The 72089-nt window shown below is 33.1% G+C and overlaps 1 pseudogene; it reads left to right on the plus strand.

Moving 5' to 3' along the window:
- The first annotated feature begins 33277 nt into the window (after positions 1 to 33277).
- Positions 33278 to 35326, plus strand: LOC145592394 (U-box domain-containing protein 30 pseudogene; annotated as a pseudogene).
- The last annotated feature ends 36763 nt before the right edge of the window (positions 35327 to 72089 follow it).

A 72089-nucleotide genomic window follows, 5' to 3' on the forward strand; every position in this document is an offset into this window, starting at 1 on the left:
ATTTTCTTATTAAAAAAAGTTGAACAACTCATATAATAGTAGGATACGATCTGAGATGTATCGTCGTGTGTCCCACGAGTGTCGGTGTCTGACACGATGTTTGACACTAACACGACATTTGAATGAAGTATCCATGTAGCCTAGGCCTTACGGGGAGGGCCACATCCAGGGGTATCAAGAATAGTCACAATATTGTTTTGTTCAATGGGTTCAGAAGCATCATTAAACAAAACAAATTCAATTTCAACTGGTTCCAAAACAATCAACATTCTTCGTGACCATCACTTACAATTACAATTTGTACCGTCGAGATACTTAACTTTAGACAGATCTAAATAACATTCTTTGTGACCATCACTAATTATTGTACCATCGAGAGACTTACAGATCTAAATATAAACTAGCTTGACAAATTCATAAACATGATATCAACAGCAAAAATATTATTTTGCTTAAAATAATTGTTGAAAATAATAATAAATAAACAATTATAACTTTCCTAGATTGACGCAATCATTAGTACAAGTTTCCCAGTAACACAAGCCCTTTATGTTTAATACAACTTCCCTCATAATTTGTGTAACTCAATTTGAAGGATGGAATTGCCTCAAGAATTGTTCAAATCTCAAAGCGATAGATTTGTGTTTATGTATTTTGGGGTTCTTATGAAAACGGCTACATTCGTATTTATATGTGTCGAAAAGGGAAACAAATAAAGCAAGCCGACATAGAAAAACAAGCACGCCCGATAAAGCAGCCCTCGCGCAATTGGGCCTGAGTTATGTTCACTCGACATGAAAAATCAGGCAGGACGTCACTCGATCAGTCTCATCAACCAAACGTTCTTCCACCGACCGGGCCAAGTTTGCCTGACTGCTGAGTGTGAAAGCAGCTAGCTAGAAAATACCTGATCGTTCGCCAGCGAGCAGCGCCCGATCGAGCATGCATGAAGAACGATTACTAGTTAGCAACCATGTGTAGCCTTCGTCCATCCGGTCGGGCGAAGCCCACCCTGTCGGGCCTGAGAGCGTACATGTTCCGGTTGCATTTCAAACTCCAACAACTGTCCCATGTAAACTTTTAATTAAAACGTTTATATTGGTTGTCAATTACTCCTTCCGTTTTTTTTTTTTTTATTTGCATCACTTTGATAATGCACAAAGTTTTAGGAGAGTAATAAAATATTGTGAGTGGGTGAATAAATTATTATAGTAAATGCACAAAGTTTTAGGAGAGTAATAAAATATTGTGAGTGGGTGAATAAATTATTATAGTAAAGTTGAGATGGTGACCATGAAAGAGAAGGTATGTGAGAAAAAAATAGATATTTTTATTATTTAAGTGGGGACCATAAAAAGAGAGAAATGATAAAATAATTTGAGTGGGGTTTAAAGTAAGAGAGAGAAATGATAAAATATAGTATAAAGTTACTAAATATAAAAATGATACATTAAAAAAATTAACACCCACAAAAGAAAATTGATGCAAATAAAAGGGAGGGAATAGTATACTTGGTTGGTGACTCCTAATGCCCTAACTACCATAGTTAAAAACCTTGATCAGCACTTTGCTTTTCACTATCTTATTTTAATCAATTAACAAGTAAAATCACCAAATTTAACAGTATTTCAAGAATGGAGAAATTTATTAGCCTTTACTCTTTAGTTTTACCGGACTCTAAATTGTTTTTTTATAAAATAAAATTACGAGTAAAAATGTTGAATACTACTCCCTCCGTCCCCAAATGATTGTTCCTTATGGCATATTTTTAGTCCCAAATTGATAGTCCCATTTGCTTTTTTCAAGTACCATTAATATCAATTTTTTTTATCAAAATTCTCTCCAATTGCAACAATATTTGTGCAAATTTAACTTTTCAATGTAAATTTTGTTTTTCAATGTACTTTTATTACTTTCTCTCTCTACTATTTTACATACCCAATGTAAATTTATATTTCCAATGTAATTTTTCTACTTTTATTTAAGTTTCTTAATTCCCGTGATTTTTGCCCATAAGGGACTATCATTTGGGGACGGAGGGAGTACTATTAGTGAAACCTCTATGCCCCACTTTAGCTACTTAGTTTAATAATGATCTGGTGTACTAACTCACTAATTAAAAGCTGTGCTTAGTTAATTAAGAAAGTATGGGAGTAATAAGTAAGTCATAACATCGGAGTGGGCCAACAGTGTATAGTAGTCAGAGATAAGAGGACTGCACGGTCTTCCACTAACACCATTACATAATTGAATTGATTAATCAGTTGCAAAATCAAAACGTGATCTTATTGGATATATAGTGGAGTTGTGGTTGCCGCCACTAGTTTACAACTTCATGAGATCAAGCAATTAAAGAGATCTCATCCCATTTACTATGTATTAAGGGTCTCTTCTCATTGACTGAAATAAGCTGAAGTGAACTGAAGTGAAATGAATATTTTATAAGATAAGGAAATTAGAAACTGAACTGAACTGAACTGAATTTATTAGAGCTGAGCTGAATTGAACTGAACTGAAAATAATATGATGAGAATAGGGCCTAAAGCTACTCAAAATACACATTAATAGGAATAAGTTTTGTATGTGGGTAGCTACACGGTGTGGCCACATTGGTTTATAAGACTAATCTTCATTTATATGTATAAGTAACCTTATCTTTTCATAAAAGTAACTTCATGTTGTTTATAAAAGTACATCAAATTCATTATACGAGTAAAATCAAGTAATTTAAAAATAAGTAACCTCATTTGTTCATTTGAGTGACCCCTATTCTTTTGTTTTAAAAAAAATGAAAAAATAATTCTACTTATTTAAGAGAGTAACCCAATTTTCTCATTTAACTAACCTATATACGTTAAGATAACCCCGTTTGCTCATCACCATAACCCCCTATTATTTAATTAATTGCCTCATATGTGACTATGTGAAGTGGCCACACCATGTGGCTAGCCACATATAAGAATTTGTGCATTAATAAAAGTATATACTCCAAATGTTGGAGTAATAGAAGTAATACACGATGTATTAAAATTATTATTATAGCTATTTCTATTAAAATTATTATTATAATTACTAGGGTTACGTATAGCATTTTTCTCTTTTAGCTCCTTTTTTTTTTTTTTGAACGGGTTTTTTTTTATTCTTATACATAACTCTTAGGGCTGTGTATAGCATTTTCCTATTACTATTATCATTGTTTTTGTTTTTTATTAAAAAAATAATCATTGTTATTGTTTTAACTACTTATCTATTTTAAATATTTGTCTCATTTGTTATCCACACGGTTTCCAATGCAATATTATCGAAATTGCTCAAGATACAAATTGTAAAATATTATAAAATTTGTATATTTGGAAATTAAAAATCAAGACGAATCTAACAAGTTGTATGTTTTGAAGTAAATTAAAAAAAAAAGAAAAAAAAAAAAAAAAAAAAAAAAACTAATTCAATTACTAGATTTTATTTACATTGGAATATCTTAAAATTTCAAATGGGCCAGGACAAACAAAAGAAAATGGAGGGAGTACTGTTTTTTCACTCAAGTTTCAATACAACGTAATATAATATCACAAGTTACTAAAAATAAGAAAAATATACTTTTGAAAATTAAATTTCAAGAAGTAGCTAATAAAATCTCACATAGATATGTTTTGAATTATAGAAAAAACAAACGTTATCAAGATTAGCACAGTCTTCTCTCAAGAATTTAATCCATTGCCACATCAGTTATTAGCTTCTTTTTTTTAATTTATAATTATGTTAATACTCCTTAAGGCTCGATAAGATTAAATCTTCATCCCTCAGATTCATTTTTTAATATATATAAATCAAATTATTAACTTTTTTAAAAAATAGAAACAGTTAATTGAGTGTTAAGTTGAATCTTGAATTTTCAAGACTCCACTTCAGATTTTATTAAGACCAAACTTCATAAATGCATAAAAAAAATATAGTCTTATCTTAAGACCTCAAAATTATAATTGATGATGTCACCTAGAATCTTAAAACCTAGGCTTAATCTTGCTAAAATATTAAACTTCATTTGCATTGGAATCTCTTAAAAATTTCAAATAACGTGGGAATATGCATTAAAAATCCAAACTAAAAGTTTTAAATAAGGAGTGTACCATAGATATTGTAAATCACGTATAAAGTTATTCTAAAATGATAAATAATCATAGAGAAGGTATTGTGTGAGGCTTGCCTCACCAATAGTTTAGTGAGTCAAGCCTTAAAACAACAATCTCAATTTGTAGATGATATCATATAACCAATAGAGGATATCATCAAACCTACATATACATGATATTATAGGACCAATAGAGAATATCATCAAACAAACAGATGATGTCATCTATATGCGAGATAATATCATATATATACACAGTAGATGATATTATCTAGGATGATATCATGGAACCAATAGAGGATATCATAGAATTAATAGAGGATTATCATAAATACAATAGATGATATCATATAACCAGTAAAGGATATCATGTATCCAACAAACTAATAGAGGATATCATCCAACCTACAAATAATATCATATAACCATTAGAGGATATGTATCATTCAGCCTATAAATGATATCATCTAGGCAATGGATGATATCATCTAGCTTATAGATGATTTCATGGAACCAATAGAGGATATCATCCAGCCTATGAATAAAATCATAAAATCTACTCCCTCCATTTTTAATACTTGCTCTATTGCTCAAGCTTTGCTGTTCGTTTTCCCCTTCTTATTCTCTTTTGTATTGGCTTTTCATTTATTTGGATGTTACTTCATAATATTTTAAAATTAATTTAAATAATAGAGAATAGGAAATAAAAAGTTTCCAGTAAAAGTCTTTCACACTAATAATAAGGCGCGTGTAAACTACGCTTATTATACTCCGACAAGAAAATAGGGGTAAATGTCATAACTAGTTAATTTATATACCAATATGTCGTTAACTGTTTACTTTTATACTAATATGTCGCCGGCAATAATTTTTATAACAATTTGTCACAAGGATGTTAACTTTTATACCAATATGGTCAATTGGCCCTTCATCATCAATCTCGGGCTAGACGATCAGATTGTCCAGCGCATCAGTGTAATACTCCGTATTTTTATTATATTTTTGTATATATAAATTAATTATTTTATTTATTCTATTTATTAAAATGAAATTATTTATTAAAATAAAATTATTTATTTAAATAAATTATAAGTGTGTGTAAATAAAATGGATCATGAATTGAGGCAACAAAAGTATTTTTAATTGGGTCAATCCTATCTAAAAAGGGTGAACCAACTTATTGGGCCCAGTTGACCCAAAGAGGGAATTTGTAAGGGATTAGGAATTAGTAATGACAAAGTTGTAAATATGAGTTTTAATTTTAAAAGGAGGGTATAAATACTTTAAAACCTCAAGATTTTTCTACACAAGTTCATAATTGTCAGATTTCACAAAAAAATTCAAAGGTTTTCTCTTTGTTTTCTATCTCTCCTTTTTCCTTTATTTTTCTTTTCTTTTTCGTCTTCTTTTTCCCCAAAAAAATCCCACGCACTCTCTCTCCTTCTCCCTCCTCTTGCACGGTCGGCCACCGGCACCACCACAATTGTCAGAAGCTCCATGTTAATGGGCTATATTTTTAAGGAAGGAAACCCGTTCGATGCGTAATCCAAAAGATATTAATTAATAATTAATATTTCTAGTTATGATTCAAAGGTAAGTTGATTGTGATTGTATGGCAAGCATGTTTTATTACTATTCTTATTGATAGGTGTAGGCGTCGTTCGAAGTGCGCCTACGTTAAGCATGTTGTGAATATGCTCGGCACTCATAGGAAGTAGGAATTGACATATACGATTAGGGACAAGGAAAGTAGGGAGCCGCCAACAAGTTTTTAAGGAACTTGTAAACCGTTCACGGATCATAAAAGGCAACCACGATAAGGGACAACGAAAGGCAACAACGATTGACCCGTGAAGGTTACACCCCATTCATAATCCATGAGATTACTTACTCCATATGGTTTGGAACCACGAAAGGAGGATCGGGGATGATGGTACGAAGTGAGTCATGGAGCCACATTCGCCCATATTGGCCTCTACTCGATTCTTATAGTGAAAAGTGATTCCTGCGATCTCAAAGGCATGCAAACAAAGATTCAATTTGCTCCAAACTATTATTAGGCTAAATTGGTTGAATATTAATGCAACACATAATTCTAAAATATTAGTGATCACTTGATTTAATAACAAGATTAAAAAGGAACCTAAACCGGTCGTCCAAATTATCTTATTCGGCGTGATTTTCAATTACATATTCCCTTTAAACATGCAATAGGGTGATCAATAAAAAAAATATAATAGAATAAACATTAATATTAAAAGCAATTCAACAATAAATTGTTAGTCAAATCAAATATAAATTAACCTAATCATGATACTAGCAATATAAAAATAAAATAAGTAATTAAATTAATTACTCACATTTCGTGCATTCCTTTAAAATTGCTACATCATGAATAAATTGTTAGTAACTTCAATAAAAATATAAATCAAATTGAAATTAAATTAAATTAAAAGTAGAGTTGATTTGATCCAAACCCTCAGTTAATTATAACTTTCACGCCTTGATTTAAGGACGGAACCTCGGGTTAAGTATGGAATCCTTGGAGTGCTTAAGGAAGGAATGATGTATTTAGGAATATAGGTTTAAGGCTTAGAATATGAGAGAGAGAAGAGAATTATTTTTTAGTGTAGAAGAGAGGAAGAGAGAATGATTTCGTACCCCGAACTGTAGAAAGGAGGGGGGTATTTATAGAGAAAATGAGCTGAGGGAACACACGGAACCCTAAAAAGATAAAACCCTAAAAATCAATGCCGCGACACGGCAAAATATGTCGTGACACGGTATAATGTAGTGTGACACGGAGTAATTTGGTGTGACGCGGGACAGAAACAGGCCTAAAAGATGAAACGCGTGAAGTCTGACACACGGGGAAAACACGGGAACTTCCTATGACACGACACATGTACCGTGACACGGCAGAAAATGCCTTGACGCGGCAAAGTCCACCGTGGCGTGGCACGTGGCGCCGTGTCACGGTGTACTTTTTTTTGAAATGCGTGAAGAATTGCGGAAAATACACGAAAAATGCACCCGCGTCACGGCATTTTAGCTGCTGCGCGGTAATTCCAGTTTTTTACGCGTTTTTAAAATTACTATAACTTTTGATTCGTAATTCGAAATAAGGCATATAATATATCATTGGAAAGCTTATCAAGTATAATTTCTAAACCAATTAAAATCAAGTCAAAATTATTTTTATATTTTAAGATATGGCCGTTTTAGTGAAAGGGTGCCGGTTTTGGGCTGAGTTTAGTATTTTGCACATATCTTCTTCGTTTTAAATCGGAATTGAGCTTATGATATATTTTTGGAAATCTTATTTCAAGCCATATCCAACCAAATAATAATTGGATCAAAATTATATGGCCAAAAAATCAGTTTCTCTCAATTTTGTGATGTGGACACGAAAAGAGGAAAACAAGTTATGGTGTAGGAAAATGAGCTAGGAAATGGATCGGTTTATGAAATGTATTGAATGGAAACATGGATTTAATCACTCCAAAGATTAAATACTCAACCCGACCAATAATGACTGTGAAAGGTTGTTCATCGTCGGGTTTGGTTTTGGGGAGACATTTTTAGGTGTCTACAATAGGATATTCATGATAGTGTGGTGCATATGTACTCGGCTTTTGCTAATTCGTACTTTTGTGTTTGTGTTTGGCTATCCTTTGGTTGGCCTACTATGATCCATTTATATGGTGAGTAGAGGGTTGAAATAAAGGGGAAGTGACAGGAACTTGAAGCATGAAGAGCATGATGGGAATGAGTACCGAGAGTTACTTGTTATGCTTTCCTAGTTTTATGTTTTGAATTATTTTATTATGAACTAACCTTTATGTGTTATTTAAAGTTGGATTTTTAAAAGGGCCATGTTTGGAATGGTTTCAACTTGTGATTTAATTACTTTTATTTTGTTTTGAGGTTGTGAACTCAATTTTTATTTTAAAGGTTGGTTTATTTTATTTAGACTTCCGCTTCGTGACTTTGAAAAATAGCCTTAGCCGTTATCACGGTGGCGGTAATATTTTGGTTATTTCCTTAAAATAGTTTAAATTAGAATAAAAAGAGTAATTTAAAATAAGGGAATTTTCGGGGTATTACAATCAGTCTCTCGCTGAATCTTTTTAGCAAAAGGCTCAGCTAAATGCCGAGGAGATGATGGAGGAGCCAAACTTGAAGATTCAACCTCCTAAGCTTCAGCCAACCGCTCAGGAGGGGGAGTCCTCTGTAGAACCTCCTCTTTAACAAGGACCACAGAAGGAGGACGAGTCTTTCTTGAATTCTCTCCATCGGCATGGGCTTCAGGAGGGGGAGGAGTTTTCTCTTTCTTTTCTTCGAGCTTTTCCTCATCCAGCCGAGGCTTATTGACAGGAACGCGGGCAGGCTGAAATAGCCTTGGATTAATAAGGGCCCTCTTCCTCTTCGGCCCAGACATCTCTTCCTCGTCCTCTGAGGATGAGGAATCCGAAGGTCACTAAACTAGAGCGTCTTCAGCTGGCTCTCCTCTACTTCTTTCTTATTCATCGGACTGCAACAGAAAGAGCAGGGGGCAAAGAGCAGTATGAGTAAAAAAAAAGAAAAGATGAAAGAGAAAAAGAAGTAAGAAAACATTAAAGACATCTTTAGAGGACTCACCGAAGTCTTCAGCAGACGCTCGTCTTTAGCTTCTCCGTCTTTTTCCTCTTCAGCTTTCTTCTTTTCCGCCTGAGGTTCAGCAGTAGAAACGGAAATTCCAGCACCACTCGTGGAAGCCTCGACAACCCTTGCCACCCTAACAGCAGCTGCAGCAGCAACTGTAGAAGCCTACTCTTCGGCATAATGAGCAAAGAAAGGGTCGACCTACCTAAACCAAGGCTTTTGCGCCTTGTACTGAATAGTGTTGACTATCTGTAGCTTTTTCTTGTGCAAAGAGAGAGCCCGATCTTCTGATTCTATAATATTAAGGGCGTTGCTCATCATAACCCTCTCTTGGCTTATCAGAAGCTTTTTCTAGTCGATGCCAGAATTCTCTTCTTACAGCTCTGAAAATCCAGAAAGCAATGGTTAGTCAAGCCGAGGAAAATAAGTTGTAGACACCAAATTATGTCTCCCCAAAAACCAAACCCAGTGATGAGTACTTTTCACGTCATTAATTATCAAACGAGGTGAAATGTTGAAGAGTCTCGTGATTTCTCTGTTTTTAATAAAAAATAATTCATTTTTGTTTTCGAAATCATTTATTTCGTACCCTATTTATGAAAAAAATCCAATCCAATTAATTATAGTCCATAATAAGGGTCTAATAATTGATTATTTGGATGGGGCTTGAAAAGACCATTCCAACGATATATTACAAGCTCAATTCCGAGTTATAACGAGGAAGTTATGGTCAAAATACTAAACTGGGTCTAAACGAGTTTAATCTGCGACCCAATGATCATGTGGAGGGTCCATTAATCATAATTATATTCCTAAACCAATTAGAATTAATTAGAAGCTTCTATAAGTTTTTAAAATATCTTAGTTATCCTTTTTGAAAAGATAAGATTAAAGAATTTGAAATTGAATAAAACTCCTCTTTTTGAAAATCCTAATTCTATTCGAAATAAAAGACGTTCAAAGACAGTAAGATATTATTTTCGTGCCTCATCATTTTTATCCAAATCTTAGATGGTTGGATATCTCTTGAAATTATCTTTTCAATGATATATTATAATATTAATTCCGAGCTATAACGAAAAGATACGAAAGAAATACGAAACTCTATCCAAAACTGACACCCTTCCACTATTTCAGACATATATTTTATTGTAAAAAATATTTTAATCCAATTTTAACTGGGTTGGAAAGTATACTTCAAGATCTTTCCAACGACATATTATATGACTTATTTCGACTTCTGAATCAAAAGATATGATAAAAACAAAATCTGCAAAAAAACTATTTTCATCGCGCCGCGATACTTTTTATCTTGCCGCATCAAAAGGAATTTTATTCTGATTCGAATTCTAACTCTTTTCTATCGTTTACAGTCAATTTTTCTCTATAAATAGGGTCGTTATTCACCGTTTTCAAACCAACAATCATCTTTCTATTCTCTCTCTCACAAAGCTAGAAGCTTGTTCTTTCTCCCTCTTTCTAAACCTAACCTTTTCAAATACAACATTCGTCCATCACGAGAGTTAGACATACCTAGCCAAGCTTGAAGTTGTCTTCGCCCTATACGTGAAAGGTTAATAATTTCATAGGGTTTTGGTCCCAAATCCCTATTTCAATTATTTAAATTAATTGTTTGATTTAATATTTTATTGAAGTTACTAACGTGTGTATTGTTTTGATAGAAAGAGATACGAGGTAACAAAGTGAGTAATTTTATTGCTCTATATCTTTAGAAATCATGCTTAAATTATATAAATTCCTAGTATCATGTTAAGATGCTTTTATTGCTTTCTAGTATCATGTTTGGGCTGTTTCTTATTTTCTTCTATCATGTTAGTATCATGTTAGGGTTAAAGCTTTGATCTTTATTGTTTAGTGACATGCTAGAATTTATTATTAATCATGTTAGTACCATGCCTAGGATCTTGCTAATATTATTATGCTTTGATGAATAATATTATTATGATGATGATTTGTTGTATCAATATAATTATATGTTGCTTGATATATTATTGTTATTGCTTGATCACGCCCTCTCTTGCAGGTTTAAAGGGAATTTGTACTTGAAATCACGCTTAATAAGATAATTAATAATTTTATTTAGGCTAATATGATTTTAATTCAAGTGATCGTCAATAATATTTTTATTTGTGCATTAATAATCAACCAACATAGATTAAACAAGTTTAAGGTTAATATATTGATTGTATGTTAGTCAGAAAGCGCACATGAATATGAGAAGAACAAATTAGAGGCCTATTTTTAGGGCAGGTTCAATCTCTTTTAGGTTGGATTTGTACCTTCATCCCCAAATATCCAGTCATGGTTCTGGACCACTATGGAGTTAGCGATCTCATGGGTCGTGAAGGGGTGTAACCTTCACCCTGTGAACGGCCTACAAGTTCCTAAAAATTGTTGGCGACTCTTTTGCTCTAGCTTTCTTCCCTTTGGACGCCACCATACTTAAGTTTATGATCACAATGGGGCTCAAGTGTGGGATGCTTGAAATATTCCCTACAGTTTTTGGCGACTCCACTAGGGAGGATTTCTATTTTAAAAACTAAAATTTATTTTGGCAATAATTTAGAATGAATGGATGAGACTCAAAAAGTTCTAAGTATTCATGTGCTTAATTTTGATTGACATTATTGGCATAAGCATAAAAAGGTCCGCATTGGAAAGACCATCCGTAATGCGTCAAAAACATAGGCTTTTTACATGTAGGAAATTTGGGAAATATCTTTCACAACTAGAATCGAAAAAACGCTGCAAAAATCGGAAAATTCTAAGAACACAGAAAACTGCTGAGGCATGTAGGAACCGTCGCTGAGAGAACAGAGCCCATCGCAGTGCGATGGCTCTGTGGTGACGCGGTAGTAATATTGTGGCGCGACAAGGCCATCTCCTCGCGATGGTCCTTGTTTTCTCGTGACATGTTCTTCCAATATCGAGCCATACGTTTGCCTTCTTGCTTTTACCGGTTTTAGTAATATTTGGCCAATTTTATTTCCTGATTAAGTTTTTCCCTCTTTTCTTAAACCCATATGTGTTCTACATATGGCCATAACCCCCTGGAAATTCACGCTCCATCTACCCAATCGAACGCTCATTGCAACGAATGGTACATCTGAGTTTGTGAATTCACCAAACCATGGAAGCAAGTTTAACTTGCGAGGTCCCATCCATATGTGTCAACCCTTCCAAAGGTAAGGCTTTCGCGCGATGCATCCGGACTCATAACCATGGACCCTCTTTTGACTACCCTTATCCTTGAACTTTAGAGAACTAGAGCCATGGTTAGGTTGCAAACTCATTGCATCATATTGTGACTATTTGACTACTTGTGCATCTCTTATTTGTGCATAGCTTGTATGTGTTTACACTAACCGTTTGTTTGACTTATCTTTGTAAATAAGTCTTAATAAACTATCCAATGACTAAAGGACTTTTCTTAATTAATTTGAGCTAATAAATGTGTCTAAAATTGAGTCATAGTTCCTTTGAGTCAACCCGGATTTTTATTCCCGTATACTGCACAAGCGTCAACTTGTTTTGGTCATAACCGGAGTTCTAGAAAGAATTACAAGTCGTGTAACCTATGGATCTATAGCCCCGAGTTTTATCTTTCATTTGTCTTTGGTTTCGTCCAATTAGGAGTCACAGATAAAAAGTTATGACTAAAATACTACAGTCTGTCTAGTTTAGTGCACATACGTGAGGTCTTAACTTAGTCTTTGTTCGAGTCTGATCACATAGTCTAGTCACATGGTCATGAAACGAGTCTTGAACATATCACTTTCACTCACAAGTCTTTGCACACACTGTTGTACATACTTTTTCACACCATGACCAGGTCTCAGGTCCATGCATGAGTCGTCCTTTCCGTCATTTGAGTTGGGGGTCCACTCTATTCCTAAATTCTTCCACATCTTTCCACTATCCACATGCTTTCTCCATACATATCATTCCCCTCATTCTTCCATAATCTCTTCCCATCTATGCATGTTGAATCGAGTTTGAGTCAAACAATTAACAATAAGTATCCATGACTTTCCTTTCCACATCACTTAGTCAAGGAGAGAAGGGCGCTTAATCAAGGACAACACCTTTGTTCAAGTTCTACTCTTCAATAAGCCCATCAGACACAGGAAAAAGTTTTTACTGATGGCTTCCCAACAAGAAGTTAATGAGTTGAGGCAAAACATGAACAATTTGACTGAGATGTTGAAGACTCTCGTTCTTCAAGTCAACGATCCTGTCAAGCAAAAACAACTTGAGCACATGGAGGAAAGCCTTAAGAAAGTTTCCAATGATTATAAATATCAAGGAATTAGCTTGCAAGGGGTCTCAGTGGACGGGAAACTTATTTCACAAAAGTTCAATGCCAATGACATCCCTAAGTTCAAGCCTACCGATAACCCTTATTTTCATTTAAAAGTTTTCGAGACTATAATGAGTATTAAGGCAATTGACAGGAAGGCCTTCCCTTCAGTATTCTCACTATCTCTTAAAATCGTTTGTCAACAAGGAGTCTATTATAAACGCTTTCATTGATAGATACAAGTGCAACATCCAAGTTGAAACTGACTATAAGGAGCTTGAGATGTTAAAACAAAAAGAAAATGAAGAATTTACTTCCTTCTTCAACAAGTGGAGGGAAACTTCTGCTAAGATGGTAGAAGTTCCTACTGAAAAGGAATCCATGAGGATGTTTATCAAGAACCTCCAAGACAAGTACCAAAAGCACCTGAAATGTCAATGCAATTTAAATACTTTCAAAGCTTCTATGACATGGGTATTGATATTGAAGACGATCTTGCAAAACAGAAAGCTACTAACCATAGTAACAACAATGGCTGGAAAGGAAAGAAGAACAACAATCCTTCTTCTTCCAAAAAAACCTACTCTAGTAACAATGTTAGTACCTTTGACCTTAACGATGTCTTAGCCATGGATAATCAAGGACCTAAAAAGAAACCTAAAAGAGAATTCACACCTATCGGAATGACCTATGATGTGGCTTTCGATCGTCTCTATGATCGAGGATTAATCAAAACTATTGGTCCTACTGAAGATCCAACGTCAGAAAAGCAATCTTCAAGATGGAATCCCAACTCTTATTGCAAGTACCAAAGAGGAAATGGTCATACCATGGATTAATGTTACAGATTTCAAAATCTCATTCAAGATCTCATAGATGCAAACAAGATTCTGTTGCCTCTAGCTAGCAAGAAGACCGGGTGATGATAAAGCAAAAGACACAAGACGAGCTTCAACGACAAGATTTCGTGACTTATTTTCTTCTTTTTTATTTCCCCTTCCCCAATAAGTCTAGCATAGGCACCTTTTGTCTTCCTTAGATTTATTCCATTGGTTTTTCATTTTCCTTTAATAAAATGAGCATTTCTTTTCTTGCATATGATCATTGCATTGCATCATAAAAAAAAATAACAATAATTTGCCGGACTAAGCACAAGGTATACTAATGATTCGAGGCATCCCTTATAGCCATATCATATCACTTTCACCTTTCAAAAATACAATCCTTTCTTGATAAAACACTTTGAGCCTCATCTAACGATATACCTTTCTTTTTTCAACCCATATCTACCTAACCTTGGGACAAGATGGTGTGCAACTTATGCAATTTACAAATAAAAGCTTGAGTGATTTAAAAAAAAATAACAAAAAAAAATATTAAAATGTGCAAAAGGGCAAGTGTTCCAATGTCATTGATATGAACATGTCTTTGATATGAATACGTTTCAGATTGCGTCTCTTATCGAGTGCTCGGTATTGTGCCTAAGAAACATGAATGCCAAGTGAGTGATAGACCGCATGATCAGGATTGTCCACACTTATCAAAATAAAAAAAAAATCAAAAGCAAAAAAAAAAAAAAAAAAAAGAGAGAGAGAGAAATATAAACAAAAGTGAGAAACCTCAAGCATACAAATACAAAGATTCAAAAGCAAGGTTGCACACCTTGGGGGCTTATCTAAGGTCTTGAGCCTTTATCCCCTTCTTCTTCAACCTTTAGCCCAACCACGTTACAACCCTTCAAAGACCTCTTTGAGGTATACACATACTTGTGCGAGAGCTACGTTCGGCCTGATTCCTAACGGATACGTAGGCAACCTCACATTGGGGTGCGATCGTAATAATTATACATTTACATTCACATTCACATTCACATTCATACATGATCATATCAAGAGATCTCCAATGCTCATCCCTATCCATTTAGAGCTAGACTTGGGGGCTTGATCAAAGTACATTCCACACACTTAGCCCTTGTGGCCAAACTTTAGTGTCACTTTCACACACATCATAGATACATGACCAAATAAACCTTCCCATAGGAACCCTTTGTCATGAAATCTTAACACAACGTTGAAGCATGCCTTGTCATATCAAAATCACTCATCACTCTCATAATCATCATCACATCACAAAGTATGAAGTACTTAGCCTCCATGCCTAAGCTAACCAAATACTTTCATTAACAAGTCATCAAATCGAGATAGTCTAGGATTCTACAATCCTTGCACCATAAGATACAACATCAACATATACATTTGATTAAGCTCATTCAACATGCATCTTCACTTGATTCAATTCTTCACATCTTCTTTTAAGGAAAATCCAACAATTTACTTCTTTCTTTTCACGTCTTCTTTTTCGGGAGAAAGTCGGTACCCTCCACAAAAAATGACAGATTTTTTTTTGCTTTTTCTGCATTTTCGAGTCGCACGAGCACAATCACAATACAATGCACACACGGGCCATGTACACATTGAGTCATGTCGTGTCATTACATCGAGTTAAGTCTACAAACACGAGTCATGTACACTTTGAGTCATGTCGGGTTATCACATCGAGTCGATTTGAGTACGTTGAGTTACACATCGAGTCAAGAAAAAATGTTAAGTCGTACACAATGAGTCAAGTAACACCAAACCTTGAGTCAACCTTAAGCAAATCAACTGTTAAGGTCATTTGGCAAAATTTGATCTCTTTTTCAGGGCTTAAGAACATCTTCTTTAAACGACAATTTTTCCAAGATTGGATTGTCATCTCAAAATGACAATGTTTCCAAGAGTGAATTGTCGAGCATCTTCTTCAATGATAATTTTTCCAAGATTGAATTGTTACCTTTGGAAATGTTTCCAAGCGTGGATTGTCGTGCTCCTTCTCTATTTGGCAAGTTTTTCCAAGTTCGAATTGTCATACATTCATCAAATCTTCGACAATTTTTCCGGATTGTCATCTCAAACTGGCAATGTTTCCAAGCGTAGATTGTCGTGCTCCTTCTCCATTTGGCAAATTTTTTTCAAAGTTCGAATCGTCATCAACTCCTTGGCAATTTCCGAAATTGGATTGTCATACACCTAGTTCCCTATGGAAAAATTTCCCAAACGATTGTCGTAGGTCTCTATTCTTCTTAACATTTCGGCAAAGGTTCCTCAAACGTGGATTGTCATTCATTTCAGTAGTGGAAAATTTTCCCGAAGTGGATTGTCGATCGACTCTTTTTTGCAAATGTTCTAAGACGCAGATTGTCAATTGTGGCAATATTCTCCTAAAAGGATGACCGCATAACATTGGCAAAATTCCAAGATGGATTGCTTTCAAGAGTTATGTTCCAAGGCGTGGATTGTCGATCGTAGCAAAGTTCTTATGACAGATTGTTATGAAGCATTGGCAACTTTTCCCAAATTGGATTTTGGCAAATTTTCCGAGATACGGATTGTAATTTCATCATGACAACATGAGTTGTTACGCGGCATTGACAACTTTCCCTAAACCGGATTGTCTCTCATCATTCAAGAGTTGTGTTGGCAACTGTTCCTAAAGAAAAAGAGGATTGTCACTACCCCCAAAGTATGCATTCAACAAAACAAATCATCAGCAAACTGAGGATCACAAGGTATCGAGGTCTTCGACGACTTTCATTAGGATGTGAAAGTTGTCAATCAAATGATCGAGTCGCAGCACGGACAAGATTCGAAAGATGGCTACAAGCAGCTATCTTCGACGATGTTCCCTAGCTTGTGGAAGATTGTCACTGCAAAATTGAAGATGGCTACAAGCAGCAGTCTTCGGCGATGTTCCCAAGCTTGTGGGGATCGTCACAACAAAATGCAGCAACAAACAAAATTTGTTACTCCAGAGACGTGTACTCGACGGTGCAAGATACGTGTTTCTAACTCCTTTATTTGTTTCAACTATGCTAGTTTGCAGGTATCGGCATTGCAAAGAATGATTTAGGATCGCAGAACATTCTGAATCATTCTCCGTCCCTATCGCTACTTTGACTTTTGTTTTTGAAACTTACGTTTCTCCAAACTCAGTCAAAGTGGGGGGCAAATTGTGTCTCCCCAAAAACCAAACCCAGTGATGAGTAATTTTCATGTCATTAATTATCAAACGAGGTGAAATGTTGAAGAGTCTCGTGATTTCTCTGTTTTTTTAATAAAAATAATTCATTTCTGTTTTCGAAAATCATTCATTTCATATCCTATTTATGAAAAACGCCTAATCCAGTTAAGTATAGTCCATAATAAGGGTCCAATAATTAAGTAATTGGATGGGTTTTGAAAAGACCTGTCCAAGGATATATTATAAGCTCAATTTCGGGTTATAACGAGGAAGTTATGGTCAAAATACTAAACTGGGTCTAAACGAGATTGATGTGCGACCCAATGATCATGTGGAGGGTCCATTAATCTTAATTATGTTCCTAAAACAATTAGGATTAATTAGAAGTTTCTATAAGTTTCTAAAAGATCTTAATTATCTTTTTGAAAAGATAAGATTAAAGAATTTGAAATTGAATAAAACTCCTCTTTTGGAAAGTCCTAATTCTATTCGAAATGAAAGACGTTCAAAGAAAGTCAGATATTATTTTTGTGCCTCATAATTTTTATCCAAATCTTAAATGGTTGGATAGCTCTTGAAATTATCTTTCCAATGATATATTATAATATTAATTCCGAGCTACAACGAAAAAGATACGAAAGAAATACGAAACTTTATCCAAAACTGACACCCTTCCACTATTTCGGCCATATATTTTATTGTAAAAAATATTTTAATCCAATTTTAACTGAGTTAGAAATTAGAGTTCAAGAGCTTTCCAGCGACATATTATATGACTTATTTCAACTTCTGGATCAAAAGATATGATAAAAACAAAATCTGCAAAAAAACTATTTTCATCGCGCCGCGATGGTCCTATCGCGCCGCGATACTTTTTATCTTGCCGCGTCAAAAGGAATTTTATTCCGATTTGAATTCTAACTCTTTTCTATCGTTTGTGGTCAATTTTTCTCTATAAATAGGATAGCTATTCACCGTTTTCAAACCAACACTCACCAACAATCATCAACAATCATCTTTCTATTCTCTCTCTCTCTCAAAGCTAGAATCTTGTTCTTTCTCCCTCTTTCTAAACCTAACATTTTCAAATACAACATTCGTCCATCACAAGACTTAGACATACCTATCCAAGCTTGAAGTTGCCTTCGCCCTATACGTGAAAGGTTGATAGTTTCTGAGGGTTTGGTCCCAAATCCCTATTTCAATTATTTAAATTAATTGTTTGATTTAATATTTTATTGAAGTTACTAACGTGTGTATTGTTTTGATAGAAAGAGATACGAGGCAACAAAGTGAGTAATTTTATTGCTCTATATCTTTAAAAATCATGCTTAAATTATATTAATTCCTAGTATCATGTTCGGATGCTTTTATTGCTTTCTAGTATCATGTTTGGATTGTTTCCTATTTTCTTCTGACATGTTAGTATCATGTTAGGGTTAAAGCTTTGATCTTTATTGTTTAGTGACATGATAGGATTTATAATTAATCATGTTAGTACCATTCCTAGGATCTTGCTAATATTATTATGTTTTGATGAATAATATTATTATGATGATGATTTGTTGTATCAATATAATTATATGTTGCTTGATATATTATTGTAATTGTTTGATCACGCCCTCTCTTGCAGGTTTAAAGGGAATTTGTACTTGAAATCACGCTTAATAAGATAATTAATAATTTTATTTAGGCTAATATGATTTTAATTCAAGTGATCGTCATTAATAGTTTTGTTTGTGCATTAATAATCAACCAACATAGATTAAACAGGTTTAGGGTTAATATATTGATTGTACGTTAGTCAGAAAGCGCACATGAATATGAGAAGAACAAAGTAGAGGCCTATTTTTAGGGCAGGTTCAATCTCTTTTAGGTTGGATTTGTACCTTCATTCCCGAATATCCAGTCATGGTTCTAGACCACTATGGAGTTAGCGATCTCATGGATCGTGAAGGGGTGTAATGTTCACCCTGTGAACGGTTTACAAGTTCCTAAAACTTGTTGGCGACTCTTTTCCTCTAGCTTCCTTCCCTTTGGACGCAACCATACTTAAGTGTATGATCACAGTGGAGCTTAAATGTGGGATGCTTGAAATATCCCCTACATAAGCACCAAAAAGAAAAAACAAGAAAATAAAAATAAAGTCCTCAGCCCCAGCCGAACTCCTTACCACCTTGGTACTTGCGGCTGAGGCCGACAACAACAAGCATCTTACTTGGAAGATATAATGATAGCACGGCAGCCAAGTCTCAAACACGTGGGTCATTCGGCCCGTGCCCCCGGGATTTCTCTTCTTGCCGAAGGCAGTCAGCTGAACTAGGTCGGCCTCGTCAAACTCGTCAGGCCCGATGCACTTCATTTCAGGATCTGGCTTCCTCAAATATCGGGGACCGCCAAAATAGTTCGGATGCCCCTCATCCAAAGGTGCCCAAACCCAGTTCGACTGGCCTCGCCAATCCTTATTCGAAGAATCATTTGGCCAGGTCATGAGGTGCCCCCTCACGCTCTCTATTCGCCACCAGGCAGCGCCATGCCATTCCCTTTGCTGTTTATTCGGCACTAGCTTATGCAGCTTCCGGAAGCAATGAGGGTTCGGCGTGAAGTTGAGAAAGAGGCATACCCAGAGGTATGTCATCATCTTTTGGATACTGACAAGGGTTAATTGGCACAGTGTAATATTATACCCATTCAGCACCTGCACTATGAACGAGTGCAGCGGGAATCAGAGCCTAAACTACAACTGCCGAGTATAGACCCCAATATATCCCAACGGTGGACGGTGAATTCTATCTTCGGCTGTGGGAATTTGGCACCAATACCCGTCCTCCTCCATAACGCCGTAAAAAAATTCAATTTGTTCGGCAAAACGGTAAGTGGGTCTAGCTCAATCCACCATGGGTATGGTTTGCTCGTCATGATCCCATCGTTTTCCTACGGATCATCCAAATCCCTTTCTTCAGAAGGTAAAGGCTAAGGTACACCAGTTGGACTCTCACCTCGATCAGAGGTACTAGCACCCCCTAAGTCTCAGGGAGGCGCGGCTGACAGCGAAACGACCCTATTGCGGAGCTGCTCGAAGAAGCAGTAGACCTAACCCTGGGACGAGGGTTCTGGTCGCTCAAAGGAGGCATCATCGTCAAAGGACAATTACGCCACAAAATTAGCTGAGGAACTTCTTCCTCTTCCTCATCGACCTCCATAGGTCTCTTCCCTCGATCTTGAACCATCCTTGTTGATGGAAATTCGAGAAATCGAAAAAAGGGATACTCTTGAAAGCAAAGGAAATTGAAGAAAATTTCAAGAAAATTATTTTTGTTAGACGCGGAATTCGCCGATCTATGAGTTCGGGCAAACGAATTTCAGTTTAAAGCTTCGGATTGTTCGGTATGAACGAAAAATGGAATCAATTTGATAGTGGCGATTAGCGAGAAGCGAGGATGAAATTAGCAAAGAAATGAGGAGAGAGAGTGCGACGAGTGGTTTAAAAACCTCGTAGAAATGGGAATACTGGGAGTCCGTGCCACTAAAACCCCCACTAACTCCACCTCAAAGCTTCGTTGTCGTGTGTTTCTCTAATTAATCCCCCATTAAACTCTCCAACTTCCTAATTACTCCCAAAATAACTATTATTACCTCAATAACTACCCAAATTCAAACACTAATTAAATCATTTGCTTCCCTCCATTTACAAGTCAAAACCCGACCCTTCATGCTTTTAAACCAGGTTTGGGGGGGCAAGTTGTTTAGAACCAATTTACTTCAATTGGGCCGGTCCACAAATGATTCAATTACAAAAGCCCAAGGCTAAGGTTTAACCCTCTAAATCATGCTAAGTCAGTCAAGGCCCAGTCAATATGGCAAGCCCATTTGACTTCAAGGCCCACTTCTCTATTGAGCAAGGTATATAAACCTTCAATCTCCTAGATCTCTCTACATTCATTCACATTAAGCCTCAAGCAATTAATACTCTTGCATAGCTTTCTCTCTCTAAAACATTGTACTGACTTCGACATTAGAGGGGCCTTCCTCGGCAACACCTCCGAGGCCAATTTACGTGTGTTTGCTGTGCAGGAAATCCTCGGCCCAGTCATCACTTGGACCGAAATAAGTCTTCAGCCCACAGGAAAGGACCTATCCGAAGGTAGAAATTGTTATATACACCCGGGTGTATGGTGCACCCAAGAGTATTATTTGCTCATTTCAATAATTATTGCTCATTTTATCATCAAATAACAAAACAAATATATTTGGTGTACCGTATACCTGGGTGTATATAACAATCTCTCATCCGAAGGTTTCATTATTTTCACCCGAAACAGAAGATATTGATATTTGAAATCGTACATCAACAAATGCTCCTTGAGTGCACTAAGGAGGTACAGTGTAAACTTAATATGAGTATTATTACGAGTAATATTTTGACGGAGATTTGTTGATGTAATTGAATAAAATAATGGAACACCACGGAGAGGTATGCATAAAAAGGAGCAAGTCCCCATTGATCTCCGGATATACAAAACTTGTTTATCTCAAAGAAGGAACCCCACAAAGTAGTGAATGGTGAATAAAAAATTATAAAACTTGTAAAAAGTAACTAGAACATGACAAGCGTGGGCCCTGCACTTTAGTTAACGTCCGTTACCTCCCTACTTTGACGTTAGTACTTGTGACTTAACCATCATCATCATTATCTTCTTCTTGAACACATTACACCATCCTCATCTGCCGATACCAACACCGGAATCAATGGTGGCTTGGCGACTTCGCCGCTAAATAGAACGAAAACCCTAATAAAAATGGAGAAATTTAGAGATGGGCTAAACCCTAAAGGGTAAGTAAGTTTTTCCGGTGAACTATGAAACGTTGATTCCGCTACTAGCACGCCGCCGACCTCCGCCATCCTCACACAATTTCCTCAATGGTGACTCATTTCCAAGAAGAGTATGTCGACGTTGACGAGCAGCAATTGAATTTCCCAGTTCGTGTTTGATTAATTCCCCGATTACGGTGTATTAGTAACGAAACTATACCTTATCGTTGACCTCGTTTTTTGGCATTCTCCGGCGACTACTGAATGGTTGATTCCACTACTAGCACGTCCTCGACTCACCACACAGCTTCCAACGTCATCGGTTACTCAGTCCAACGAATGGTACATCGACGACGACAACTTCAACAACGGCAATAATTTGGAAACTCGTGTTTGACAAAAGTTAAAGTGACGTCAATTATCCATTTTCACCCCAGCTTGCATTCACATTGAAAATTACAAGCGTACCCTCACCTTAAAGTGAGTAAGTTACGACCCTATCCCTTGATAAACGAAACTTGTTTATCCCATAAAAAGAAGTCGGAGTATAAACTTGTCCGATTAGAGCGGGCGATAATATCCAAGTTGGAGGAAGTTTGACTGGGAAACATGTTAAAAGCAGCTTTGCTTCGAAAAGCACTATAATTTGATTTAACAATGCTTTACGACGTCGTGCCGTAGCTACCTTGTCGCATCACCCCTTCCTTTGACCAGTACGACCACTGACCGATCCATTCATTCATGTGCGAAGTCCTTGGGACCTTTACATTCTTTTATTATTAAATCATGCCTCTAATTTAATTTCTTCATTATATTTTTGTTTTTTTTTTATTATTTTACTATTATTTTATACAAGTATTTTTTTGTTGTTGTACAAGAGTTATAAAATGTTGATAACGTAAGAGTGAGGGATAACTCTAAGATAATTCAAGTGGTTAGAGTTTTCCTCCTAATTTATTAGATTTTGTGATCGATTTTTATTTTTATCCTTATGACTCTCTAAACATCAAATAAAAAATTATTAATAAAATTTTACCAAGTTAACTAACAGGATCGGTGTTATTCATTTCAAGAAATACAGTTAAAAAAAAAATAAAAAAAAAAAAAGGGAGTTGTGAATGTTCAATAATTCGACTTTACAAGTATATTAATTTATACTCCTTAGATGCTATTTTCAATATTGGATAATGCTACTTCGCCAGAAAATAGTGTTAATTACTGCATAATAATGTTAAAAAGATCATAAACAACAAAATTCATCATGCTCATGGCCCCCTATCTATTTTCCTTTTCTCATTCTGTAAATTTCTTTTTAAGGAGAAAAGGTCAGTAAAGATAAAGCGAAAATAGTACTTAATAATTATGAGAAAATAACAATTTTCTAAAAAGAAGTAATTACAAAAATCGGTAAACTCGGTGACATGCTAATGGGGATACCATTGCACGTGTGGTCTACGAGTTTCCAGGTTTGAATTTTTTTATACTACTCCGTAATATTTTTATTTTATTTATTTTGGACATATGCTTAATCCATCCAGGTTTGAATTAACTGGCTCTATCAGGTGAATTTCTCACCACTTTTTAGGTTAGTGTATTTAACCTCGATAGATCAAATGATCTAATCTTTATAAGAGCATGATATTTTAATTTGATATTTGTAGATCTCGTATGAAATTTTAGTACTTAATATATATTTTTTTATTAACATATATTTTATATAGAATTGACACAACGATATTCCTCATAATTCTTCAATCTAGTTATATAGGTCAATTATTGAGTGTAGGAGAGAAAGTATGGATTTTTCACTAGTAAACACTAAACAGTGATTCTTGAAATTTTTGACCTCAAAAACCTTACCCATCAAACATTCTGTTTAAAGTTATTTTAACAGAACCTAAAATTTTTGTTTTGAAATATAGTACTACCTCCAATTTTTTTTAGTTACAACTTTGAAATATTTTATATCTCTCAAATAATATCCCGAAGTTGTAACTAAAAAAAATCGGAGGTAGTATGTTTTGTGCAATTAGTGGTTCGTGGAGGGCAGATGTATCATGCGCGTGGTACATCCGTTCTCAAAAAAAAAAAAAAAAAAAAAAAAGGAAAGAACATTCTATAGAGATGTAAAGAATATTTAGCTAAAATGAATAGAACATTTAATTAAAGGAAAAAATATGTTATAGAATTATACGTAAAGATTAAAGAACATATATCTAAAATGAAAAGAACATATTGTTTTTTTGGTGTTTCACCCTTTGGGCTAATCCGGATTCAGGGATCAGTTCTAGGTTGTTAGGTTTGAAAAGAACATATTGTTAAAATGTAATGAATGTGATAATTTCTGAGCGTCTATTTTTTTTAAAAAAAAAAAAAAAAAAAAAAAAAAAAAAAAAAAAAAAAAACATGAAGAATATAATAAAAGAACATAAGAGATAGATAGGTATATATATATATATATATATATATATATATATATATATATATATATATATATATATATATATATATATATATATATATATATATATATATATATAGAGAGAGAGAGAGAGAGAGAGAGAGAGAGAGAGAGCCTCATGTAAGAACCCTCCTCTATATAAGAACTCAATCTTATATAAGAACCAATCTCAGTCGTTCATTAGTTTTGATCTTACCATCTAAATTGATCCTTTAGTAATGACATTTCTATAATTCTTTACAATTTTTTTTCCCTTTCAAACAAAATAAAACTCAAGGCTATTCCTTCTCTCTCCTCAACATATTCTCTGATTCTCTCCCCTCAGCATCTTCTCTCTCCTCAAAACTCAAACCTAGCCAAACTTCATCATCTTCATCAACGAATTCATACTCTGGTAAGTTTATCAATTCTTAAAAAATTCTGATTTCATTTTAATCCTTGATTTTTTCCAGATTTCTATTTAGATTTTCATGCGATTATTAATTGTGATTTTTTGTTGCGATTTTTCTGTTTTTTTTTCGATTTTTCTTATTTTTGTTCGTACTTTCATCAATTTTAGAGTTAACATCTTTAGATTTCTTCGTTTTTATTTTCAATTTGTTCGTTTTAATTTTCGATTTTATTTTTTAAATTTTTTTCTAGATTTTTTTTTTACTTTGTGAATTTGCTTGAGATTTTTCTTTGGATGTATGTGTGATACTATGATGAGAAGAGAAAATTTATTTAGAACAAAGCAATGGTGGATCTAATTCTTATGTTCTAAAGTTTCTTTATATGTTATAAAGTTTTTCAATCTATGTTCTAAAGTTATCTTACTATGTTCTAAAGTTTACCTTATATGTTGAAGGTTTACTCTATATGTCCTTGTCTGCCATCAGTTTAACAAATAACAATGATTCCCCTCAGTTTTCATGTTTAGATAGAAAATTATATTCCTATGCATCTCACTGATGTTATGTCTGATGTAGAATAGTTCTAATTGTTGAATTATAGTCTGATTGTTCTAATAGGATGATATTTCAATACATGCTTTGTTTTTGTGTTCATTCATTATGAGTTATATATATTTTTGACATGTTTGCTGTTTTTGATCGAATTTTCGATGATATTTTGCTAAACATTCTGCATTATATAGTGTTATTGAGTCTATAATGTTGTATGTTTTCGTTGAATTCTATTTTTTTAGCCAATTTCCATTTGAATTTCACTTTGATGAATCAAGTATCATAAATCTATAGTTTTAAATTTGTTGCCTAACTTTATAGTTAGATTGTTTTAATTTAACTTGCTGGGTTTTTTTAATGAAGAGAAAAAAATTATTTAGAACATATTAGTGGATTTAAAAGAGACAATTAGAACATAAGGAGAAATACTTCCCATTAGTGGAGATGGTGGGGAAGGATTATATGATACTAACAGGTATAAAGTCTTTTAAAGCTCTTTTCTACTAGATAAAATATAATTGTGAGTTTCTTTATTTATGAGTTCAATTTGAGTAATTGAATTTACGTTTATCAATTTGTGTGCAATTATTTCAATTTCTTCATCTATTTTTCTGAATTTTTCTTTTTTGTTCGGTTTTTTATCATACATTGTATTGCAGATTATTTCATCAGCAGGCTCACCTAAATTATTAAAATTGTCTTCTTCCTTTTTTTTGAATAGTTCTTCCAGATTAGTTAACCTGCCCTTCACATAATCTTTTTGGTTTTACTGGTGTTTGTACATGATTTTACTCCCTCTTTGTAAGCTTGAATACTTTTGGTTTGAGGTTGATGAAAAACAATTAAATTGACTCCCTCTTTATATACTCTTCTCAAACAACCTCACATAGTATGCATATCGATCATGAGTATATTTTCTGATTTAAGCACTACCCTTTAATTTATTGTTAGTCATATTTTTGTCAAAACTTGCTTGGTTAGTACTAGTCTTAACATGGGATAGTCCTTGCCCTCCCAAAATATGCACTAAAGGACTACTAATAACAGTATAAGCAAACTTAATGTCTATCTTTTTAGTAATTTTTTTGGTTTGAATGATTTATATACATTAGCCTACTAGCTCAACGGGTAGAGCATTGTGCAAATGCACAAAAGATGTGGGTTCGAATCCCACGTAGGTTCCTTTTCATAGTGTCAAGACAAGAGGTTATATGTGAGTTAAGTTGTAACAAAGTTTCCAAAGTCGTTTATCATTTCAACCAATTTATTCTTGTACAAAATATAACTTAGTGCTTATTTAATTTTCTTTTTGAAATTATTATAGAGTTAACCTATGTAGAAATCGAACCTACATCTTCTATGCATTTGCATAGTGCTCTGCCAATTGAGCTAATAGGTTTAGCATATGTTCTAAAATATACTGAATTTGTTCTAAAATTTACTGAATTTGTTCTAAACCATGAACGAGAATATAAAAAAGATTTGCATAATCATACTACGTACTTTAGAACATAAATAGAATATTCTTTTTCTATGTTCTAAATTTTTTTTTCTTACTCCTATGTTCTAAATTTAGTCTACTTATGTTCTAAAGTTTTATTTTCCTATGTTCTAAATTTAGTCTACTTATGTTCTAAAGTTTTATTTTCCTATGTTCTAAATTTAGTCTACTAGCTTATGTTCTAAAGTTTTATTTTCCTATGGTCTAAATTTTTTCTACCTATGTTCTAAAGTTTTTTTTTTCTATGTTCTAAATATTCTTTTTACCTATGTTCTAAATTCTTTTGTCTATGTTCTAATTTTTTTTTCCCCTATGTTCTAAATTTCTTACTATGTTCTAAGCATGTGCTCTACATTTTCTTCTTATGTTCTAAATTATATTTTTGTCTATGTTCTAAATGTTTTCCTATGTTTTAAACATGTGCTTTACATTTTTTTCCTATGTTCTAAACATGTGCCTTCAATTTTCTTCTATGTTTTAATTATTTAGCCTATGTTCTAAATTTACCTATGTTCTAAATTTTCTTCTACCTATGTTCTAAATTGTTTTTTCCTATGTTTTAAATTTTCTTTTGCATGTGTTCTAAAATTTTTACTATGTTCTAAATTATTTTCCTATATTCTACATATTATTGTCTATGTTCTATATATATTTCCTATGTTCAAAATTTTTCTCTATGTTCTAAATTTATTTTCAATGTTCTTAATTTTTTCTATATATATTCTAAATTTTTTTCAATGTGTTCTAAATTTTTTCTATCTATGTTCTAAATTTTAACCTATGTTCTAAATTTTTTCACCGTATGCTCTAAATTTTTTTTCCTATGTTCTAAGTTACTTTCCTATGTTCTAAACTTATTTTCTATGCTCTTATTTTTTCCCAATATTCTAAATTTTTAATTTTTTTCCACCCTAGATCATTATGCTAAATGTTTTATCTCTATGACAAATTTAGAACATAAATATAAACATAGTACACCTACATTTAGAACATAGGCACAAATTCTTAGTCATGCAAAAACTTATATTATATTTGGTTATGTCACCGGCCGTGACAGTTGGAGAAGAACAACAAGAGTGCCATCAATAAACGCTATAGCCACTTAAGGTGGCTTCTACTTGTGCTTTCCAAGAAATGTAGTATTAAAGTAGAAATTTCTAGTATTTATTTACATGGAAAAGATGATAATAATATGTTTGCCACTAAATTTGTTGCAGGGATATAGATTTTGTAGGCTTTTGAATTGTACTCATATAGAAGTTTTGTTTTGTCTTTACTTATTAGTGTTGTTTCCAGGTTTGTTTACTCTGTTAAATTCCTCAATTAAAAAACTAAACCACCCTGGCCTATTCTTTTTGTGATGTGTCGATTATGTTTGTTACTTATAATGAATTTAATATACATTAGTCTACTAGCTCAATAGATAGAGCATTGTGCAAATGCACAAAAGATGTGGGTTCGAATCCCACGTAGGCTCATTTGTGTAATGTGGATGCAAGAGTTTGTATGAGTACGTAGAGTTAAATTGTAACAAAGTTTCCATAGTCATTAATCATTTCAAGCTAATTTTTCTCTTGTATAACTTAGTGCTAATTTGTTTTCCTTTTTTTCTTACTATTAAGTAGATCATATGTAAAGAAAAATTTAGAGTATAAGAATCTGTCATAAAAAAATAAATAAAATAAAATAAAAAGTATAAAAAAAAAAATTTAGAGCTTAGAAAGAAAATTTAGAACATAGAAAATTTTTTAGAACATAAGTAGAAAAAATTTAGAACATAAACAGAAAAAAAAAAAAAATTAGAACATTTCATAGCAAAATTTGGAACATTTCATATCAAAATTTAGAACATAAGCAAACAAAAATTTAGAACATAAGAAAAATAATTTAGAATATAAGTTGAAAAAATAATTCATAACTTAGGAAAAAATTTAGAATAGCTGAAAATATAATTTTACATTAGTTTGTAAAAACATAAGCCAATTTTTAGTTTGTAAAATATAGCAATAGTTAAATTTATATTTTACCTATCGAGTTATTATAGTTTATTTTTAATATAATTTGGTTTCCTCTTATTTTTTGTTAGATAGATATTTTTAGAGATAACCTATGTAAGAATCGAACCTACATCTTCTATGCATTTTGCATAGTGCTCTACCTTTGAGCTAATAGGTTTTAACATACAGACACAAGTAAACATATGCTCTAAAATCTTCTACTTATGTTCTAAATTTTGCCTTATGTTCTAAACCTATATGTTCTAAAATTTTCCCCTATGTTCTAAATTTTTTTTTGCCTATGTTCTAAACCTATATGTTCTAAAATTTTCCTCTATGTTCTAAATTTTTTCTACCCATGTTCTAAACCTATATGTTCTAAATTTTTTCTACCATGTTCTAAACCTATATGTTCTAAATTTTTTCTACCTATATTCTAAATTTTTTCTACCTATATTCAAAATTTTTTCTACCCATGTTCTATACCTACATGTTCTAAAAAATTTCTACCTATGTTCTAAACCTATATGTTCTAAATTTTATTCTATGTTCTAATTTTTTTTTATCTTTTTTTTTTTTTTTTTTTTTTTTTTTTTGCCTATGTTCTAAACCTATGTGTTCTAAAATTTTCCCCTATGTTCTAAATTTTGTTCTAAATTTTTATCGCCTATGTTTTAAACCTATATGTTCTAAATATTTTCTGCCTATGTTCTAAATTCTATGTTTTAATTTTTATTTTTTTCAAAAATATTCTGCCTATGCTCTAAATTTTCTTCTAATGTTCTAAACCTATGTCTAACTTTAATTTCTATGTTCTAAATTTTTTCCCTTATATTCTAAACCTATACTCTAAATTTTTTCTTATGTTCTAAATTTTTTTCCTATGTTCTAAATTTTTGTCCAAATTTTTTTTCCTATTTTAATATCATGTTTTCTAATTTTTTCCCCCTATGAGCTAAGCCTATGTTCTTTTTTTTCCCAATATGTTTTAATTTCTTTAAACAATGTTCTAACTTTGTTCTACTTATCATGTTCTAATTTTTTTCCCTATATTTTAAATTTTGATTCTTAACTTTTACTTGTTCTTTTCCTTGTGGTTGATATAAATCAATGTATCATATCTTATTATTCAGTCAATTGTTTTATGTATGCAACACAACTCCACAATTTAGGCAACTCAACAGCCCCAATAACTAGCTACTTGTTTTGCACTTAACACACCCATTTAACACTCTACAACCCTCCTATATAGCATCTGCACTCGCTGCTCAAAGTGCAGCCACATCAGAGCAAACTTCTTGCAGCCTCATACACATTCCAAAATAACCCAATTCGATCAATAGCCAAAACATCTACACTATACGTATAGCTCATGAATACACTCGACCCTTAATTAACCAAACTCCCTTGCAAGCCCCTACATATACACAACACAACTATGACTCCTCAATCACACAACATTGCCCAATCCAAATAGAACAACCTGAACCACCCACATGTACAACACATTTCCACCCTCATTATACCGACTGTGCTACAACAAAAACTTCACAAACAAATTTAGAACATAAGCATAATACACCTAAATTTAGAACATAAGTGTAAATGAATCTTTAGAACATAATACATATAAAGATAGAACATAAGCATTATACATACTACTCAAAGTAATGATTTAAAAGCCAATTGTCAACATTATATCATTACTAATAATTTAAATTCGTCAAAATTCTTAGCTTCCACATTAGTAGATTCTAATATGTACTCCACTTATACAAAATTATAGTAGTAGGTTTTTAGTTCTAGAAACTTCATCATTTTCTTCTTGACACCTTGAATTCGAAATACAAAAAAAAAAAAAAAAAAAAAAAAAAAAAAAAAAAAAAATTGTAAATAAATGCCCTAAAATAAGTAGAAATATACATGAAATTTGTTGAAATTAATAGATTATTACTTACCTTTGCATATGGGAACTTATTTTTGTAGGATTGTGTTGTTTTTCGCCAATTATCATTCGTAATTCACTTTGAATTATTTATTTCAAAATCTAGGGTTTTATTTTTGCGAAAAATCAACTAAAATTGTTCGATGCAGATTTGTTTATCCATTTTCATGAATAATATTCATGAAATCGTGCGAAAAAGTGAATAAAGTCGCAGAAATCAAATGGCAAAAATCACATAAATCAAATCACATACAAAAATCGCAAAAATAAAATCGAAAAACCGCAAATTCTACTTGAACATCATGCGAATTTCATCAAATTTGAACAAAATTGAAAAAAAAGATACCTGATTTGAAAATTCTTCAAAAATTCTATGGAGATTTTTGAGAGTTTGAGGAGAGAGAAATTCATGAACACGAAGAGAGAGAAAGTAAGGGTTGCTTTTTTTTTTTTTTAACTGTAGGAAGATAAATTTTGATTTTTAATTTGTTTTAATCGTGACTGCTAATCTCAATCTAATCCTACGGTTGATATTGGTTCTTATATAAGGTTGGGTTCTTATATAGAGGTGGGTTCTTACCGGATCCCTCCCCTATATATATATATATATATATATATATATATATATATATATATATATATATAAATATATAAAGAACATAGAGCTATTAATAACAATGAACATAACAATATCCTATAAAGAACATCATCTTCAACCTTTGTCACATTATTCTCAATTTCAATATCTAGATTCATCAAATTTCAAAAACGAAAATAAATGAATTTATGATTACAAAATATTATAATTTAAATCTAAAATAACACAATTAATGAAAAATAAATACAAAATTTCATTCAAAATTACCTTCGATCTTTGATTAACAAATCCACATATTCACCTTCATTAACAATCACTCCATTAACAAAACAGTGATCAAAAGTACCACGAAACTCGATCTAAATGCGCAACCATCGTCTTCTATCAGTAGAATTTCTTTTTCTCTCTCTAAGATTTTTATTTGTTTCTCTAAAGAATTCAAACAAGTGAAATTAAAATATGAAGAAATATACAAATTTCTAAATTGAGATTGGGAAATAATTACCAAAACTCTTCAATTATGAAACAAATAATTCATTTAAAGATTGAAAAGCTAGATATTCTTTAAAAAAATACTATTATTATGTTCTTTCTGTTTTTAAGATTGATGGAAATATTGTATAAAAATTTCATTAAATTATGGCGGTTGAATAAAAATAATATTCATTACATTATATTATCATGTTCTTTATTAACATTACGGTTGTTCTTTAGATATATATAAAGAACATAAAGCTGGATGTTTTTTTTAACAAAATAGCTATATGTTCTTTACAAAACAACTATATACATGTTTATTACAAAACAATTATATGTGATGTTCTTTATAAAATAGTTATATATTCTTTACAAAACAACTATATGTTCTTTACTGAACCTATATGTTCATTCTGTTTTATTTTTTAAAAAAAAAAATCGAAAGCACGGAGCATAGTGCATCCACCTCCAGGGAAATTTTTTTAATGTTTTGTGTGCGGCTGGTCACACCATGTGCTCGCTTGCAAAAAAAACAAAGTAATTTATGTAACACTGATCAAGTAATTCATGTAATTTATGAGTAACCCTTATAATATTAACCAAATAACCATCGACGAAATAACTCCTGTAACACTGACCGAGTAATCTCTATAACCTAACGAAATAACACCCATAGTTAGTCTTACGTGTGAGAAATTGTGTATATCTAATATTTTTTTTATCTAAATGTTTTTTTAAAGCAATTTTTCTAAATTTAGGCCCCGTTCTCTTCACCTTATATTTGTTAAAGTGAAATTATTTTTACTGAAATAAAATTATATTTGCTGAACTTTAATTATTTTTACTGAACTTAAATTAATTTTACTGAACTGAAATTATTTTTGCTGAAATGAAATTATTTAACTGATTTTCTATTATAATTCTTGTTTAAGAAAACTGAATTTTATTGAACTAGACTTATTTTTACTGAATTGAACTTATTTTTACTAAGTGAAATTATTTTTACTAATATTATTTTTTTAAAATGAAGAGAACAAGGCCTTATTTATATTTATATTTCGTTCAATGATAATCGTAACACGAGTTAAAATAGAGTGATAATGAAACTAGACACTAGCAACAGTCAACAGAGCCACAGAGGTTTAAAAAAAGGTAACGGAGTCACGGAGGGTGTATATAAGTTCAGGTAAATGGGTAAAGCTTGTCGTTAATCCCTTAAAAATACGGTAAAAAAAATACTTCGTATTTAAAAACCCGTAAATAAATACAATGTACTGTACCACGGAGTACTTCCCAATAAGAAAAATAAAATAAAGGAAAGTAAAAAATAATATTAGCGCTTAATTTTAATGTTATTACGCAGCAGTCCCAAAAGATGAGTAGAGAGAGAAGAGAGATAAAAACTCTTTCTCCCTCTTCTCCTTCTCATCTCACTCTTCAATAAACACACTCACTTCCTTTCCCTCTCTTCTTTCTCTCTCCAAATTCTCTAATTTTCAGTCCAAGATTCTCCTAATTCTTTCTTCCCATTCAACTAAGATCTCAGATTAATTAGGGTTTTTCCTATTTTCCTTTCATTATTCACTCAATTTTTGAATCATTAAATAAGCATTTCTTCTGTCTCAAAAAAAAAAAAAAAAAGCATTTCTTCCATTTTTGGGCGCATTTTAGCTGAACCAGATCCAAGAACAAGAGGCGTCGAAAAATGAGTGAATGCAGATAATTTTTGGTGGGTATTGAAGGGTTATCAATAATTAGTAATTTTTTGAGTTAATAATGACGATTAAAGTGGTCGTGAAGAACAAGAAGAAGGCGACGCTTTTGACCAAGGAAAGAGAAAAAAAGCACTCAAAAGATGTCTCCCTTGATAGGTATTGTTGCTTGTTATTGTCAATGAATTAGTGAGAAAAATAAAGATAATATAAAAAAAAAAAAAAAGTTGGAAAACGAAAGCTACTCTCACTCAACCCAACCCATCCCACCTCATTTTTCTATTTGATTTTTATTTTTCTGGTTTTTGATTTTAGTTAAGATAAAAAAAAAGTAGTCATTTTTTGCTCACATAAATCTTTAAGCAAAATGCCTATGTACCAACCAACGAAGCTGGAGGTGGGTGGTGGAGGTCAAGTTTTAGATCTAGATACGGCGGTGAAGGATGGTGTGTTAGGCGGAGTAGACGACAACGGCGCGTTTACGCCGTCGTCGGAGAAGCTGGATCTTAAGAAGATGATTGAAGAGTTAGAGGCAATAGAAGTGCCTACAGTTTTCATATGTCCAATTTCATTGGAACCAATGTTAGATCCAGTTACTCTTTGTACAGGTCAAACTTATGAGAGGTGTAATATCATGAAATGGCTATCTTTAGGCCATTTAACTTGTCCCACTACAATGCAGGAGCTTTGGGATGATTCAATCACACCTAATAAAACTCTTCAGCAATTGATTTATAGTTGGTTTTCGCAAAAATATATGGCAATGAAAAAGAAATCTGAGGATGTTCAAGGGCGAGTTTTGGAGATTTTGGAGAATTTGAAGAAATTAAAGGGTCAAGCTAGAGTTCAAGCTCTTAAAGGGCTTAAATTAGTTGTGGGTAATCATTTTTCAGCTAAGAAAACTATGGCGGATAATGGTGGGGTTACTTTTTTGAGTTCTTTACTTGGTCCTTTCACTTCACATGCTGTTGGGTCTGAAGTGGTTGGGATTCTTGTTAATTTGAGTTTAGATTTCGAGTCAAAGTCGAATTTGACTCAACCCGCGAAGATCTCATTGATGGTTGATATGTTGAATGAGGGTTCTATTGAAACCAAGGTCAATTGTACTAAGTTGATCCGGGGTTTGATGGAGACTAAGGATTTCGACCCTGAGCTGGTGTCGAGTTTGAGCCTCTTGGTGGGGTTGTTGAAATTAGTCAAGGATAAGCGCAACTCAAATGGCATTCAACCAGGGCTTTCGCTCCTCAAGATGATAAGCTCACATGAGTGCGTTCGGAGTTCGATTGTGAGCATTGGGGCTATTCCTCAATTGGTTGATCTTTTGCCAAGTTTGAAATCCGAGTGCCTGGAATTAGCACTGTCCATACTTGACAATTTGGCTAGTATTGAAGATGGGAGATTGGCCTTGAAAAATTGTCCCAACACAATACTAAATTTGGTGAAGCTATTGATGAGAATCTCCGAGAATTGCACTCAATTGTCATTGTCCATCTTGTGGGCAGTTTGCAAGCTATCACCTGAAGAGTGTGCGCCTATTGCAGTCGAAGCTGGCTTAGCGGCTAAGCTTCTGCTCGTCATCCAGAGTGGTTGCAACCCAGCATTGAAGCAACAATCAGCCGAGTTGTTGAAATTATGTAGTTTGAATTATACTGCTACAATTTTCATTTCCAAGTGTAAGCTTACAAGAACATTGCAATGAAAGTAAATGTTTGGCAGCCAGAAAAAGTTATTATTCTTGCATACTTTCATCTCTCAAATCATTCTTCAGCAAACAAATTTGTTGAAGATGTAATGCAAAGAGAAAAAAAGCAAGTGGAATGAGGTCTCTTAAGGAATGTTGTGCATATAAGAGAGACCTCAATCCATGGATCAGTTTTGCAGCTTACAAGTGATCCGGTAATCAGGAAGCGCCATAAACCCATCACTACTTCAGCTTCCGAATTGAGCAATAGCAGAACAAAGGTCCATTGCTCGTCGATTTGGTTATTGTACCTGATTTTAATAATAAAGATCAGTGATAGTGATTCAGATTAGGATTAAGCTGTAAAGATACAGGTGACTTTCAGATTAAGCTGTAAAAATTGGAATTGCAAAAATTCCATGGTTTTTTTGTTTGTGGGTGATGATGAGACAATTAGGTTTACCAACGTAGAAGTCTCCTCATTCCTCATTGAAGGTTAGATTTTGTAAAGATAGTCTTCAACATTTGATCAGTTTATGTACAATTTCAATCTTATTTCTGAGAGTAACATTCAGATTTTCTTTCTTTATTGTGGCTGCCTCTGTTTGCTCTAAATTATTGCTACACAAAGTGTCAAATTCTGGCCATTTCTTCAAGATTTTTGAATACGTAGTCAAATTTGATTTTCGAAATTCTAATTAAATTCTAGGTCTTTACATAATCTATACTGTGATTAGTGTGATTAGGTTCATATTTTGATCAATATTTATGAATCAAAAGTCATTCTTCTTAGATTTACTTTAAGGTGAAAACTCATATTTTGAACATCCCATTAAATTTGAAGTTGTATATTCCCCCCAAAAAAAAAAAAAAAATAATGTGATGAAATTCAGAGTGACTCAGCAATGTCAGAATGCTTAAGTTATTCACTGAAAACAGGGCAGTAGTGATCAACTGATCATGGTGCACTCTTATGATTTTTTTTCCTTTCATAAATTCATTAATTTTCTTTTTATAGCAAAGGATATGTGATGGCTTTTGTAAATTTGTCACCTAGCAGAAAGAAATGATATCTCATTGTTTTTAGGAAAGACGAGAGGAGGGAAGACAAGATTAAAAAAGATAAAGAAAAAGGGGATAGTGGGGAAGTGAATGAAGACTTTCTTTGGGTTGAACAATACATTTTCCATCTTGGTCTTTCTAGTAATAATGACTCCCACAGTAGGGGAGACCCCTCTAGATTCTGACTTTAAGTACTATAGCTGTGGAACACACCCTAAGTACCCAATTCCAAATTATACTAAGCTAATATTGATTTTGACTCGATCTACAATGACTTGATTTGAATCATTAATAATCCACTCTTCTATATCAAAACAAATGCTTTAATTTGGGTGAATATATTGCATTAACACTTTTCTCTTTTAGCTTCTTATACATAGCCCTAATATAACATTTTTCAATATTTTTTTTTTCTTTTTCTATTTATTTACATTTTTTAGATCAATGGTGTTTTATACATAGAATTATATATACTCATTCTTCAAAAAATAAAATCATATATAAAGCAGAGTAACTTAATTGAAATTAACATTAATTATACTGATTGACGCGTAATTTGGATATGTATTCTAAAATTTATACGACTATTTTAGGAAATATTTGATTTAGTTATTCAACTCCCTTAGAGTGCTCGTTAATAAGATTAAATTTTTATTTTGTATCATAATTTTATAATAATTAAAAATATTACTGAGTATTAGTTAACTATTTATGTGCTTTCCAAAAAAAAAAAAAAAAAAAAAAAAAAAAAAAAAAAAAAAAAAAAACTAAACTAGTTATGTTGACAAATGTCCAATCTATTTATAACTAGTATTAAAACCGCTGATATCGTAACTATACACGTTACAACTCCTGATAAAAAAAATTTCCCTCTAAAACTATTATTAACATCATTTTTTTTCCTTTTTAAAGGTAAAACTAATGTTTGGAAATGATTGATTATATATTGTTCTAAAATAATTGACGGTTGGTCTCTTTCAAATCACATTCTATTTTTCCTCCTACATATAATTTTTTTACAATCTCCCACATTTTAATAGTGATTGTCGAGTTTGGATCGAATTTTTCACTCTTTATTAATTCTTCAAATTTTCTACAAGTAATAAAAAACGAATTATAACATTTTAAAATTTTTATTATAACTATGAAATTAATTAGAATAACATCTTGTCCTTCAATTTAGCTCAATTAATCTAATGAGAGGAATCACAATATATTATGTTTTGCTTAAAATATTTAATTACATAATTACACGTAATTTTTTTTTTTAATGATTATATTGTGACCTTATGATTTTTTTTTAGGAAAATTTAGAAAATAACACCACAAATTTTACAAAAAATGGATTATAACACCACAAAATCTCAAACTTTTATTATAACACCACAAAAAAACCCAAAAATTGAATTTCACTACCATCTAACGGAATTTTTGGATGGAATCCGTTAGTGGGACCCACTACTAAGCACACGTGTCACTCATTGATTGGTTTAAAAAAAAAAAGAAAAAAAAAACAAAAAACCTAAACCCTAAACCCTAACCCAGCCCCACCACCCGCAGCCTTTAAACCCTAACCCAGCCCCATCGTCGGCACCCCAGCCACCAAAAAACCCATCGGAGCCAACCTCAAAACACACCTAACCCATCCTTGAAACATCACAGCCACCGAAAAACACCCCAACCGCCGCTAGAAAGGAATGGGGTCGAGACTAGGGTGGGGATTAGGGCGGGGGTCGTCGCACAGGTGGAGTTCTGTGGGTTGTCGAGCAAGTGGAGTTCAGTGGGTCGCCGTCTGGGTGCTGGAGTTGGTACAACGTTAGATAATTGCGGTGGCTAGGGTGGTTTTTGGGCTAAAGGAAGGATGGATTAGGTGGAGTCGACAATTTTGGTGGGGTCAAGGGGTTCTGAAGGGAGGTCAGGGGGTTTTGATGGGTTCTGGCAGGGGGTCAAGGGCTGTCAACGGCTTTGGGTGGTAGTTCAGAAATTTTGTCAAATAAGTTCATGGCCTGTTTGGTAACCAGAATTTCATTTGAAATTCTGGATTTTGCCCAATTATGTTGTTTGGATGTGTTTAGAATGTGGGAATTGAAATTGACCCAAATCCAAGATTATTAAGATATGAGTATATTTTGATATTTTCAAATTCCAATCCTAAACATGTCATTTCAAATTCTAATATTCATTAAAAAAAAAAAAACCCAACTCTCTCTCTCCTATGTCATACACAAGTCTCATCCTCTTCCCCAATTTTTTCTCTCTCCTAGGGTTCTTCAACATTGAAGCATACACAAGTTCTCACCCCTCCTCCATTGAAGCAAGCTTTGAATTTCTTGCTCGACCATTAGAGTGTACTCACATTATTCCTCTTGGTCCACCATTGCAGTGAATCTCGATTCTCCATTAAAGCAGCGAATTGGTGGCGCTGCAGGACTACAGCTGCCCTGGCTGGTTGTTGTTGCGGGAGTTGTTGTTGCAGGTTGGCATTGCGCTGTTTGGCAGGGGGAAGGTGCGCGAGATGGTGGTGTAGTGTGGCTCGGTGGATTGCGATTGGTGGTTGGTGGGGTGGGTGGGGTTCCTGAATTCAGAGGATTTTGGATTTAATAGAGGATACTTGGGAATAATTTAGGGTGTATTTGAACTTGTTTGGTAGTAATTTGCTGAATAATCAGAGAAATTTTGGGTTTAATTTTAAGGTTTATTGAAGAAAAAAAATGAAGAATTTGGGAATTTAAGATTGAGGAGGAGAGAAAAAGGAAATTTATGTGAGTTAAAGGTGTAATTTCATTTGCTTAATTCAAAATTTTACTCATTTCCAAACATAGTTTAGAATTTGAAATTTTGGAATTGAAGTTCTGATATTTCCCAAACACCAATATTGAAATTGAATATTAAGATTTGAAATTCTGAATTTCAATTCTAAAATTTGAAATGAATGTCATGTTTCCAAACACAACTTTAATGTCATTTAAACTTAAGGGATATGAATATAATGTGAGGCTTGAATTGTGAGATAGTTCGTCACTTGAATACAGAGTAATAATTTTGAAAATAAAGTATTGTTTCATTTTTATTTTTCATTTTTCATACGTTTTTAAGAATGTGAATTAAATAAAGAAAATGTTGAGGTTTGATTTTATTTATTTGTTTTTTAATTTTTTTATTGAAATAGTATTGAGGTTTGATTAATGAAGGGACAAGCGTTACAACTTACAAGTACGAGTATAATATTGAAGTAAGATTAGAGTAATGAAACTTTAATTTAATGCAAGATTTAGTTTGACCAAGCATTTATTCATAGTCATTATTTGTTTCTCCGGGTCCAAAATGAAGTTGGTCTTATCTGTTTAAAATATAAAGAAAAGGGGTTCGGAATGTGTAAACTGTATTGAAATTGGGGCATTTAAACTTTAATCCTGGTCACCAATATAAAAATAATGTAGTACGAGTAGAAAAAGAAATAAAGATAAAGGAAAAAAAGATCTAATGAATACAGACAAAGTGGAGCCCAAGTAGGTCAAAGTTTGAATGAAGTGACTTGTCTCCTCTCTACTAAGAACTCCATGTTGTGTTTGCCTTTGCCATATGAGTTTTCAGAACAACTGTTCCAACTTGTTTGAACCTTCAATTTACGAAGTACATACAACTAGCTGCTCATTAGCTGGTATGGAGGGGTGAGCATGGGTCGGGTATCCAACTCATTATATTTATCAGATTACATATCTAATACTCTTTCTGTATATACTTCCTCTATATTTTAATACTCTCTCTATATTTTATTATAAATCTGGCTAATAAATGCCTCCGTAACGTTGTATAAACATTTAAAATACTTAGCTAGAGTGACATTAATTTGGGAAAGCTAACAAAATCATGCGTTGATCGGAGTAATTATTGTTTATTTTAATTTAATCTTTCTATTTGTAGTTAGCTTATCTAAGAGCAACTTCAATGGCAAGCTAATTTGACAATTAGCTTGCCATGCCCAATAAGGCTTTAAGCTAATTATCATTTTAGCTACATTTTGCTCCAATGGCTAGCTATTAACTTAGTAGTAGTTGTTGGATAGAAAATATATGGAAAGAGCTTAATTAGTGCAATGAACATTTTATTTTGACAAGTTTAATTCCCAAGCAAATTAGCTTGGCTACTTTGCTTAGCCAAGCTAATTGAGTTTTCTAGCTCCAATGGTCAAACTAGTAGCAAGATTTTATTGAAATTGCAAGCAAGTCCCTAACTACAACCATTGGAGTTGCTCTAACATCCCCGCGGTGTTTGTTAGCATTTGTCTTTTAATATTTGCCCTATTTTCTTTTTGTGGTTGTATTTTATTACTTGTGCTATTTCCTTTTTTTTTTTTGAAAACTTTTAACAATATTTTACTAATTTTTTCGCCACTAATGGTTGCCTCGTATCATATTTTAATATTTTTCATATTTACTCTCCTCCCCACTTAGAGCACCCACAATGGGTGACTCAAGACCCTCCCCACAATACTCTCTCTCCTATTTTGAGCTAGCTTACCATTGTAAAAGGTGACTCATGGGCAGGGGCGAAGCCAAGATTAAGTCCCAGGGGCCGAACTTATTAGACAACAGGTTGATGGAAAAAATTAAAGTGTACTAATATTTTATTATCACCAAAAAACAATAGTTAAATCGTACTCGATGATTCTTCATAGTAGCAAAATCATCAATCAAAGGTTAAACACTAAAATCTACGACAATCTCTTTTTCTATGTATACAACCAAACCATCTGTAAGAAAATCATCCTCCATTTTACTTCTTAGTTGAGTTTTGACGATATTCATTGCAGAAAAGACCCTCTTCTTGTCGATTATTAACTTTTTGTAAAAAAAATTTGCCTTTGAAGTGGAACCCTCTTCTTTGTGATTATTAACCTTTTTGTAAAAATAATAATAATAAAAAAAAATCTAGTGTTTTTGATTTCATGATTTAACCCATATCAATATAAAAACTACAATTCTCAAATTAAGTAGAGCATATAACCCTAAAATTTGGTCCTAAAGGTCCATTCAATAAATTAAAAATTACCCAAAATTATTAAGTAAATAAACATATTAAGCAAGTAAACAATTAATAACTTTCTAAAAAAAAAAGAGTAAAAATTAATCACAATCATGTAAATAGCACAAAGAAATATATTAATTGAATGATATTACATAATTTTAAAAAATCAATCAAAAAGAAGAATTTTAAAAAATACCTGATTTGATTTGCTAGAAACCCACGTTGAATAAGAAGTTTTAATTAAAAAAATATGTGGGAGATGGGGATTTGAACCCAGCGCCCTTGGGAAAATAAACCATTACCCGACCAACATGACAAGGTATATTTATTGTTATATATGTGTCTTGAATGCTATATATACTAATTTTAAGGGGGGCCATAAGCTATGATATATGGGTAGCAAAACTGGGCCGGGGAGGCCGGGCCTCCACTAGCCCCCCCTTCCCTTCGCCCTTGCTCATGGGTGAGACTCCTCCCTCTTCCAAGTCACTAACAACCTCGCCACACGAGCCTAGTGACAAAAGAGAAGATGACAAATGACAAATTTTTGCATTTCCATTTAATTTTTTGAGGGATTTTAAAGGGAGGAAAGTTAGGCATTTGTAAATGCATAACTAGGGGCAAGGTGGTCTTTTCGCGCTGTTTAGTTGAATTCCAGTTGGGGTCTCGTTTTGCTTTTGTCTGACATCGTTATGCTTTATAGCGTATTTTTTGTATTTCTTTTCGTATGTAAATTGTATCTCGTACGTTTTACGTATATGAGCTTTGTTTTTATCTTCTGATTAATTCGAATTCAATTCTTCCCTGTCTCATTCTCTCTCCTCTGAGGTCGAATTTTCTTCTTCTTTCTGTGTTTGGTCACCTTCCTCCTTCTCCCCTCCCTTTGTTCTTCTTAAATTATACACCGTTGTCCGATTTCCGTCGCGGTGGTCGTGGAGCCGAAGAACACTACCTGTAGGCCAGCTCAACCCTCCGAACCAGTAAGTTTTATGATGAAAATGTAATTGGTATAAACTAAATCGATGTGTTGTTAGGATTTTGATAATGATTGAAGTAGAATTTGTAGTTTATGAAATCGATTTTAGGTTTGACAGTGATTGGATCTAATATTGGGCAATTTTAATGTTAGGGTTTTCAATTGTTTTTAATTTGTGTTGTTTCCTCATTTACTCCTTTTCAATTGTTTGTAGTTTGTGTTGTTCTTCAATGTACTCCTTTTTAATTGATCACTAGTACATTTTTGATTTATTGCAACCCCCAATTCTGTTGCATTAGGCGTCAAAATCCGTGGCATTAGGCCTATTGCAACGGCCATGTACCGTGACATCTGCTGGCATTGCAGTAGGTCTAATGCAATGGTATATGACACCTAATGCCACGGTATCTATGATCTGTTGCGCTAGCTCAATACCTGATACAACGGCATAAATTATCCGTGGCAATAGATTACTGACTAATAATTATGATGAAATTGGCACCTAATGCAACGGATGAAGCTAATACAACGATATATGGACTATGTATGTACTGCAACGGTATTATTATTATTATTATTATTATTATTATTATTATTTTATTTTTTTATTTTTATTTTTGGGAATGGAACGGTAAAATAATATTATATGAGTTAGTTATATTAGTTGTAAATCACTAACTAGTCACTACAAATCTAAATATACTAACAATAGAAACAAAAAATCATTAAATTTAAGTATAATAATTATAATGCTAAATACATACATTACAAAATATTACTTGCTTGTTTTCGGTATGACGCCCTACTAATAAACTAAAGTTATATAATTAATTTAATCGTCCAAAATACAAATTCTAACATATATATAAGCCGAATTTTCCAAATCTTCACAAACTTGAACTTAATAGAATAGGAGTCGCCAGCATATTTGCACCATTTGTTAGATGACTAGTCGTCTAGTCACTATACTTCATCTCCATTTTGCTCGCCATGCACCTACACGTAAAATAGAATAAATTAATAGAACTAAATAATAGAAAATTAATATAACTAAATAATTTAACTAAATAATAGAACTGAATCAAGGAAACTCATAAAGCACAACAATTGTAGTATTCTGGGAAAAAAAAGGGACTGAATTTTTAAAGTTCCCTGATTTCCAAAACTTTTTTAACCCAAATCTTTTACAGAATAATCCTCTATTTTAATTTTCTTGGTACTAAAAAATCATCAAGAAATGGAAGAAAACAACCACCAATCATCATTAACATCATTTACCAAACCAACTAATGACATTAGAGATTCAATATCACCACTTATTCAAACAAATTTATGACCCACTTTACATTAATCTAGTAACAATGAAAAAGAAATGAGATATTAAATAGAGGCAAGTGTAATTAGTCTTAAACTAATAATATTAGGGGAGAACCCATATCAGAGTATAATCATTCTTTTAGTATTTTAAGAGCCACCATCAAATAAACAATACAAATCAAGATAAACAAATGAACTAAAACATGACAAACAAGAGTATCAATATGCAATAAATCACTAGGGCAAATTAATTGATAAATTACAAAAGCCCCACTGCTTCCATTAATATGAAATTTCCCCAAATAAACCCATTACACTACTCAAATACAATGTTCAGTATTATAATTAAACCTTCAAAGCAGTTTTGATTCTTCTAAGCTGTAAATATGCTGTACTTGTAATATATAGACATACAAGTCATACTCAAAGAGAGACAATTATTTAGAAGAATGACTTGGCTGAGTAGTTATTACTATGAGCCCCAATTATTAAAGAGATGTGTATAACTGTAATAGGATAAATGAGCAAAATCACAAGATAAAACGCAGAAGATCAAAAGCCCCAGGTTTGTTTATTTGTTTCAACTTATTTAATCTTAGTTAAGAAATATAAGTTTAGACAAATAAGTTAGACATAATAAGTTCGAACAAAATAATCTTTTTTTTCAGAAATAAGTTACATATAATAAGTTTAGACAAATAAGTTAGACATAAATACTTCAGACACGATTTCAGGTTCAGACAAATTAAATACAGTGAAGTTGATACAAAATAATATAAGTTCAAAACTAAAACAATATAATATAAGTTCACATATAATTCAGATAAAATAACATTTCAGTCAAATGAACCAAACAGAGCCTTAGTACGGAGTATTAGTTTGCTAGAATCGCTTCTCTTCGACATCGATGAAGCATTAAATCTAGGCTTTTCATTTCTCACATCAGAAGTTCCAATTTTTCATGTCCCAATATCACTTTATTTTAGTTCTTTATCTTAATTATAAATTTATAATTATACATAGTACGAAGTTCAAACATCAATGTCAGATTTATTGCTGTTATCAATTGGCAGTCTAGAGCAAACTAAGAAACCAAACCATAAAATAAGATAAATAAACAAAACAAAAAACACTAGACAATCTCTAAACAAAGAGAGAACATGCTACGGCATGAACATGACATCAATCACCAATGAACAAGAACCAAAAACATGACAAACAATAAGACTATCAATATACATAATTGATACTCTTAAAGCTACATTTCCCACTTGGAAACTTGTAAGTTAGCATTAATTTTCAATTTTAAACAATTTTATTTTAAGATTTATGGTTTAATTGTTGAATACAAATGGGAAGGGGGTTCTCAGTCTTTTATGGGTGTTGATTGTACTGTTTTGTGGTGGAAAAACTTAGTTTTCTGATTATATCTTCGTTTATAATTGCTGACAAGTTGCATGTCATTGTAGAAGCTATGAATTAAGTAGTGTAATGGGTTTTTTTGGGGGGAATTTCATATAAATGGATAATTAAAACTGAATAGGTATTTAACTACCCCAAATTCAAACTATAATTAGAAACCCAAGTAAATTTCAACGAACCAAACAATCACCAACTTCTCCCAGTAATAAAATTACTCGTGATTTTTCTATTTAAAGGAAGATTTTAGCTCAACAAAATCAAAATACCCTATTCAAACCACCTTTCAAACAAGTGAAAACAATCAATGAAATTCAACCAGATTTCTCATCAATTTCAGAGTTTCAGCTAAATTGAAAGAAACCCAAAAAAATTCATCAAAAACCCAATTCAGATTACTCTCCAAACAATTCAAAAATTCAAATATCAAAGATTAACAGTGAAAATCTGATATACCCACAATGGAATAAGAAAAAGTAGACAAAATAAAGAAAACCCCAGGAAAAATAATGGAGGAATATTCGGTTTTAATTATCCATTTATATGAAATTCCCCCAAAAAAACCCATTACACTACTCAAATCCAATTTTCATTATTGCTAGGTTTCAAAAATAATAAAATAAAAAAAACCAATATTGCTAAAAGAAACCGATTAGCAGTTTCCAACACACAAAAGCAAAAACTTCATCTTCCATGGCATCAAATACAAACTCCCAAACATAAAAGCAAAAACATCAAATTTAATCACCACAAAATGCAACAACAAAATTTAAATTAATCAATCTCAAAAACGAAAATTCGTTGTATACCTCAAACAGAAATTCGACCAATCAGCTCAAGGAAGGGACATGCAAGATGAAAATGGGACCGCCTGAGTGCCGCTATCAGCCACCGCCGCCTTAGTCTACTTCCTTAGATTTCTTTGCTTATTTTCCTCTTAGAATTTTTGAGTAATTTTTTTTAGTAATTTTCCTCTCAGAATTTGGTGGGAGTGTAAACTCAAAAATGGAGAATTGGGGAAAACATGAGAATATGAGAAAATGGGTGCTCAGAAATGTGAGAAAATGGTAGTACAAAATTCTTTTACTTTTCCATTTTTCTTTATATTAGGCCTTAGGATAGTAACATGTGTAAGGGTTTAAAATATTTGGGCAAAAAAATAGAGGGAAGTCCTGAAATTTTCCGAGCGCTTCTAAATTTTTCATTATACAATTATCACATACTGTTGCATCAGCTCCCTTTTTTGTTGAAATAGCTAGGCTATTGCAACGGTTCTTTAGAGCCATTGTATTAGCTTTACCTTTAAGAACATTAGCGTTAAATCCGTGGCATTAGCCTACTCTATTGCAACGAAAATTAAAATACCGTTGTATTAGCCTATAATAGGCCGTTGCATTTGGTAAAAAATGTAGTAGTGGGATTGTAGTTTGTTTTGTGCCCCAATTTACTCTCTTTCCCTGGCTACAACGATTAATCGGGTTTTTTTTTTTTTTTTTTAATTTGTTGAAGTTATCTTTTTATCTCAATTGAAAGAATTTTTTTCTCAATTGATAGAATGTCAATTTAGGGTTTTATAGTTTTATGTAGCGTCGATTTTAGGGATTAAAATGTGAGCGTGAAGTTTGTCATTCCCACAAATCAATTCTAAGGGTGTAGGATTTTCCCCCTAGTGGAGCTGGTTGTTAACCACAGGACTAAGCTGGTTGGGAAAATTGCGTTATGTGGTTTTGATGGTTTGCTAGTTTTGTTGGATTTGAGAATATTTATTGCCACTTTGTTGAAATTGCAGGTAGAAGAAAATTATGAAGAAAAAGTCTATGGTTCGGAAATTAAGTTGGCAAAAGAGGGTAAGTTTTGTGTAAGGATTTTTTTTGAGTATATTTGCAAATTGTTGATATGAATATGAAATATTTGGTTTGGGTATTAGGTCACTTTGAAGTCTTGTAAAGGACCTGTAAAGGGGCAAGGGTCTTCTAAAATACCTAAGGGACAAGGGTCTTCTAAAGTAGCTATCCCTAACAGCATATCAAATGGTAAGAATATGAATTCCAAGCAGTATACTGAAAGTGAGGTATGTAGTGAGGAGGACTATTACCATGGGTAAACTAATTCCCAATCTGGGGATTCTGTTGAGGAGGGTGAAGATGAACAATCAAGCTCTGAAGTATTGAAGGGACTGTTGATGCACTTCTTACAGAGAGACAGTAAGAAGAGGAAGTCAAAACATAATGATAAAGGTTCAATGAAAATGCGTAAGGTATTATTGTGGTTGATTCCCTTTTTTTTTTTTTTGTGCTGATTTTTATAATAAGTAAATGATATGATGTATGTATTTGTCAATTAATTGATATGAATGGTATGGTTGTGTTGATTTTTACAGGCCGGAAAAAGTGAAGGACATAGAGTGTGTGCTAGGGGTGAGGTGATTAAGACACACTTTGAGAATGTTGGCAAGGTATGAACTTATAATGAGTGTGCAATCTTTTATTGACAAATTATGATGGTATGAACTTATAATGATTGTGAAATCTTTTATTGACAATATTGTGTTGTGTTTTAATTCTGCAGCAGCCTAATATTGTCTGTAGAGTGGAGTCATTTTGTGTTGCAGTGCAGAAGTTTGATGATGACCGGCGGAAATTAGTTAGAAGGATGGGTTTTGAAGGGTTGTTGAGTTTGGATATGAAGAATATTCCACGACAGTTCTGCTATTGGTTGATGACTAGGGTAAGAGCTGATGGAACTGTTGTTTTTGGTGATGGAGGAATGTTGCCTTTGGGTGCAAAACAAGTTTGGTCTATACTTGGTATACATATGGGAGCAAATCCTATGCCCACACACGTTGATATGGAATGTGCGGAGGAGTTGGAGAAGGTTAATAGGATCACTGACATGTATGGTGCTAGGTCTAAGAAGGACACCATATCATTGGCTGCAGCTTCAAAAGTAATGTGTCTACTTGATAGTTCTGGTGAAATAATCCCTTTGGGTGGTGATGAGCAGGACAAAGAGGATTTCATGGCTGCTTTCATGATAGTTGTGCTTGGAAAACTAATATGCATAACAACAAATAGCTCTAACATGGCTAGGTCTCAAGTGCCTGCTGTGACAGTTGCCTCTAGCGCAATTGATTTTGACAGGTGTTCTTTTACCTTGACATGGCTATGTGATACCGCTGCTCGATTTCAGAAGAAGTTTTTAAAGGATGGTTTTAGGTCTGGTTGTGGTGGGTGTCCTGTGTTCCTTCTGGTAAGTTAGTGCTGGAAACTTACTTGTTATGATGTTTATGGTTGCTAATGCTTAAATTGATTGTTTGTGTTTATATGGTTCAGATTTACTACCTGGATCACCTACAACGCGTCCCAGTGCAGTGGGGTGTGTATCCTAGGATCAAGGTCTGGACAACGGAAGAAATTCGCGCCGCCGTTGCTGAGGATCGATTGTTAAGGGATAATTATGGGAAGTTGATGGTAAGGCAAAGTGTAGTTTGTAATTTCTGAGTTTGATTGTATTGCTACTGAATAGAGATATTATGCAGCCCATAGATATTGCTTACAATGGGGAGCAGCATCCCATGATTCCAAGGGAAGGTGAAGGCCATGAAGAAGATGACGTTTTCGACATGGTACAATTAATTTGTCCATAATCTTTGTTTGTCTGTGTTTATAAACATTTTAGAAAACTTGTGGATAATGTGTGGTATCCAAAAATTTGTGTTCGTGTGCAAGTCTAACATGGCTCGCTCCTATACTGGTCACCCTTGTTGAGGGTATTGTTGGGAAAGCCCTAGGAGTTTCTGGTGGTGCTGCTGGTGGTGGTCGTGGCGGTGGTGGGTCATATGTGAGTGATGGTGCTGTTGGTGGTGGTGGTGGTATCAGAATCGAAGAGACGAACACGGCAACCAAAGGCAGCCGTTATAACTCGGGCCGACCGAAAGAGGTTGTGAGAGATGTGGGGGATCCGTAGCAATTCGGTGGTGATAATAAAAAACGGGTGAAGAAGACAATGGTTTGAAGTCGAAAGGAGTAGATGTTGTTGATCACACTCGTCAAGCTGCTTTTGACAAACGGTTGGTGACTTTTGTCAGGGGGACCATAAGGATGAAAATTAGTAAGAACCTTCCCCCCAAACAGTTACTGTTTTAATTATTTTGAAATTGTTTGTATTTATTGTGAATTAGGTGTTTGTTTGCAGCCTAGGGCCGTCACTGATTGAGTGCGAAGGTATGGATGCTACTCAAAGAGATTGTTATCGACTAGTTGGAGGGAAAGCATGGCTCGGTGATCAATATGTTCGCATGGCCTATGTGCTTTACACAAAGGAATTGAATGAAACTGAATTCCCTTTACCTGGAAAACGTATTCTGATGGACCCTACTTATGCGGTTTGGAAACATTATTGTTATTATGTTGATTTACAGGCCTCAATCCTTCTCCTTTGTTATACTTTGTTGTCTTTATTTTCTTTTCTTTCTGTGGCAGACAATGTTAATGCTCAAGAAAAACGATTACGCGAACTTGGCTAGGAAGCATGGGAAGGCCTTCCTTTCATACCCGCAGGACCAGCGTTGTGAGGATACTTACCTCTACAACTTTGTTGTAATTTACTGGATTAGGGTTCTAGTGAACTGAAAATGTGAGTTGTAGGTATTCATGCCGGTCCTCGAAGTGTCAGAGAAGGATGGGGACCATTTGTGGTGCTTAGCCGTAGATTTCAAGGAAAAGCAACTTTGGATGCTCGACTCTTTGGTTAAAGAACCCTTTGCAGCTCATGTAGACATAGTTACTGAGTTGGTGAGTGTGGAGGCTTCAAAGTTAAAACCAACCCTTCTTTGTTGTTAACATTGACTACTTAGTTGCGGTTGTGTTACAGGTTCAGGGGCTGGATGAGCTTGCTGGTGCAGATCCGCAACGGGTCCTTGATGAGATGTGCAACTGGTCAAGAAAAGTAATGGAAATGGTACAACAATCAGACAAGTGAGTTCTTTTGTTTGTTAAAAGTTGTGTGGATCATTTTACTATTGTGTGATTATATATTGACTCGAGCTGTTAACTTTATATTGTTATTTACTTTGCATAGTTATTCCTGCGGTGTGCTAATGCTTGCGTGCATCAAACATTGTGCTACAACTTTTGACACTCCTTATATACTGGTATGTATACTGGTATGAAGTTGCGTTTTTTTCACTGTCTTTAAGTTTGAAACCTTCCGACCTTTTTTGATGGAGTAAAGACAAATTCAATGCAGGAGAAGTCTGTCAATATCCGGACCAAGGTGTTCTTGGAAGATGTTCACAGCAAGTTCAATGCTATGAAGGAAAAACTGGAGGGTCTTATTCCTAAAGAACGTAGGGCACCGAAGAGGAACGAGTCGTTTGTAACAACTCAGTAGGATTCAATTAGCATAAATTAATCATTTGAACTATTCGACTCATACAATTTGGGTATGTAATGTTATTTTACAGTGGTCAAATCTTAATTTACAGTGGTCAAATGTTGTTTTAAGCGTTCTAATGTCGTATAATAATATGTGTTACAATGGATCTATTTTTAATTTTAAAGTACTACCACTGACTATTTTTAATGTTCCATTTAAGTATGAATATGTGGTTTTGTGTGTTACAATCGTATATATATTCGAATCCATTTGAATTCCTTAGTTGTACTAATGTGTATTAAAAAGTTAATTAAGTAATGACCTTTGTAATTTTGAAATAGTGAAAGGTCAAACTTTTATTTATTAGGGCTAATTAATTTAATCACTTGTTTTGTTGACATTGTATAGGCCGGAGCAAAGTATCGTGAGTGGGATGAGGATGAGGATGAGGAAATGTCTGATGTTGCTTGAGCTAACTAAATCTGGACACATGCGGCTTACTATTGGTGGTCAATCGTTTCCCAACCCCAGCGTATTATCTATTTTGTGTTGTAATGGAATTATTATTTTATATTGTTAAGTTTGTATTGTGTATTATGCAACGTGCCTAGAACATTTTGTTGAACAATTATTAACATTACAAATTAAGAGTCATTTTGGAGGGTTGGCACGGGTTTATTACAATAATTTAAGGAGTGCATATTTAATGAAGCTTTTTAATTGATACTTGCAACTATATCGCTAATAGTTGCCTTCCATTTATTCTGCATTTTAAACCATACCATTTTTTCTTTCTTTAGTTAATTTTGTGCAAATAAATTTGTTCCTCATTTACCTTTGTGTGACCATAACCCCAAGAAAATTATTACTATGTAACCTAATATTGCATCAACGTTGATCAAAAGTGAGAATTCAAGTGATGACAATAGCACTACATGTACTATTCAATTATACGCAATTACCCCTTTACACTTACAATACTATTTGCTTCAGAGTATTGAACATGAAATTAATGAAGGTAATTATCCCTTATCCTAATGTAATCAATTACTCACCCAACAATGATCCATAAGTGAATATAACCTCTTGTAAGTGTAATAAACAATGAAGCTATAAGTGTAATAAACAATACATTTAATTATTACAAATAATTACTCATCACCTTGAACTGTAAGTGTATTAATGCATTTGTATTAATAGGGTGTGATAAGTAATTATATATGTGGTACAATGTCATAACATTAATAGTCTTATTATAAGGTTGTTTCTTCCAATTTAGCTAAGGTATTGGTAACCATAGCATACGTAGCTGCTCTTTTTATTATCATAATGGTACCCTTCATTACTTCGGTGGTACCCTTAAGGCTTTAACACCCAAATCCATTTGTTAATGTATACGAGTGGTACCTTTGGTATAAATAATTGGTCTTTTTATATTAATAGTGGTACCCTTTGTCCATTTGGCAGTACCCTACAATTGACTAAATCCATTCCAGTCCTATTTTCACATGTAGTTAAATCATTCAACTTTTATGGGGAGTTGAGCAAACCTCCTATTATCATATCAACTTCTGTGATTCTTATAATCAACTACGTAACTTAGGGCCTGTTTTCTTCAACTTATTTTCAGTTCAGTTGAACTCCAATAAGTTCAGTCCAGTTCAGTTCTTATCTTAATATCCTTCTCTCATAAAATATTTAGTTCAGTTTAGTTCAGTTCAGTTCAGCTCAGTTCTATCAATCAGAACAAGCCCTTAATGTAATAATCATATTCATACTATAATGATCCCACTAATGACACAACAACTACACCGAATATAAACTAAATCCACAAATTAGAACAATTAAACGACATCACCGGAAATAAACTAAATCCATAGATATGAACAACTAAACGACAACTAACTGGGATTCACAACAATACAACTTACTAATTCAACAGTACCCTTTTACTTATAAATTGTAACCCCTCCTAAACCCTAAAGCGTAAACTACACATAACTATAACCTTGAAAACATAACCAAAGCCAGTAGATCAGAATGAAACATACTTTCAGTGGTACCCTTCTAAATGTCAGTCGTACCCTGTAAACAAACATCTAAATGTGAATAACTATGCTCGGTGGTACACTTCTATTTATTCAGTGGTGCCCTTCTAAAAATCCAGTGGTACATTTTGGAAGTCAAAGTTCCATTTGTATTTAGTTCGTTTACACTTTTAGATGCACAATTATTTGAAATAGTTGTACCATCTCAATATTAATGATATCGAAAAATGTACCATGGAATTAGTTACTCAATATTATAACATGTTTTAATCGTGGATTTTAGTGTCAAAAGTAACGTTCCAATGTTGTTTTCCGTTGAAGAATTTGATAGAGTATTACAAAGTACTAATTCTCAAAAGTCTAAGTAATGAACTAATGGATGCTAGAGATCATTGTCAGATATCCGTTCAACACAATGCGCTAACTTGTTTTTGGTGCGGTCGGAGTTGGTGGTGGAGTACCAAGCGGCCGGGGTCGTGGAAGTATGGGGACGAAACCTCCTTGCCTTGATGCAGCTGATGCAGGAGACATAGGGCTTCTCCACCCACATACGGGGATCAGATAAGGACCCCTGACAATTGGAATTTGCGGATAAGGAAGGTAGCCACCCTGGGATGATATCTGGGAACCATGAAATTGCTGAACACCACCACCAACGGAATTAAAGTACCCAATTAATCCATCCATATCCACCATTTGTATACCTCCAGCAGAATGTGGGCTGTATTGATAATGAGGGTGGTGCTGAACCATATTGGAGGGAGCTGCCTGCATACATAGGGCGTTAACTGTGAACTAATATGGAATGGAACTTATTTGGAATTAGAATAAATACAAAGCCAATACAGATTACTTGCATGGTTGATGGACTTAGTGTAGTCAACGCTGCCTGTGAGTCTTTGTTCTTTTTTCCTTGTGTGGTCTTTCTAGGTTTCTCAAGGCACGACTTATACCTTGAATCGGTGGTGCGATGAGCAAGCCTCTTTGGAAGGGGAGGGTCATTAGGTATTATTGGATCTTCACCACTTTGGGGGTCACAACTACCTTGTCTTTGCGTCGAAGGTGTACTATCATTTCCCTTTTTCATGTAGACAGATGAAGGTGTTCCAACTAACCCCTTCTTACTAAATACTGCGATCTTCTCATCTACTTGTAGTTCCATAAGTTGTAATGCTTGCATCACCACTGTAGTTGCTTCAGGGTAAGCTGATGCCTTGGAACACAGCAAACCAAACCTAACATCATCTTGTCAGACCTATAAATCTTTGCTGTTTTGTTAGGGTCATGGTAACACACCTTCACCCGTGTGTGCTTGCTTATGACATCTTTCCTCCACCTCCGTAAAATGTATTTATCAGGTATTTCATAGCAATTACTCATCTCGTACACCTTTATCATGTGGCGACAAATGATGCCATTACAGTCGAACATCCGACACTCAAACGAAACTTCATTACTTGAACTATTGTACAAAAGCTTGTACTCCCTCTTTCTCTTTGAAGGTTTCTCCTTCCTAGAGTTTTTTTTGGCTTATAGCACACTCGATCCTCTACAACGTGTTCAGTCACAGTATCAGAAAGTTTGTTCCTACTAATCTCACTCACATACATTTCTCGATTGCACTCTCTTTGCACCTCCTTAAATTTGGCATCCGTGTATACTTTCTGGAAAACCAATTCAGCTGGAAAATCACTGTATGCTTGTCGAACATACCTCTCATTATTGTCATCAACCCTTTTCTCACTAGTTGATCTAACCTCCAAGGCATCGACATACCGCTCTACAAACTCAGACAACAATGTGTGCTTGCTCAGGTATCCATAAAAAAACCTATGAGTACTCTCAACATGCTGCGTTGTTTTCATGCCAGCCCAAAACAAGTGCTTCACATAGGCAGACACCCACATCTGACGCTCCTCATACAACCCTGCCCAGATATTGGTATTATTCATTAGCATGTATCTATGCTTAGTTCACAAAGTCATAACTAACAAATCAGTCCTCCCCAATGGACCAAACCCAATAGACACACACAAACCAGAACAAACACAAACACCACACAAACCAGAACACACACAAACTAGTACATAACACCAGTTGCCAGCCAACAGGGCACATACCAGCAAAAAGGCATTCCAACAAAAGATATGCTCATACAAAAAAGGTCATCAAATACTAAACACCAAAAGTGGGCACATACAATAAACAACAATAACCAACCATTGACTCCTACTACAACCAACTAAATTTTATAAGACTAAATTGAAAAACTCACAAACCTGTTAGCCATTCATCATCTCCTAATTCGTCTCTAGATCACCGCTTGCTAATTACTCTCTAACTCTTCACAATCTAGACGGTCATAAATGACATTCTTAAGGTCATCATGAATATCTGGATAATCAGGGAGCTTCCCCAATTTCTTGGCAAATTTCTGAGTAATGTGCCAAATGCACCATCGGTGAGTGCTTCCTTCCATGGTCACCTTTAACGCTTTCCTCATTGCCAGGTCCTGATCTGTTAGAATCCCAATGGGCTCTTTTTTGCCCATACACCGCAACCAGTTAGAGAAAACCCATTCAAATGTTTCTGAAGTCTCATGGGATACCAGTTGTAGGGAATATTTGAAGCATCCCACACTTGAGCCCCACTATGATCATACACTTAAGTATGGTGGCATCCAAAGGGAAGGAAGCTAGAGCAAAAGAGTCGCCAATAAGTTTTAGGAACTTGTAAACCGTTCACAGGGTGAAGGTTACACCCCTTCACGATCCATGAGATCGCTAACTCCATAGTGGTCCTGAACCATGATTGGATATTCGGGGATAAAGGTACAAATCCAACCTAAAAGTGATTGAACCTGCCTTAAATAGGCCTCTACTTTATTCTTCTCATATTCATGTGCGCTTTCTGACTAACATACAATCAATATATTAACCCTAAACCTGTTTAATCTATGTTGGTTGAATATTAATGCACAAGCAAAACTATTATTGGCGATCACTTGAATTAAAATCACATTAGCCTAAATAAAATTATTAATTATTTTGTTAAGCGTGATTTCAAGTACAAATTCCCTTTAAACCTGCAAGAGATGGTGTGATCAAGCAATAACAATAATATATATCAAGCAACATAATAATATACAACAATCATCATCATCATAATAGAACATAATAATATTATTAGCAAGATCCTAGGCATGATACTAACAAGATTAATAACATATCCTAGCATGTCACTAAATAATAAAGATCAAAGCTTTAACCCTAACATGATACTAGCATGATAGAAGAAATAGGAAGAAACCTAATCATGGTACTAGAAAGAAATAAATAACATCCTAACATGACACTAGGAATTAAAATAATCTAAACATGCTTTCTACAAGAAGGAAGTAAGCTAATAACTTACTTTGATGCCTCGTATCTCTTTCTATCAAAACAATACACATGTTAGTAACTTCAAGGAAAATATTAAATCAAACAATTAATTTAAATAATTGAAATCTGGATTTGGGACCAAACCCTCAGAAATTATCAACCTTTCACGTTTAGGGCGAAGGCAACTTTGAGCTTGGTTAGGGGCGTCTAAGACTCGTGAATGCGGTATTGTATTTGAAAAGGGAAGGCTTAGAAAGAGGGAGTAATAACAAGCTTCTAGCTTTAAAGAGAGAAGAGAATTAGAATTAGATGATTGTTAATGATTGTTGGTGATTGAAAACGGGAAATAACGCCCCTATTTATAAAGAAAACATCCGGAACGCTTCGAAAAGAATCAGAGTTTGACTTGAAATAAAACAGACACTATCGCGACGCGACAGACCCTATCGCGGCGCGATAGGCCCTCCGCAGCGCGATGGCTCGATCAGGATAAAAATCCTGAACGGAGTCCTTTCCCTAATATAATTAGGTAATTAGACTCCGTAATTATCTTAATTAAAATCAATTTTATCTTTTAAAACACTTGTTTTATTTCAAATTGAATTCTTCATCTTTTCTAAATAATATAAAAATATAATTATTAATCCTAACTCTATTAGAATTTAAAATAACCTTCTAGATTATTCTAGAAAATTAAAGTAAGTCCTAATAACTTTAGGAATGATAATTAATGGGCCATCCACTTGATCATTAGGCCATATAAAACCATTTTGAGCCTAATTTAGTATTTTGGCCATAACTTCCTCATTATTCATCGGAATTGGGCATATAATATATCGTTGGAAAGCTCTTTCCGAGCCCCATCCAACTACACTATTATTGGACCCATATTATGGACCAAAATAGATTAGACTGGAAATTTTCCATAAATGAGGTACGAAAAGAAATATTTTCGAAAACAGAAAGAAGTATTTTTAATAAAAACCGACGCATCATGAGACTCTTTCGCATTTCACCTCGTTCGATAATCAAATGACGTGATTCATCACTAGGTTCGGTTTTTGGGGAGGCACAATCAGGTGTCTACATCAGTGCATAGCCAAACAAAATGGTCTGTCCGTGATGATTCACACCAACAAAATTACAAAAGGGTAACTTATATTCGTTAGTAAGGTATGTAGAGTCAAAACAACGACATCCCTAAATTCCTCATACGCCACACGACTTCTTGCATTAACCCACAATACGTCTTGTAAGCGACCCATCTCATCCACACGATGGGTGTGGAAAAAAATTGGAATTGTCATCTACCTTCCGCTTAAAGTAATCAAACATAGCCTTCGTATCACCCTCCTAAAATTTCACCTTTCTTTACTTTGCCACTTCTTCATGCAAATCTTGCTGAGCGAATTGCATCTGTTCCCTGCCATTTCTTTGACGGGCCATACAATTATAAATATGAGAAACAGGAACTTCGGCTCTCCATCATTCAACAACTGTTGCACAAGGTGGGGGTTGTCATTAAGGAACTTCTTCCTAAACTTAGTAATGTTTTGACATGCTCGGTGTAGGATTGTGACCAACATGTTCAAGATTCACTCTCTTAATTAACCATAAGATTCACTCTCTTAATTAACCATTCACGAGCCTTATTCACCGTAGCATTCAAATTCACACCATAATCAACTTTTTTGCTCTTCCGCTTAACCATTACTTCATCACATATATGTGAATTAGAAACAAAAGTCGAACCCGTTTTCTTCCTCTTTCTACTTGGCAACCCATAACATTCACATGTCCAAGTGACATTCCTCTTATCCTTTGCATTACATCCTTTCCCAATTATTGCTCCACATGAGCGCACTACACCAAAACCCTCTTGTTTCCCATAATTCCTAAAGTACTCGTCAATTTTTTGCCAACTATCAAACACCATTCCCACAGCCGGGGGGGGGGGGGGGAAGTGAAACCTCCACATTCATAAACTCTTCAATCTCCACACTAATAGCCACATTACTCTTTCCTTTTGTAGGAGTTTTATAAGACTCCTCCCCAAAATTCACCTACATTCAATACAATAATTAAATAAAGTGAATTTTATAATTACTGGCATGATTATTATATCAGTAATGCCAAACAATGATTAAAAATTAGCAAACAAATCACAACAACCAAGACATACAATCCAATAGATTAATCAACAAATAATTAATGGGGTAATCAACAAAAAATTAATTCATTATTATCTATTAACAACCTGAAATTCAGACATATAACACCCACAATGTTTAAAAAAATACTCAGTATACACATCCCAACAACAACACATAATCCCATACCACAATGCATTATACAGATTTGCATGCTACAACACTAAATTCAAAAATAGTGCAAATGAAACCCTTAATTTCAAAGTTCTGAAATTGACACAGGTAAAAGAACTGAATTTTAAATACTTACAAACGAAAAAAATTAAACAACAGTCGACAAATTTACCTCCTTTAGCAATTCTTCAATTGCTGCTGCACGAGCTTCGTCTTTGCCATCCACGACTTCCTCCGCTGAACCTCCGACATCCACGACTTCCTCCGCTGAACCTCCGACATCCACGACTTCCTCCACTAAACCTCCGACATCCATCGCAACGTCCTCGTTCTCGGCTTTAACCTCTTTCCCGAGTTCGACCTTAGCCTCGGTTCCACCAGCTGCCCAATGCCCTCCTCATAAACCAGATTCAACCTCTATACAATTTTGTAAAAATGGTTCATCCATCAGTAACATTTTCCTTGCCATTTCGAGCCATAGAGTGTAATTTTGCTTTCAATTTTTCAAAAACAGGGAGAAAAATTGGACCAAATTTGAAGACAGAAGGAACAAAACCTAAGTGTGGAACTCATAAAGTGTTTTTGGCTACACATAATGTCTACGTATACAAGTATAATACGCTTTAACCAAATACCTTCAATTCTCTTTTTTTCCCCACTTTTTTGAACTCGTTGTGCTTTTTTGGGTCCCCCCCGTTACTTACCCACTCCATTACCAATGTTATGCATTTATAAATGCCTAACTTTCCTCCATTTCTACTTCTGAGCTAACTCACCATTGTAAAAAAAGTAAATGAGTGACTCTTAAAAGTGACTCAAGTTACTGGAATATGATGTGGAAGAATTAAAATTGGAGAGAGAAATTGTGAGCTACTCCACCGGGTCATGTGGATGCTCTTATACTCACTTTTACTTTTTTCACATTTTTCTTTTTATTCTTCAACAAACCTCACTTTAATAATAATATTATACTTTCTACAATTCCTCCTAAAACTCCGTATATGAAGAAATGAAACAAGTAATAAATTATGGAGGGAATACGTGCTTTATTAATTTGCACACAATTTAAGGACAAATAATAAAATGTATTAATTTATTACTCCCTGCGTTTATTTTTGTTTGTCTGTCTTTAAGATACTCCTTTGACCATTAATCTTGATATTATAAAACTATACATCGAGACGAATCCAACAACACATTACATGACTATAAAATTTTATATATACTAATGTGAAATTTGGATCAAATTTTTAAAAGTTTGACTATGAAAAGTCAAAATGGGACAAACAAAAAGAAACAGAGGGAGTATTAGATCATCCACATCCATTAGGATCCCCATAATTTCTCTCTCCTCACCTTATTAGTACATATTACTTTTCACTAACTTTAACACATACCCCTCCTATTTCACAATTCCATACATACATTCATTAACCTCCCCATTTACTTTCTCTCTCTTGTTTTTCCATACCACATCACCTTTTCTCCCTCCTACTTTCCATATCCACAAATATTAACAAAATAATTTATAGTGTAAAATGAGACCACTTTACTTTTGGAGGGTTCCAATATTATTAACCTCCCCAAATTAAAATGATGGATGGGGAGCTAGTACCAATGGTGGAAAGGTCCCCACTTTTACTTTTTGTCAAATGGGGAGCTAAATTTCTAACCAACATAGATCTAAATGGTACACATAGACATAATCTATGTGTACCCCATATAAACAAAGATTTCTATTGGCGAAAGAAGTTGGTCCACGTGATCCCACGTGAATAGTTTTGAAATTTCCCTTTGAAAATTTTGCGAATGAAAAATTTTGAATTTTGAGTTGTAAATTTGAATTTAATTGTACTTTTGGCGGTGAATGATGTTGGAGGATTAGCGAGAAGACACCATGGAAGGCCGAGTATGGTGGCTTTAAGGGGAGAGCCGACGACGATGGCTTTTAAGGTGAGGGCCGACGACGGTGGCCTTAAAGTGAGGGTCGATGACAATGGCTTTAAGGTGAGTAAGGTGGTTGAGAAGAAAGGAGGGGCCGATTTTAATACCCCGTATTTTCATACGTATTTTTCCTAATTAATTAATTAAATATTATTTCATGAAAAGGGTATTTTAGTAAATTAAGTTACTATTTGAATTTTGGAGCTAAAATGATATTTGAATTTTGGCGCCAAAAATATTTTGAAACCTAATTATTATTTTTAGATTTTAGATAAGAATTATTATCCATTTATTTTATTTTAAAAACCGAATTATTTATATGTTTCGGATATTTTAATTAAAGCAAAAATTATATTTTATTAATTAATTAAAGAGGTTCAAAAATCCCCAAACTGTAGCTAAGAATTTCGGTGTTTCTATGTATAGAAAATCTTATTTTCTTAGTTACTTTATTGGTGAATAATTGGTATTATTAATTATTTAATTAATTATTTTATACAATAAGTATTAATTACACGATTATTTTTAAAGCCAAAAATCTAGCAAAAGCTTTCCTTAAATACAATTAGATGGTCCGAAAATTTGGAGTAGGGAAGCTCAAAATTTTCGGCCATTAGATTGGATTTTTGGGTGATTTATTTTGGAAATTTGTATTTTTAATTATCTCCTTAAAGTCTCTTATTTTCCTTAATTCTATTTTTCCATCTCCTTAATATTCGATCATTTTATTTTCTTATATTTTATTTTCCTTGATTATTCCCCAAGTAATCTCCCTTACCATATTATTTTTCATGACTACACACTTTTCATATTTTTATTATGCACAATCATCTTAATATCAAAACTTTTCATATTTATTTATTCACTTCTCCAAGTGTTTCCTTAACTCTTCTTGCCATAATTCTTCCTACATTTTCTTACCATAATTCATACCCATACTAGCCTATAAATACCCCTTTATTTCATGACCAAACACTCACACAAATTCTCTCAATTCTCTCTCATTCTCTTCTCTTATTTCTCTTCTTTTTCTTTTACTCTCTTCCTCCTTTTGGTACGCCGCCACCACCGAACACCACCTCCACCCACGGCTGCCACCTGCAGTCGCCGCCAGCCACCTCCGGCCACCCTTGACGCCACCTCTCCTCCTCTTTCTCCTTTGGTTTTCTACCTTTTCTTCTTATCTTCTCTTATTTAATTAATTATAATTATTATGGGGGATTTATAAAAATTATTATGACTAGTTTTAATTAAATAAAATCAGATTTTTAATGATATTTATGAGAAAATAATTTAAAAGGTTCATGTACATATAGTTGGGGGTTTTTAATTTAATTGTTGTGATTATTTGTTAACCTTATATTAATTAAGGTTATATTTATTTGTAGGGTGTGTTCAATCAAGATTCTTGAGATTCTTTTGTGTGGTTTTTCTAGCAAGAATCAAGGTACATTTAGATAGCTAGATACCTTTGAAAGTGATTTATTTGAATAACATGTTTTTATGTGATTTTATTGGTGATTGATTTTAATTAAAATATGATTTATGAAATAAAGCATGTTTAATTAATTGGTTTTAATAAATAATTGGAGTATTGATTTTATATCATATTTTGAAAGAGTTGAATTATTTTTCATGTTTTAAAGACTTGATTTTAAAAGTATGTTGAATTTAATTAAAAAGGAGCTTGAGGTATTTATTAGAATTTATGAGTTAAAGAGGTTTATTGATTATTTAAAAAGCTTTACAAGCATATTTATTATATTAATCCCATTATGCAGATTCATTGAAAACTATGGACCTTGTATGACCTAGTCTTTCTCTAAGAACAACCTTGAAATAGTAGGAGACTAGCTTGGGGGGTGTGCACATTTAGAGAGGAGTTTGAGTTAAATTGATTATATAAATCATTCTTATTATTGAGTTTTGAATTAATTGATTTTAATAATCATTCTTATTGAGTTATTGAAATTATATTTGAGTATATTCAGAATTGGTTTTAAATCATGAGTTTTGGAATCTATTGGAAATTGGTTTGAAAGCATGTTTGCAAATAAATTGTGTTTACATTATCTTGCACTTATCGTACTTAGCATATTTTGCTAATTCGTATTTCCTATTTGTTTTGGTTCGCCCTGTTTACCTTAATGGTAAGCAGTATTGACTAATTTTAGGTGAAGTCAATATGTGAGCATTTGGAGTCCAGGGAATGTCTTCATCTAGATTAGAAATGTCGATTTTTGTTTTAATTATGAGTACTCATAACAATGTTACTATTTATGGTTTTATTTAATAAAAGAGTATTGAAGTTTCCGCTACAAAGTATTGGTTTTATTTAGTAAGTTTGGTAGCCTTGTGTAATCACGCGACGGTAATACGCCTAAGTCTATCTCTACGGTATAATTATATGTATTATACTAGTAATTCCTTAGAGGGAGATTTGGGGGTGTTACACCGATGGTCGACGTATTCTGAGAGTGATGTGGTTTAGACTATGAAGCAACGGATGGAGAAATCAGAGAGTGATGTAGTCCATAAATTGTTGAAAACAATGGAGGCTGAAATCAAAGGCAAACTATGACAGGTGTGAGAGCGAAAGAGACGAAGGAACGAGATGTATTGTTATAGTATTGAAATTGTTATTAAAATATTTTGTAATTTATCATCCATATTATTTTAGTATCAAAAATGATTGTTTTAGTATTATTTGTATTAAAAATGAATGTTTTATAACAAAATTCATATCAAATTTGTTCTTAGTTATGGTATGGTATGGTATAGTATGGACATAGATATCACAAATGTTATAAATATGAAAAAGATTTTTGTTGGTGACTATTTTCCCTAAAAGTCTTAGTCGTGGTTGCATGATATGTGATTTTCAACTTGAAAAAAATTTGTGAATTTAGATAAGTTAGTTGTTGCAAATCTTTTAGAAGACGAGTTCTCTATAACTATAGCAATTGAAAACATTTGAGAAGAAATAGTGGGTATGTGATTGTTGGTGAATTGGTGAAGTAAGTTGATGAAAGAACATATAAATGGAGGAAGTGTTACCGTTATAATGGCTTCAAAACTTGTATTATTGATGTTAAATAACAAAATTAGTATGAAAATATGAATATTATAAGGTAAATAAGAATTTACAAATAGGTTGTTGAGGTCGGTTTGGGTGGGTCTTGGGTGGCGTTTATGGAGGGGTTGATACAGGGGTTATGGGCAAAAAGGTGGTCGATCGCTGGCAAAGAGGAATAAAAAGGGTCAAGGATGAGGGAGGTGGTCTGTTTGGTGGTTGGCAGTGGATGAGGGGCGAGGGCCTCCATGTAGTGGGGGTGGGTGGTTATTTTAAGTTTATAATAATATTTAAATACAACTAATTAATAATAAGTACAATTAAGTGTGTTGTAACTTGTAAGTCATCTATTTTTTTTTCTTTTTAAGGGAAAGTCATCTGATTTATTTAAATAAAAGTATTTCAAAAATTTAGCTTGTAGCTGAAAATATTTCTAAAATTTATTACTAAGAAGACTGTAGTTGCACATTATTATGAAAAAAATATCAATTTTGCGTGACTCTATTATCTAGTAGGAAAACTTATTAGTTAAGTTTTTTTAATTAGGTATTGTCTTAAACTTTAATGGAGAAATCTAAGTTAAACATTATTTGCAAACATTCAAAAAAAAAAAAAAAAAAACCCATGATTAATATCTGAAATTGCATGTCTATAATATTGCTCGATTAAGATGTTGGTGAATATTTTGGCCCTTAATAATCCAATTTGAGGTGAAATTTATAAAGTTATATCTTAAACGCCTCATTTTGTGTGACAAAGTATGTCTAGGTACAACCATGTTTGTTTACTATGTAGCAAATCGATGTGTTTTTGAAATAATTTTTTCCCAATTTATTTGTAACCTCAAATTTAACTAAATATGACCTTAATTATTTTTTTGTATCTGATCTGATTTGGCCTTAATTTTTCTAATCTTATTTGAAACAAGTAAAAATAAAATGAACTAAACATGACCTTACTATGAAATATTCCCTCCATTTCGTAGTAATGATCGCAACACTTTCCTTTTACGTCTGTTTCATAATAATCACAACACTTCCTATTTTAGTAAAGATAAAGACTCGGATCACTATTATTTTATTATTTATTCTCTCACTTTCCCCGCTTAAATTAATATTTTATAGTTTTTGTCCCTTTGCGTACTATCTTCACTTATTCTACTAATTATTAAAAGTATCTAGTTTGCATTAATTTATTATGGACCACTAATATTAAAGACACTATAACTATTTTATAAATAGAAAGAAAGGTTACTATGTTATCATAAAAGTTATTTTATTAGAATAAATTTAATTTCATTGTGTTATTACAAAGGTCATAAGAAGTTAATATTTTTTAATGAAAGTTTTAATATATACATTAGTCATCTATATCTATATCTATACTTAGTATTTAAAACACAAATCATTGTCCCCATCATGCCACATGTCACCTCATTTAACCTTTTTTTTTTTAATGCCCTTTCTCATATTTGAAAAAAAAAACAAAAAAGCGCTACATTTAATTCAATGCATGTATGAAAGTTGTGTTGTTCATTTTCTCCCAACTTAATATCTTCTGTATTTACATTCAATTTTTACCTCTTCTCCTTTAACTATTCATTTTTCCAATAAAAAAAATATTATAAAATAAAAATATATATTGTATACCTATAAACAACCGTGCATTGCGGCTTAAAAAAAAACAACCCATGCATTGCGGGGCCAGTAGGCTAGTTATGAATAATAAAGGTCAACATGTTAAAATAGGAAGACTATGTCCAATATAACGTCGGCTTACACGTGCATATTTTATGTTCACAATAATATAAAGTCACATAAGTTTTAATAAAGGCTACCATGTTAAAATTAGGGTCACTATATTCAACAATACGTCAAGTTGCGCATGTATGGACTTTGGTCCACAATAATATTATTGTGACCTAGGTCCACAAAAGTTTTTTCTCAGTTATAATCTTTTTTATTTTTATTATTATTTTTTTCTTTCCTCATAACAATTAAATATATATCCACTAACTATACTTTATAAAATTCATCCTATGATACCTATCATATAAATTTTATCCTATGATACCTATCTTATAATTATTTAATACTCCCTATCATACTTACATATTTTTATATTAAATTTAATTAATTTACCTAAATGTATGTGCCGGTCAAAGTGTAATACTATAAAAAAAAAGGGTGTATACCCCCACTTAAATCTCACTATATTTAAGATAATGAAATTACCTAGATTAGTCATTAGTACACGTATAAAGTCAATGTTCGGTCAAACCAAACATGTAGATTTGATTAGATCTCAAAAATTAAGTTCTTATCAAATTAGATTAGCAAATGAAAGATAAATTACATAGGGATACCGTTTAAAAATGGAAGGAGTATAAACTTTGGTAAAACTATGTATTGCACGGGATTTAAGCTAGTTATTTCTCTAACTTTGAATCTTAAGACCTAAAATGACCCTAAAAATCTGAGCAATTTTCTTGGCACACAAATTGAGAAGATTTTGATGAGCACGAAAATCAAGGCAATAATTACAATGTAAAGTAGAATTGATTATTGGACAACTATGATATATTTAAGTAATTTACCAATTTACGTTGCGTTTTGTTCATATTTATTAAATAAGTTTTAGGTCTAATATATTCAGATAGGATTTTATCATATTTATTGAGTTTAATAACTTCTAATAAATTTTAGTCCAATCAAATAATGTGTAGTAAAGTTTCATTAAAGTTTTAGTTATGTCTGAAAAGTTCCACACACTCAAGTCTAATATGATACTAGATTAGGCTCCGTGTCATGCACGGTAATTTCACTATTATTCTAAATTCAACAGTATATCTGTTAGCAAATAAAAATAAAATCTTTTGTAGTATATAGTTTTTCTTCTTAGTTTAAATATATAATGAAATGAAACATGAAATATAATAAAAGAGAGGATTTAGACAAATGAGTGTTGTAACAATTTTAATTTGATATCCTTTTTTCTTCTTATTAACTAAATAATTAAGTATTTTAACAACGTATTTGCATTTCCGTGCATATAATAATGTAAGACATGTGACAATTATATTCTAATAAATATGATAAATAGAAATCTCAGAGATAAAAGTTTACAAAGGTTGAAATCTTAATTAATCCATTTGTCTTACATGATTTACACATATAGAGTATTGGATATACTCCATACAAAAATATATCGTATTGGACATTTCGTATTGGACATTTAAAGGTATATATAAATATTACTTATGAAGACGTTTAGATGTATGAAATAATATGCACTCCATATGATATACAAAGTAAAAGATATAAAATAATATTTTATGCAAAAAAAAAATATAGAAAATATGTGAATATTTTTTTAGGAAGTGAATCACAGTTATATGATTTGGTGAATATATTTTTTAAAGGAAATGAATCACAATTATGTAAAGAAGTGAATATTTTTTTAAGAATAAGAAAAAAAGAAGAAAAAGTTTTTGGAGGGAAAAAACAATACCAAGAAGTGACATGTGTCATTATTGGTGTCTGTTTTAGTATTATGTTATATTATGTTATGTTATTGATTGATATCATTATTTTATTGAGTAACTTTTGTATACATCAGGTGTACAATAATTTACTGTACATCGGGGATCACTTTTATCAAATTTAGGGTTACTTTTACAATTTTTTTGGTAACTTTAATCAATAAAGCAGAAATACTTCGTAAATTTTATTTATGTTAGTGTAACTTTTGATCATATTAGGGTAACTTCTGCTCATTTTAGGGTAACTTTATAACGGATGTACAAAATTTTATTGTACATCCGATTTATTTAAAAATTTATGTAGTTTATTTTATAGTTACATCATTATTTTTTATTAGGAAAATTTGTCACAAAAAAAACCTTTTATAGCAATGTTTTGGTCAAATAAATCTTATAAATTGTTTTTGGTAATTTAAAACTTGATGGTATATTTTATTTGTCGAAGCCAAGAACCTTTATTAATTCACTTAATTACCATCTAATTTCCCCCATTTCTTAATTACCCTCTAACTCAATTAATTATTTAACAATTAAATTTAAGTATAAACAAAAAAATTATAATAAAAAACCACCACCACTTCCACCGGCCAATTCAACCATCCTCTTCATTCGGCATCCCTTCTTCCCCACCTGAGCTGCCGCTCAATATCCCCCACCCTTAGTGACCCATCTCCATCAACAACCGACCCCTCTCTCTCCTCCTTACACTCCATTACAACCTATGGGGCATATGCTATTTGAAGATCTCCTTCCTTTCCCTCCTCACTCTCCATTACAACTTCATTTAGATCTATATAATAATAATGCATGGTCCTTTTCAATACAAACAGGCTTTAAATAGATTTTCCATTAAGGTTAAAATTCTTTGCAGTTATCACAAAAGACTTAAAACTTAATTATACCACAATAATTATATTGACACTTAAAAAATTCATATCTCACTAATATTGCTTATAATTTTCAAAACTTAAGAAAAAACTACATTATACTTGTATATTATTCACTATAAACCATTAACTTCCCACACAAGTGCATCGACGTACTACATTAAAACTAAAACCATGGATTTGCAATCTTAATAATCATGAACAATTATAATTTGTCTAAATCAAATGACCCATTAATAATTTATACTCCCTCCGTCCCTGAATTACATTCCCACTTCTAGCATTTATTCCTCACATAATAGAGAGAAGTAGGAATGTACTTTAGGGATGGAGGGAGTAATAACTGTAATAAACACAACCATTATAACCATAAGAAACTTGATCATAATTCACATAATAACCATCATAAACTTGTTCATAATAATCAAACAAAATATAAAGATTAATAAACCAACTGATTTCCTACTTAATTTATTAACAAACTACTTAATTGTTCAACATCCACAACAGAATCAACATAATGTTCAAAATACTAAATGAAAACCACCAACTAATTTAATCAAAAACAATTAAATCACCAAAACAAAAACTTTTTTTTCACAAATAATACCCAAATTTAGATTTAGTTGGCTTAGATTGCTTAATTTAATCAATCAAGTTTTTCGGAAGTAGAGTGACCATAAGCACTAGAGTCCTGACCAGAAACCTCTAGAGACCAGTGATCACGGACATGATATGCACCATGCGGAAGGCCGTTGCTGGGGTTGGAGGTGCTAGGGCATGATCTCCTTTGTCTGCGCATGTCTGATGAGGAACCCTCGTTGTCACCACCACCAATGTCACCACCTGAAATCCTCTTGCCCAGCAGGTACTCTTTGCCCAGAACTACCACCAATGTCACCACCAGAAACCCTCTTCACCCTCTTCCTAGCCCCCAACCTAAGCGGACTGTTGTTCTTCAACCCTTACAACTTCAAATCAATTATATTTCTTTGTAAAAACCTTTTCATCAAATATAACATATTTCTAATTTACTCGGTATAGCTATATGTTAAATCAAGAGAAAAATTTTCAATTATACAATAAAAAAAACCTGATCAATTGCTTTGAAACTTATCTCCAATGTCGTCCAAAAGTTTCAATCTTCTTACTTTAGTTTCAATTCAACGAATTTATTTCTTGAACTTCGTTTGTCATTACCATAGAAATTATTTCTAAAACTACAGAACAATACCTTGCTAGAAGAAGTAATATTTTTTAACAAAATGACGCCATATTTCATCCACAACTCTTTTACCGCTGCTCTTTTTTTACCGCTTAACTCTCCCGCTCAACTTGCTTTCTTTCACTTTTTACAATGCTGACGTGTCGCCATACCACTGGATGTCTATGTGGGGTTACACATAGACTAAGTGTAGATGCTTTAAAGTAGAGTAGGTTATTGAAGGACCAAAAAAAAAAAAAAAAAAATCTGAAAAAGCAATAGTGGGTAACTTGGGAGGAGAGAAAGGTAAAAAAAAAAAAAAAAAAAAAAAAATTAAAATATGATACAAGGAGACCACTAATGGAAAAGAAAATACTAAAATATTCATATAAGTTTCCAAAAATAAAAATATAGCACTAATTAAACTACGACCAAAAATGAAAAATGAAGAACTTATTAAAATTACTGTACAAACTCATAAATAGGCCTGGTTCACAGTAACTACTAATATTAGTGACATTATGGTCATTTTATTAATAAACAAATGTCACTACGTTAAATAAAGGTTATTGTATTAAAATAAAAGCTATTGTGTTACTACAATTAAAGGTAAGAGGTGAATTTTTTTAAATAAAAGTTATAATATAATGGTCAATATTAATAATAAGGAAAATTTGTCAAAAAAACCTTTTTAAAGCACCATGTTGCGAAAAAAAAACCTTTTAAAATTTTTAGGTTAAAAAAAACCACCACGTTCATTTTTTTTTGCGAGAGGAAACCCATTTTCTTAATTATCCTCTAATTAACTTAACTAGCCTCTAATTTCCTCTTATTTCTTTTAATTAACCTCTAACTCACCCAATTACTTATTAATTAGATTTAATTTATACATAAAAAACAACCTCCCCAACCACCAACCAATCACCCCTTCCCCTTCTTCCTCCCTTTCCCCCTCCCTTGGAAGCAACCCCCTCACCCACCAAATTGCCACCCAAATCCTCCCACCTCCACCTCCGGTTGACCCTCCTTTTCCCCCTTATTCCCATTGGTGACCACCACCTCCCTTCGAATTTTAGGCTCTTATTTACTCAAACATGCTCAAATCAAATCCAAATCAATTGCAATTTGCTTCTAAATCACCCTAGCATCACATACATACATAAGTAATGCCAAAACAAGCATCAATTGCAAGCAAGATACACAAAATTAAGAACCCCCAAATTGATTTTCTAGGGTTTTTCAAAATCAAGGAGGTGGTTGAAGGACGGTGATTAGGGGGAAAGGGAGGGTTGTCTGGTGGTGGAGGAGTTCGCCAGAGGTGGATGGGCTCTGGACAGTAGGTTCGACGGAGGAGAGGGTCGATGCCATGGGAGGAGGAAGGGGAAGGGGTGGTGGTTTTTTTTATATATATACTTCCTCCGTTCTATTAATATTGCAACAATGGGCTTTCTGCACTATTTATCACTCATGTTTGACCATATAATATGATTTATACGTTAATAAAAATATAATCATATGGGATGTTGTTGGATTCGTCTCATAAAATACTTTCACAATATCAACTTTTTATAATTTTTACTCTTACACAATTATAGATATTTGGCATATAAAATGTATTTTGGGATGCGTAATTTCATCCATGTTGCAATATTAATAGAATGGAGAAAGTATTAATTAAATCTAATAATTGAGTAATTTGATGGGTTAGAGGTTAATTAGAAGAAATGAGAAGAAATTAGAGTTTAATTAAGTTAATCAGGGGGTAATTAGAGAAATAGGTTTCCTCTCGCAAAAAAAAATGAACGTAGTGGTTTTTTGTAACCAAAAAGCTTTAAATTTTTTTTTTTTTCACAAATTGGTACTTTTAAAAGTTTTTTTTTTTTTTTTGACAAATTTTCCTTATAATAAAAGTCATTATGTTAAAATTAAGGTCACTATAACATAACATTGGTTAACACGTGTATACTTTAGATTCACAATAATCTTATTGTGAACCAGGTCGCTATATTATAATTGCCCATGTATAGACTTTAAGTTTAAATTAATATTATTGTGAACCAGGTCTACACAATTTTTTTTTTTTTTTTTCTTTCTAGGCGCATTGGCTTAGAGTCCAATGTAAATTGGGCTTGTGACTTTAAAGTCAAATAAATCAAAAAATATGTCTAACAAATACTTACAATTTAATATTGACAAAGAATCTGTATAACCTTCTAAAGTTGGCAAAAATATATTTCATAATCCATATACTACCTCTGCTTTGTATTACTCGAAAGAAATGTTTGATATCTCATACATAATATCCTTTTTTACGAGTAATGCAAAGTAGAGGTAGTATAAGAAATGAAAGTAGTATTAGAACTTCAGTTGACTTAAATTAATTGCACGGAAATACTCTTGAAAAATCGAATTCGTTTGTATTGGTTCATTTTCCCAAAATACTTTTTTTTTTTTTGACAACGGTTGAAATAGATATAAAAGTATTACAAACTACGAGCCATGCTAGCTCTTCTATTACAAAGAGAAATTATCAAAATAAAGTACTTCCATGTTTGCTCTTGCCCATTTGAATAATTTGTCACTTGCCTTTGAGCACGCGACGAGGAACATGCCATTTCATTTATGTATTCCACTTTCCATTGAACATGGAGAATGCATTGAAGGACAACGACGAATAGACAAATTTTGGCATACAAATTAACGAGCAGAAAAAGACACCAAGTGCCTATTACATTAAGTAAATGGGGTAGAAAAACAAAGCGGTCAGAGCTTAACAACATAACTTGAATCACCAATTCAAGTGATTCGATACCCTTAATTGTGGGTACCATTGATCTCTTCTCAAAGGAAGAGACCATTGACATACTATAAACCTCCAAAATTATCTTCCGGAGGCCCCCAAACATTTCATTTTGAGGAGCAGTGTTAAGATAGGTATTATTCAAAGTAATAGATTGAAAATCCACTACTAAGATCAAACAAAGGACATCAAGGGACATCCTTTTGAAACTCCTTCGACCGAAAAAATCGAAAGAGGAAACTACAAACAAACAACCAGCCATGACCAACCCTATCAATCGAACCATACCACAACAATGGAAAAATCCCCACAAAACCAAAACTCGCATATCCAAAATTATCATTAAAGGGAGCATAAAACACCCCTCTAAATCCTCAATAACACTTAACAAACCCCAATTAGAACACAGAGAACCACATCCAAGA

Source organism: Chenopodium album, chromosome 18 (assembly GCF_948465745.1).
Source record: "Chenopodium album chromosome 18, dcCheAlbu1.1, whole genome shotgun sequence".
Classification (NCBI taxonomy): Eukaryota; Viridiplantae; Streptophyta; class Magnoliopsida; order Caryophyllales; family Amaranthaceae; genus Chenopodium; species Chenopodium album.